This window comes from Squalius cephalus, assembly GCF_949319135.1.
Source record: "Squalius cephalus genome assembly, chromosome: 8".
Taxonomy (NCBI): domain Eukaryota; kingdom Metazoa; phylum Chordata; class Actinopteri; order Cypriniformes; family Leuciscidae; genus Squalius; species Squalius cephalus.
Window position 1 is genome coordinate 38,800,114 of NC_137129.1, and position 72,089 is coordinate 38,872,202.

At 38.5% G+C, this 72,089-nt stretch overlaps 1 protein-coding gene and 2 long non-coding RNA genes across 3 annotated transcripts; all 3 read left to right on the top strand.

The window, feature by feature from the left end:
• The first annotated feature begins 3,051 nt into the window (after positions 1 to 3,051).
• On the top strand, positions 3,052 to 5,553 carry LOC307163242. Its single transcript, XR_013822043.1, has 3 exons — positions 3,052 to 3,577; positions 3,738 to 4,284; positions 5,178 to 5,553. It is a non-coding gene; the product is annotated as an uncharacterized lncRNA (long non-coding RNA).
• A 5,658-nt stretch (positions 5,554 to 11,211) lies between these two features.
• Positions 11,212 to 13,024, top strand: LOC307163155 (C-type lectin domain family 6 member A-like; the record flags this gene model as incomplete). The annotated part of the gene is made up of 6 exons (XM_079879064.1): positions 11,212 to 11,257; positions 11,382 to 11,444; positions 11,599 to 11,670; positions 11,792 to 11,946; positions 12,166 to 12,278; positions 12,859 to 13,024. Exons 2-6 carry the CDS (start codon positions 11,384 to 11,386, stop codon positions 13,022 to 13,024), a joined length of 567 nt encoding a protein of 188 aa, XP_079735190.1. The 5' UTR covers positions 11,212 to 11,257; positions 11,382 to 11,383.
• Positions 13,025 to 20,066: 7,042 nt separating this feature from the next.
• Positions 20,067 to 28,752, top strand: LOC307163154. Its single transcript, XR_013822028.1, has 3 exons — positions 20,067 to 20,210; positions 27,599 to 27,667; positions 28,662 to 28,752. It is a non-coding gene; the product is annotated as an uncharacterized lncRNA (long non-coding RNA).
• Positions 28,753 to 72,089: the final 43,337 nt, after the last annotated feature.

The window sequence follows — 72,089 nt, forward strand, 5'->3', positions numbered from 1 at the left end:
AGGGGCGCAGCCGACCCCCCGGGGAGGTATGGACAGGACCATCCTAGTGGTGGTGGGGAGGATGGGGGTAATCGTCGCTTCAGTATCTGTGAACTCAAACATGTGTAAGTACCGAGTTTAATACAGTGAGCATAAGAATATGATTGGATAGAAGTGAAGGCAATAGGTGACGTAGTAACTGAGTCTTCCCGGCAGAACTTATGCTGAAGCTTTCATTTCTAAGAAGTGAAATATTGTTATGTTGCAGGGCTTGTAGTGGAGCATAATGTGTGAGACACACACTCACACTTCAGTCTGTGGATTCACAGGTTCAGATGTGTGGACAAAAAAAATGATTAGTTGAATTTAATAATTTTTTTATGGTAAGTGGTTGCACACAATTGATTTTAGCTACATTTAAACAAATGCATTAAGTTGAACTAAAATTGATTAAGTTCAACATACTGCATTTGTTTAAATGTAGCTGAAATCAATTGTGTGCGACCACTTACCATACATTTTTTTATTAAATTCAACGAATAATTTTTTTCAGTGTATTAAAGATCATAATTTTTGCTCACCCACTGGATTTCTTAAAGGACTTTCTGGACGATATTCAAAAGACAATTCGGACAAATAGTTCTAACGAGGGTATTGTTTATTGAATATTATTGAATGTGAGTCAGATGTAAAATTTGGATTTATTTTTTATCATTTCAGTGTGATATAAGTTTCAGTTGGGGTTGTGGTTATATGACACTGTACCTTGTTTAGGGGAATATTCGGTTTGTCTAAACGGTATAGGAAGTTCTAATACAATACACAAAAAAAAAACAAAAAAAAATAGAATAATAACCCTAAACTCTAAATTAAAAAGACAGTGAACCTTAAGAGCTGTCCAAATTACAGCAAAATCAAATAAAAGTCGTCTTTTAATCTATATGTAAACGGAGCTAAAGTAGATAATATAGATTAAATTGTTTCAAGGATAAAAGGGAAATAAAATCTTAAGAGAATAAGACAAGGAAACCAAAGACAACACAGAGTACTCGTGTTTTTTTGTATACATTTTATTGTTTTTTTATTATTTTATTTCCAAATCTGGTTCATTTTATTTATGTGACTGTTTAAGTACAATACATGTATTTTTTTTGAGTATTTTCCTTACCTGATTGTGTGATTTATTTACTGCCAGTATTAATTGTGTTCTCCACTAACCTAGAAACTGGTCCATTGCTCCAACCTACTTTGAGGGCACTTGTTACACAATCACAGTTCGTTTTGTTCCACGTCAGGGGTTTAGGGGTGTGAAAAATGTAAAGTCAATGTCCCTACGATAACAGACCAGTGTGCATCTAATAAATTATTCATTCAAAAACGTTGTGCAAGTTTACTGCAACAATGGAGCCAAGAACTTCACATACTTTTGAAAATCCAGCGTTTAGTTGATCCTGGTAAGCGCATATTGTCAAAATAGTAAACACGAAGTTTACACGATGGTTTGTTTCCTGGCAGAGAAGAACTCAACACACACCTCTCCCGGAAATCCTGTAGAATACAACCAATCAGAGGACGACTGATGTCTGAGGCTGAGACTATTTGAAAGGCTGTCATTGAAAAAACAGGCGTTTAATCCCTTTAATGGTGTAGTTATGACATCTACCTATAGGGATTGACAGCTAACCAGCCAAGCCACACACATTTTCTTCATTGAAAAGATCTAAAATATTTTTGCTTGTCTTTAAGCTCTTGAAACTCTCTGGTCTCCACCAGTGTCAGAACATGTTTTCAATTGGCAGACGCTTGGTAAAGCAACTTACAGAGATGATCTGCATAACGTAATAGATAATTATTACAGTTTATCTGAATTGCTAAAACACATTTCTTGAAACGATCACCCACTTTCTCAAAACCTTTAACAAAACAAATCTGAACATCTGAACATTCAGAACATCTGAATCTTCTGGCAAAATCAAACAATTGCCTTAAAACTACTTTATCTGTGCTGGAGAACACAGAATCCAAAGCACGCAGTTACAAAAAAAAAAGTATATTGTAACGAAGTAAACTGATTTTGCAATTACGTTAAAAAGTATAGTAATCACAACTTACAGTAGTAAGGTAAATAAATTGTATACTGTATGCACTGCAAGTATAGTGTTGTACTGAATATTGTATAGTAGGCCGGTGAATGTCTGTATATTCAGCACTTGCATACTGTGAAAATACAGTGACACTATTGCAAAAGCCAAAAAGGTTAAAAAAAACTCTAAATGAGAGCATGTTACAGTAAAGTACACAGTTGTGCAACTGCAAAATCAAGGTCAATGAGAGATTCATTCTGCTTCAGCATCATGTCTTCATGTTGGGTCCGGCCTGAGCACTTTATCACATCACAAGCAATGTCATCTCTGCAGGAAAAGGGAAAAATCCTAATGCAGATCCAGCCTTGACAACATTTTCCACACCTGCTCTTCCTCGTCCTCTTCCTCCTTGTTCACTCTTATACACATACTCTTCCTCCTCTCCTTCTTATATTGTTTCCATCCATTGTTGGTATCAACATTCAGTGCAACATTTTGAGTCAGTTTTGGCACTCTGAACTGACTTGTATGTCCAGTTGGTTTGGTCACATCATTAGAAATAAGTGTGAACAATTTTGAATTGTTGTGTGTAAACGATGACAAGAGTGTTGTAGTTGTGTTTAACTTTTGCCTGCCTGTGTTTAGAGTTTTGAAACACAAGTGCATCACAGTGTGAAATGTAGTGAGTGAGAATGTGTTTAGAGTTTTAGCAAAAGAGGTCATGAGATCTGCAAAAGGTGTCTTAACTACCTGAACTTGTTTAATGTTTTACTAAAAGAGTGATTTATTCGACAAATTGGTTCAGAGAATGGAGTTGTTTTAGCAATTCAGAAAACAATTAAAACTGCATGGCAAGAAGATTCCAGCATGCTGTAAAGAGGCCTCGAGTGCTGAGAAGAGCACCCTAGTGCAAGATACGAAAACACTAGAGCAATTGTGGATATTTATTGTCGTTTCGCATGTCAGAGGGTGTGAAAGAAACTTAACGCTGATATTATGTGTGATACCATGACTCTGTTTCTCAGAAAGTGTACGAGACTTGAGTTCACAGAATTAGATTAGTGCGTGTGTGTGTGTTTGTGTGTGTATCAGTGTTCAAGACCATTGTTTCTACTGCAGATCTGCATTTAGAGGGCCAAGCAGAGACACAGATTGTGTTGTGGGACCTTGAGAGCATAAAAGCAGTGAAGATTTGAAGTAAAGATGCGTCTGTTTATCGTAAGCGTCTCTGCGCTGCTGGTGCTGAATTTTTCATGTATCACGTCTGAACTTGTAGACAAATTCAGTAAATGCAGAGACTTTTTTTTTTTAAAGAAAAGCCTCCAGTTCTCCCTGGTATTCTAAAGGATTTGGCTGCACAGGATAACTGTTACAAAATAATCTGTCAAAAATATAAGGAAAGAATAAGATTTGCAACACTCTACGATACAACAAAGAGGATCCCTCTTTTCTCAGCTTACAAATTCACCGGAACACATGAGAAGATTAAGATTCCCTGGATGATCGTGTCAAAGGTGATGTTTTTAATAGTGTTTTTTTTTTTTTATGATTAAAACATTTTGCATGTCAGCGCTTTCTATATCTGCAGTCCAGAAGTTAATTAATCTAGTCTCTTATTTTGTAAAGTTCTTATTGTTCAATGGACTGTGTCTCTTTCCATTTTTTGTCCTATAGCTTGAACCTTCAAGTGCTGAGGCTCGTGTGCCATTCGTCAATCAGGCTATCAATGAAGATTACTACGATAACATACAAAATGTGAGGGCCGGTCAGCTATTTCCAGTCTGTCATGCAAATCTACATTCATACTCACCAACAGCGTTCCACAGAAGAACAAATTAAGGGATGGTAGATGGAACCACACTGAACAAGAGACTAGAACAAATATGAACAATTACTGTCATGACCCTAAAAACCACAATAAAGTCTTAGCCTATGTGTTGACAGGAGCTGTACCTGGCAATGATCAACTGAATAAGAGAGTGAACATTCCCTCCTACATGTGGACAGCATTTTGCTGCTAGTATTAATGAAAGCTCATGGGTCTCCAAAGCTTACTGGGCCCGTAACACAATACAAGATGAAGGGGGAAGCGGAACCCTGGAAAAAGTGCAAACATTCTTGAATGAAAGATGGGGGAAACAAGTAAAGCTGTTTTACAATGACTGTCTGTAATTTTACATTACACCCAGATAACAGCCTTCTTCAGTCGGAGCAGAATCTAGCACAGAGGTGTAAAATACTTGAGTAATTTTACTTGATTACTGTACTTAAGTATTATTTTGGGGGATTTTTTACTTTACTTGAGTACAATTAAAAATCAGTACTTTTACTTTTACTTAATTACATTTTGTAAGGGAAAAAAAAGTACTTTTTACTCCTTACAATTTCATTTATAGTCAAAAAGTACTTCTTTTTTGGAGATCACTTCATTCTATTTTCCCTTTCTATTACCAAACCAATTGAATTGCGCTGATGCCCGGTTTAATTTAAATGTTATTTATTCTGCCAATGAGACTCGTTTTCACATTCCACCAAATTGGTCAGACATGTTCATTGGTCCTTTGGAAGTGACGTCATGTCACATCTATTACCACAATGCACAGCACCTTGACCTGGAAATTAAAGAAATTATATCAGTCAATCAGTGGAAGAAAACGGAGGTAGAGCGTGATTCAACTGCGAACACAGTCCAAAATCAGCCACAGGATCAAGAGCACCCGTGTCCGTACCTTAGCGAATTCTTTTCTTTTAGTGGTAAAAGCATGTTTTGTTTAAAGAATGTTGCATACTGGCATTAGATAGTAGTCTTATAGTTTGATAATTAAATACAATTAAATACAAACAGTTCTAAAGCAGGATTAAACTTTGTATGTGGTTCATTCACTTCATGTTTTTAGGGATTAAAAGCTTATACAAGAATCTCTAGTTTTCATTCTTGCTGTTAATTTTATTTCTTTAAATACTCAAGTACAATTTTATTGTGGTACTTTTTTACTTTTACTCAAGTATGATTCTGGCCAGATACTTTTACTTTTAATTGAGTAAAATTTTCCCTCAGTACTTGTACTTTCACTTGAGTAACATTTTTGAGAACTCTTTACACCTCTGATCTAGCATCACATTATCATTTCATCTGTTTGTAAGATAATCTATTAATTTAAAACTAAACTTTTGCAATTATTAAGCTCTACCACTTTAGTGCTCCCATTAAGAAATGTGTCTGTAATCATGTTCTATTGGACTGTGTGTAAACTGTATTTTCTCTAATAAAGCTTATGCAAATGTTCACACATCAGAGTCATCACACTAACTGAAGGGAAAGAGGAGTTTTGGTGTGTAGTGTTGGAGGTACAGGTTGCCTAATCTCAAGAGTTCACATAAACTCACATTAGCTGTTGTCTTGACAGTTCAAAGCTTCTGGCATCAGTTAAAAGCTTGCCATTTGCTCAGTCACAATACACATGGGCTGTCACTGAAAAAGGTGTTTTATGTCCCCACAATGGTGTAGTTACAACATCCAATAGTGTGGGACGACTGGACCATGCTATCCAGCCAAATCCTGACCTTGTCTGTTAAGCCTGGAACACACGTCGGCCGACTAAGTTTCCTCAGTGTGTTCCGTACCATCGGCTGAAATTGGTCCTCGTAATTTTTTTCCGGCCGATTCAACATGTTGAATAGGCGTAGGGCCGTCGGTGAAAGAGGGAACTCTGATTGGCTGTTCAGCATAGTGAACGAGTCAGTGAACGAGAATAATAGCAAGACAGCGAGCAAAGTCAAAACGGTACAGGTTAGAAGGCTGTTCTAATGTTACGTCACCTTACCTGAGTGTTCCTTGGCGAATATTTCAATATAAACATGAGAGGAGTGGAATGAATAAAGAAAGTGTTTAGCAGGATTAATATTCAAAACGGTAAGCACGCACTGCTTTGTTTATGGTTTGTGTATCTGCAGCCGGCAGCGTCGGTTTCCCTTTTTGAATGACGAATATAGACGAATATATCTGCAGAAATAGACAATTGTCTCATTTACACGCAGGCGCAGAGCAATATTATCCGTCTGCAGTCCCGGAGGCTGCATTTTCAGGACTCCACTTCTAGGACTGCATTTCTAGGACCCTAGTTTTTTGTGACAGCGCACCTACCGACTCGGAGAACCGCAGTCTCAGGAATGCATTTCCAGGACCCTAGTTTTGGAGGACCGAAAAAAGTGCCACCAAGGCAGTATTTCCACCCAGTTTTAACTACATTAGAGTTTTACAGTTTTTTAAAAGTTTTATTACACACAAATACTACTTTCTTTATTGCAATTAAACCTGGTTCCTAGGAATGTTGAGAAATTATTTGGTCTAAGTAGCATAATATAATAACTCAAGTAAAATAAACAAGGAATCAAGTTATAGTCTTTTCAGTCAGATCGACCACATTTTCAATTAAAGAGGGAAGACAAGGATGACTCTGGGGGTAGATTTAAGATTGTGTATATTTTACAAAATAATATATAACAACTGAACTTCAACACACACAAAAACAAATTTGTTCATGACGTGAACCACATAGACATTACTTCATGGACACCATCATCACTGACTCCTAAGAGAGAGAAAGAGAAGTGAATTAAATAAGGAACATTTAGTTGAACATGTTCTACTCTCTAATTTTAAATTTCATATTTAAAAGATCTTAGTAGTTACCACAGAGTGCACACACATATACGATACAAAATCCTCTTTTAATTTTGCAGGCAGATGCTACTCGCGCAGAGCGCGCTTTCTAGCTAACAGTCGGCTGTAGTTCTCTCGGTGTGTTCAATTGCAGCTTTTAACCCTGACGCGAGGCGACAACACAGCCGGGTTGGTGTGTTCCAGGCTTTACATGCATCTCCTGTATTGAGAAGTTTTTAAAAAATAAAAATAAAGCATGGCTCACAGACAATTTTCATCCTGATTGTGTTTGTTTTTGGCCTTTTCATGCAGATTACAGAGAACAGTTTGAGGCGCTCCACAACCAGCATGAGGAGACACTTAGAAAGCTGAACAGATTAAATCGTATGTCTTCAGATTTGAGCCTTGTGCAAAGTTAAAAGACATTCATTACACACATACTGTACTATAAATAAACACAATTACTATAAATGAGTGATACTGAATAACTGAATTGTCTCTCTTTCTCAAAAGCCAGCACAGGTTGTGCACTTTGTGCCGTAAACTGGATTTATTCTGGGGGAAAGTGCTACTACTTTTCACTGCAACTGTACTTTTCACACTATTTTATTTTATTTTATTTTATTTTCATTGCTGGCTTATTTTAGGGAAAGTGTAGTGAATAAGAGACCTTCAAGAGACCAACATCCCTGGCTCACAGAAGGTTGCTGTTGTAATTAGGTTTAAAGAAGCCCTTAAAACCCTGTTTATCTATATTATCTATATTAGTATTATGGTTGTTATTAATCGTGAATAAATCTAAAGCTTTTTAGACTATTATTTTGTGTTATTCAATTTGTCATGAAGATGTGACCATTTCTTCCTTTTATGTAGGCTTACTAAATAATCTTGATATAAAAAAATGGGAGGGGCGTGCCCTTTTTCAGTTTCAGCACATGCCCCTCAAAAGGACTGTATTTAAACAACCATCAAACACACTTTATACAGTTTGATTAAGTGACAGGCTCATTTCTGTATTGTTTTCATCGATCACAGCGATACTTGTGCGTCTTTTCTGGCGTCTTCCTACTGAAATTAACATTTAGTGCAGCAGCGAGCACGAGGAGCGGGCACGTGCAGGCGTGGGGGGGCTTTGGGTGCCCCTTAAGTAGTGCTACTACTTCTCTACGGTCAAGATGAACTGGACACAGAATCGAGATCACTGTGTGAGTTGAGGAGGACATCTAGTGATCATAAACAGCCAAGCAGAGCAGGAGTGTTCTGCACTTCAACACTTCATTTACAGTATATTAATCCATTTTTCTTCTGTAACATGATGTATTTCTGACTTAAACAAAAAAGGCAGGCAATTTTTCCAGTTACTTGGAAATTAGAAACATCCCATAACAATTTGTCAGTGTGACTACATTTGCTGCACACAATGCCAAGTACAGTATAATATACAGGGTGGGCCATTTATATGGATACACCGTAATAACATGGGAATGGTTGGTGATATTAAAGTCCTGTTTGTGGCACATTAGTATATGTGAGGGGGCAAACTCCTCAAGATGTGTGGTGACCATCACATATATGTGCCACAAACAGGACTTTAATATCACCAACCATTCCCATGTTATTACGGTGTAACCATATAAATGGCCCACCCTGTAGATTCGGCTACTACAGAAAAGTAGAGAAAGAAATAACAATATTTTTTCCCTCAAGCTGATGATCATGGTTAAATTTAGTCTCTGATGGTCTAAGATTGGGTGAAAGTTAGCATCTTGTTCAAAAGACTTGTTCTTGGCTTGTTCACCGAGCAAACATTTCAAAAGCAGACATCCCAAGTCTCCCGGAAGTTCCGGGAGTCTCCCGCATGTCGATAGCGGCTCCCTGATGCCCGCAAATCAGTTAAAATCTCCCGGAACCTAGAGCGAGCGAGCAAGAGCGCGCGCGCACGGCAGAGAGAGGGAGCGAGAGACCTTGCGTGTGTGTGCGTGCTAGTGCGCCCCACGAAGCGCATGTAAGGACCCAACCAATCAATTGTCAGTGCGGGGGGGCTTTTATCTATACTATCGAACCGAATTAATCCAACACAAACCCCCCAGATTTCTGAACTCCCGAACACCCCCCCGTTGGAGATTTTTGAATTCCCGAACACCCCCCACAAATGCATGATATCTAAAAAAAGAAAGTAGTTTCAGTAGTGGAGCGTGTTATTCATTTAAAGATTACCAAAAAAACAACAACAACAACAACAACAACAACAAAAACACTACTGATTTACAATAACATGCCCTGATTAATCATTCTCAATAAATCCAATGAATATTCAATTTTGATTTTCCACTGTCATTAAATATTAGGCTACACATTTCTCTGCTCCAAACGTTATGTGCATTATAATATATCACAAGACAAAAACATGTTTTTCTCCATCAAGATTGTCTGACCTCTGAAGTTAAAGTGACGCACTGGATTGGTCTTAATTGGTCTGGATTTGGACACTGAGGGACAAAACCTGGGTGGGTTTGAGTTTCAATGACCTTGAACAAGGCACCTAACACCCAATCGCTCCTTGAGTGCCACTGCAATGTGTGTGTGTGTGTGTGTGTGCGTGCTACTCACTTCTCCTAATTGGTGTGTGCACTACTCACTTCTAATGTGCGTGCACTTTCTTAGATGATGTTAAATGCGGAGGACAAATTCTGAGTATGGGTTGTCATGCTTGACCTTTAGGTGTTTTTTTTTTTTTTTTTGTTATTCGAAAATACATTCATTATTTCCTGCCTGTATGTCTGTATAAGACTGACATTTTATGTGACTTCCTTATTCTCAACAAACTCAAGCAGCACAAAAGACACAGTGGACAGGTCTTCTGTCAGGCTCATGAAATGGATTCAATCTATGAAAATTCTAGTTTCATACTTTCACCAGTTGCTTCAGGCGAAACCTGCTCTCAAAACAAAGGTAAGGCAGAGGATGTGTTATCAGTATTTATTAAAATTTATATTTCTGCTGCAGTACCTTATGTTTTCTTATGTTTTCTTACTTTCTTGTGTGTTCTTTCAACATTTACACAGCCATTTGACAGCCGCTTTTGTCCAGTGTGACATAGGCTACATTGCATTCAGATGCATCATGCTTATTCAACCCAAGGGGGCATGCGCGCCCTCAGATTTTTGAGCCAAATGCAGCTTCCAAAAGACAAAAGATTATATATTTTGCATTTGATAATTAACAATACAATCACACAGGTGTGATCAGAACTCTCAGTGCGTCATGTTATCAACTACTACAATAGTCTACATATCGTGTAACTATAAAGTTTACTCTAATCTTAGAATATTAGGTAGCCTACAAAATGAATAGTGCACTAATAGTGAGTCTTTTGGTGAATTTATTAGTTTTTATGCTAAAATGTCACACATCTGTCTAGGCGGCTCGAGCAGAGCCATAGATTTTTCGTGTGTGGACTGCGGGTGGTTGGGGAATCCAGTCACATTTAGTTATGAATTACATGAATCAAACGTATGATAACATATTTTAAATTCAAAACGGTGACATATCATACGTTTTTTTGTAGTCAGATTTAGATTTAGCATAAGCGGAAACTAAAGCTGAAAAGAGAAGAGAGTCCACTCACGTACACAGGTTACTTGATTCGAGAGTCTTCTGACGAGATTATTTTTAAAATAATTTAGCCTTAACTTTCTCATTCTACCCACTAAAAAAATAGTATAAGACAAATAAAATGAGAAAATATGAATTATATTTTTGGTTTAGCAATAATTTCCTTCAACTCATCAAATTTCCAATCACAGATAACTCCACTGAAGAGCAAGACAGTGAGAGGGAAGTTTGTCCTCCTAAATGGACTAAAATTCTTCTGATTGTTTTTGCTGTTTCTCTGGTTTTTGCCCTTGGAGGTCTCTGTATTCTGGGTATACTGTGTGAGTATAACTATAACTATAATATAATAATATGCATTGATTTAAATGTGAAATTTTGAAGTAAAGACTGAAATAATATATATTTTTAAAATGTACTCCAATACTATTTGCTTTATATACAACTCTGAATGATATTTTTTCACAGTGTTGATACACAGACACAAATATATTATTGTTCAGTGAACTCAAAAGTAACAAGTTGATTAAAAAAAAAAATGTTTTGATGAACAAACTTATTAACTTAACTGAATAAATTTAAAGTGTTACAAATTGTGACAAAATGTCTTTTTCCCCTTTTCTTTTTCTTTTTTTTATACAAATTATATCACTGCTACTGCTTATGTTTTGTCTTTCAGATTCCAGTCTGTCAGTGAAACTTTCTGCCCAGGAGACCAAGAGCACACGTGAGTAAAATGTATTTGATTCTTTAATGACTAGGTGATTTGTCAGGTTTTTTTAGTGTTTTTATTTATTTATTTTTTTATTTTTTTATTTACTTAATTTATTTACTGTTTCTATACCAGTCATGGCAAGAAAATTTCAGGAACTTACAGTTAACTACAACAGAGTTAGTGAACGTCTCAGCGCTAAAGACAGTAAGTTGTGTTAGTTTCAGCACGAACCAGTTTAGATTAAATCCCTCAACTCATTTCAACACACTTTGAACTCATTTCTCCAACCACTTGTTTTCTCCTTTCTTCATAACCATCTTTGTACCAGACATGGTGAGAGAGCTTACAGACAACTACAACAGAGTTACAGAATGTCTCAGCGCTAAAGACAGTAAGTTGTGTTAGTTTCAGTTTTATACCGTACATAGACCAAGAGGTGCTATTTCTAATTCTGAACCCGTTTAATTTAACTTGTTTAATTACAGTTTTGTTTGTTGAGGAAATACAAGTTATAGTCTCAACCAATTGTTCTGTTTCTGTACCAGCCATGGAAAGAGAGCTTGAGGGACGTATGGCTGACTACACCAGAGTTAGAGAACAACTGTCCTTTTACAAAGGTGAACGGATTCTCTTTTAGAAGGCTGAGATGTTTTATCAATTTCTGCACATGAACCAATAATTATCTTCAAAGAGTGTTAAGATCTGATATGGATCATTTCTACATGCTTTTTATTTCAGCATTTGCAGCTCAGTCCTTGAACAATATGAGCTTGACAGCTTGGGGTGGAAAGTTTTACTTCTTCAGCTCTGATAAACTGAACTGGACAAACAGTCGAGATGTCTGTGTTTCAAAAGGAGCCGATCTGGTGACCATAACCAGCGAATCAGAACAGGTAAGACTGAGAAATCTTGAAGTAATTGATGTTGGATGTGAGTCAAAGAACTTTATGATGTTAAATAATCTTGTTACAATTTTTAAAGAAGATTTGATTTTGAGATGTGATTTTGCCCTCAATAAAAATGTGTAATATACAATGCTTTAATACAAAAGCATTTCTCTCTTTAAGCAATATATTATACCTTATGTGTTTGCATAATGTTTTCTCCATTAGGATTTTCTGGTCTCTAACGTTAATGAGACGCACTGGATTGGTCTCAGTGATCTGGACACTGAAGGACACTGGGTTTGGGTGAATAACCAAACTCTCAATGAAACTGGAGTACAGTAAGAACACTGATATTCTCTCTCTCTCTCTCTCTCTCTCTCTCTCTCTCTCTCTCTCTCTCTCTCTCTCTATATATATATATATATATATATATATATATATATATATGAAGAGTTCAGATGCAAAAGCCTCTAAGTGTCATCTGAAATTTTCTTCTAGAATGATCATTTTTATCAAGCTTGTATATTTAAGTTCAATAATTTCATTTAAATGACTATGCAAATTACCTATTAATTGTCATTTAAGTGAAATTACTTAACTTAAATATACAAGCTTTATAAAAATGATCATTCTAGAAGAAAATTTCAGATGGCACTTAGAGGCTTTTGCATCTGAACTCTTCATATATATATATATATATATATATATATATATATATATATATATATATATATATATATGAAATCTGGGCTTTACCTTTCTGTAAATCTACTGTGTATTGCAGTATGGTCCATTACAGATACATTGCATTTGTATTTTCTTGCCTGTTTATCTGTGAAATATATTCAGTCTAGATCCATGAAATATGTTGAATATACTTCTGTTTTAATTAGACTGTCTAATTTTCTGCTTCCAAAGGTTCTGGCACAAGAGAGAATATGAGCCGAGAGAACCTGATAACTGGAAACAAGAAGATCATTCTGGAGAGAACTGCGCTAGTCTGGGAAATTGGGATGGTTACTTGAACAAATGGTTTGATCAATCTTGCAAAGAGCAGAAAAAATTTATCTGTGAAAAGAATTAACCATTTTCCCTCACTGATGAAAACTGAAAGAGGAAATGCTGTAAATAGGCAGAGATTGAATATTAATGCTATTTCAATAATTATCTTTCATGGCGTATCTTTAACTCTATAGATAAGTGCTTAAAAATGTATTTGCATGTATCAAATTTAAAAACATGTTTGTTTGTTTTTTGTTTTTCTAAAATTTTGCTCACTTCTCAGCTTTTTAAGTGTTTTAATATTTTGCCATTGATCTGCACTGTGCACTGATAACTATTTAGCATGTTTATTCTCAATTTTAAAGTTCCCCTATTATGCTTTTTTGAATATTACAAAAAATATATCAATTAAAACTTTCCAGCATACAGTTTTTTTTTTTTCACCAAATAAGAATGACAATTTTTTTATGTACTTCTCAAAATAATAAAAACAGTCAACTGTCAAAAGAAGTATTCAAAAGAAGATTCCACTGACACTGGCCGCTGCATGCACATGTCCGTTAAGTCCACAAGACCATACACTGTAAAAACTAAAGGAGCCTCAAATATCCTGTCGGATACTCAAGGAACTTCAAAATGTAATTTAAGTGCCTCAAAGCTCTTTCTCCTATAGTAGGGTTACTGGAGGAGCAATGACAGTCTTTGAGGTTCTTGCTGGAACTTATGGGATCCTTTAAGCACTTTGTATTTACTTCAGAGGTTCTGGAGTCACCTTTTCATTACCATGAGACCTTGAAGTGCTTTGGGGGAAAATAGAGGAACCTGAATGTGATAAAAGGGTTATTGGAAGATCTTTTAACATTTAAGTGGTTCCTGGAAGATATCTTATGTTAAAGCCAGCATCTGGAGGAACCCAATGGTTCAGCGAGGCCAGAATAAGATTATTATTATCCTATTATTATTATTATAGGCTACTTAAGTTTGATTCAGTATACATGTGAAAAAGATGTATTAAATGTTTTAAAAATGTACTTGAGTGTGTTTTTATTAGGCCTACAATACAAATATACTTTAATGCATTTTTAATAGCCTACATTTAACAGTAGCCTACGTCTTTTTCACCTGGGTAGCTTACATTTATTTAGTATAGGCCTATTTTATTGATTAAACCTTAAACAACAACACTAAATAATAATAATATTAATAATATGAAGAAGAAGAACCAGGAGGAGAGAAGTTTTATTCTGTCACGAAACTGCTGCTATTCCTCAGCTGTCGTCGCTTCAGTGATGCTCGCGCTGCTCGCACGCAACAAAGCTCAGCTGATCGACGTCATCGGGTTTGAAAGTAACGGCTCCTCTCATCAAAGCTTCCGCCGTTTGTTCGGCTCTCCGTTACAAGGTTTGTAAACTCGCCAAATAAATATAAATACAGAGTCTACTCACTATATATTCAAACACACATATACAGTATATAAACTAAATGTATTATACATTACTACGTTTTTACAGTGTTAACCACTCGCCATTACTACGTTTTTACAGTGTTAACCACTCGTTCATTGCACAGTATTGGTATGAGTATTAAGGTTAGCCGCGATGCTAACTAATCTAATGAACATAATGGAAATCATTGACTTATTTTCTTAAATTGTTTTAGCCATTCAATTCAACGTATTGTGTACAACTGTGTCTTCAAATGGTTGATATAACTAATTTAGCTGATTCCTGCTGTCGTCATTGGCGTTTGTTATGAATAACACAAGATAGGCTTTTGGTCTGTTTTTGTTTACTTATTACAGGTGCCCTCATTCTCTCAAATAACGTTACCATTTTAAATCCATTTACTGGCCAATAAATATTATGTTGTGAATAATCAGCTTTGTTCTTTTGTTTCCCCAGAAGAACCAGTACATTTCTAAAATAATCTGAACATTTCAGTGGCAACATTATATTACAGTAAGTTACCTGCACCACATGCAAGTACTTTATTACTATGAACTTTCTCTGTGTGAAATTGTATTGTTTGACTGTGTACTTGTGTTTTTTAATCAGTTATTCTCTGAAAATCTTCCCTCATGCTCTCAAATCTCATTCATGTTACTCAGAAAAATAATATCACAAGTTTGGAGCCAATAATGCTATGCATTTTTTATAGGCTATACCTTAATCATTTGCATTTGAATATAAGACATTTGAACTCTGAATTATAACTTCAAGTTTAGTCTTTTTAGACAAAAAAGCTAGCCTATTATATGGCTTCAGAAGACTTACAACACAAACCATAACACATGAGTTGTGGACTCATGTTGTGGAACATTTTTGGAGCTTAACAGAATATTTATCATTTTTTACATAAATTGTTGCATTGAATTGAACTAGACAAGTGTACATAAGAATGGTTTAATGAATGATTTGCACATTTTTTTTTATGCTTGTGTCTCATGCAGTGTAAGCGAACGGTGTCTGGGGTTGCATTATGCCTGAGATCTGCTTTTGGGTTCCACAGACAGAAAGTCAAACAGGTTTGGAACGTCACAAGGCTGAGGAAATTATTTTAAGTTCACAACTATAACTTTAATAACATTACTAACAGTACATTTTGGTCTTTGCAGGGATCTCGGTAAGCTGAAATACAAGTTTGAACAACAATAAAAATCCTCCTGTAGACCTGAAAATCACTGAAGTGCCTGGACCATCCACCAGAAAAGGGGAAAAACAAACGGAAACTGAATCTGCTGTACCTTTTCACTTTTCTAACTCTTTAAGTACATCGCATGTCCCTTGTGAAGATTTTATTATTGATTGCATTTTATGTTGCAGCGAGTAAAGGTACATTTGTGAATTTCGTGAAATTACACAGGCAAAAAGGTCTATTGACCATTGTCAGCACAGCAGTGTAGCGACGTAATGTATGAAGCGCAGCTCACACAGGAGTCACTTCCACACAGCTTTCTGTTGGTCAAATCAAAACCTTGGTCCCATAGTGAAATTGGTGATCATGTGGATTCTTATTGAAATGACTGGAATTCACCAGTGAACATTCACAGAACAACAGATAATTTTACTGCACCTTAACTCTGTTAAAATGGAAAATGTTTTCTGCTTGTTGTGACATAAGGAATACTGTTTCCGGGTCGAAGCCTCTACTTCTACTTCCTCTATCTTGTTTCTAGTGAGAATACTCAACAACCATTTAAAGGAGACATATCATGCTTTTAAATTGTTCCTTTTTACATATAAATCATACATTTGTGGTCTATATAAAGCGGAACTGCAATGCTTGGGTCTGAATTCCTCATTATTATAGCTCCACGGGCCCCTTTTTTACCCCTTTTCTGAGGTGCTTCTGACAGCAACTCGTTTTGGTGCGGTCTCTTTAAATACAATTGAGACACTTCATACCCCGCCCCCTCTCCAGGTTGCAGAGGTTCAACTCCACCCCGTTCGGCCATTTTTGTAGTCTGATAGCAGAGATAGGATTATCTAGCGGCAAAGAAACTTTTTATTCACACGTTATTAACAAAATGTCAACAACGGAAGACTTGTCCAGCCAGCCTTACATGTTCGAGCCAGAGTTGGAGCCGGAGCGAAATGAAAATGAAGACGACGAACCTGCAGAACAACGTCTTCATATGGATGTATCGCAATGGTGTGTTACTGTATTTACACATGAAACTTTGGTCTTCCGACCTTTTACCACCGTGTCGATTTATTTTGATTAATATGTGCGAGGGAGAGAGAGCAAGACAGCGTCTAGTTTGGAGACGGTGTCTTGTTTACACAATTTCGCCGGGCTCCGAGAGAGAGTGCGAGCGCGCGCGAGACCGGGTCTCTCTCTCTCTCTGCTCGTTCTTTCAGTTAAACATGCGCCATAAGCGCGGCAGTTCATCTACATTAGACGGTGTAATGAAGCGTGTGGGTTACCACATCCAACAACCGATCATTTTAACTTACCCTCTCGTAACTTCTGCATCCTTTAGCTTGGACTACAAAATTGCAGCGAGAAATAATAATGGCGGATTGCTCGAAGTGTTGGGCCGGAAGTCAATGTCCTTATTTGGCAGTTCCGCTGCAAATACTGTGACGTGATAGTTCACAAAACGTCATAGATAACAGAAAAATCGGAACAGGTTGAAAAATATGACCAAAACAGAATATAAAGATATCAACGAAGCACCTGAAGAGAATAATTTCATCTTTTCTGTACTTCTAAACACTCCAAATATACAACAAAATGCATTTAAGGGCTAAAAAAGTGCATTTAGCATGATATGTCCCCTTTAAGTCACACATTTAAGCTTTTCAAAAGCCATATAGATTTCGGTATAGAGATAAAGGTTAGGATCATAATTTTCAGGAATATTACAGCACAATGAGTGCATATTAGCACTATTTGTTGTTTGTTTTTGGCATCTGATAGTGATAGAGCTTTTGGACTTGGAAACAGTGATGTCAGACTTACCATCAGACTGAAACACAAATGTTTTAAAGTTAAGTGAAGATGGACATTTTTTATTTAAAAATTTACATTGATTTATTACATGGAACATGTGTTTTCATGCATTTTGTTGAAATGTCTTTTCTTGTGTAGCCTATTGTATATACATGGTTGATTATTCATGTTGCTTATGTATTATACTATTTTCTTTGTGTATTCATTGATATTAATCTATAGTTAGCTTTTTTTCTCATGTGCATGGAAGTGTATGTATTAAAATGGATCTAAAATATGTAATAAACAATTCTTATTTTGTATTTGGTTCAGTTTGTTTATTATAATAGAAGTCAATGGTAACCATAGTAACAACATAAAATTAAATAAATAAAAAAAAATGAAATTTGGTTCCTGGAGGCACCCAAAGTGGTTCCACACAGTGCTAATATAAGAGTTACTCAGGAAACCTGTGTGGTTCCTCAGAGAACCGCCCCTTTTTAAAGGGTGCCTAGAGGATCTACAGACGGTTCCGCCGGTGTGGCACAGTGAAGAACCCCAAAAGGTTCCTCCAGGCACCTTTTATTTTTACAGTGTAGGGTGTCCCATTTGTCATTTTAGGATTCAGAAGGGTGCCTGTGAGCGGACCAATCAAAAAAAAAAAAAAAAAAAAAAAAGGAAATTATTATATACAGTGGCTTCTCTTACTTTTCTTAGTGATATTTAAAGGTCCCATTGCATGGATTATTTTATTATTTTAGAATGTTTCCTGGGGTGTCCTTATAATGTTAGTATGTTTTTTAGATCAAAAGTTGTTATAATTTAGAAATAAAAGGCATATTTCCTAGCCTGATTTCATCTCCTGATTTGAACGTTCTGTTTGAAGGGGCGTGTCTGCTGTGAGACTTCAATGTAAACGCCCACTGCTGTGATTGGCTGACATGCTTGCATATGAAATATCTGGCATTACATGTGGAACTATCTGGAAAACTTTTACTATTACAGCTATTATACGTTTTTACTATTACAGCTATCGGGATTAACGAATCGTGAGAAGTTTTTTAAGTATTAGATATATTCCCATCACATAAAAGTTTGCAGTGATGAGCATTGAGCAGATGACAGTCTGTTGATCGCGTGAAAGATCTTATCATTGCAACACAGTTTCTGCACTCTCACTAATGATTTCACCAATGCAAACATGAGGTATATAAATACAGTAAGAGATTCGTTGTGCAGTGTAACAGCGTCATTGATTTCATAACGAGTTTTGGCAAGTGTCCAGATAAACTCGCGCTGTGTGATTGACAGCTTGGGCGATTGGAAAGGGATTGTTCTTTGATCGCTTTCTGTATATTAATCACAGTTTAAGTAAGATTATTTTCATCAAGAGAAACGATGTGAAGTTGATCGCTACTTCCATAGTAAATCACTACTTACCGCTTGCTGGAATATAGTTGAAATTGCCCCCTTCGTCAGTATGAAACGCTGAGAGAAGCCTGCTTGATATTGTCCCAGGTTAGAAAAACAGTCCGTGGTGAAATGGACAGAGCAAACTAACAACTTCGAATTAAACTTTTGCGGTATCCGATTATAGATAAACATCAACCACGCCTGTTGACATTTCGCCATCAAAACGCCTGTATTCCTGTGGGCGGAGGTTAGTCAAAAAACGGTTCTAGTGACGTCATTAAAGAAGGAAGCAGAGGGATAGTCCAAACTGGGCGTTCGATGTAGTCGACTTCTGTTAAATACAATATCTCGCTTGGCATTGAACTTTGAGCTTTATAATTTTACAGATATTATTTATACTGTAACAACAACATTAAGCCTGGTTCACACGGGACGATTTTAAAATTGTCGGCCGATTTCCCAAACCTGTGAGACCCCACACACGGCGATAAAAAATCACGGGTCTAACAGTTTTGGTCGTACAATGTGTGGTGCGCAGCCACACGGCAAAATCAACACATCACACACGAACCGATTTGACTGCCGAGCATTCCCAGGTGAGACGGGAAATCTTGCAAAATCCCTCGAGATCAAACGTAATTTAATACTGTGCTTACGAGGATACTCGACAAAGTGAACATTTTGGCATACTTTTGTGTTTTTGTCCGTTCAAGCGTGAAAGAAAACTCAATGCGGCACCACGCTGTCTGAAGCGGCAGTGCGCATGAGTTCTGTGTGTGTTCAAAACATAGATATCATATAAAGGCTAGATGGCTCGTCCGCGCTGCTGGCCAATGGAGCTCGACATCCGCACACGGCGGCCATCTTACGACAGGGTGCTCGCTCACTCATAGCATGGTGCATGTACTTTTAAATAACCATAACTTGCTCAATTTTCTACCGATTTTCAAACGGTTTGGTTTGTTATAAACGTCAGAGATGTAGCTATTATACTGCATACATATGAATAATTATGTTCAAAATGTTTAAGCATTCAGAATTATAGCCACGTTAATAACGTTTGTAAGAAACCAAACCGTTTGTAAATCCGTCCAGATTTCAGCGAGATAAGAGGATTTGTGTGCGTGCTGCTCACTCACCTTAATTCACAGAGCCCTGTCCTAAGATGGCCGCCGGTGATGCCGGAAGTGACTCCGCCTTGAGCCATCTAGCCTTTATGATATCTATGGTTCAAAAGGCTTCTCTGTTATTTGACCAATTGCACCCTTCAACGTCATCACCGATCACGTGCCAAGGAGGAAAAGCAGGTGCACCGAGCGGATGCAATGAACGCATGCTGTTCCAAGATGACTCCACTTTATCGCACGTTTGTTGGCAGCATCTGAATATTACTGATGTAATATAGTGTGCGTGAATAGAAAGTAAGTGTATTTTGTCAGTTTTTCCTCAGAATACGCCGATCGTTCATGCCGCCATTCAGATGTATCTAGCGCCATTGCGCAATGGGAATCTGTTATCTAAGTAATACTGCCGTTCTGTTATCCCTTTCTCAGTATCCATAATAGCTACTGCAAGTAATACACGCAATTTACAGTAAGACATGACAATGTGTTGGATTATTTTGATATTATCAGTACATGTTAACATTGATCTAAATGTGTTCAGTCACCATAAATGCGCTAAGGGCGCCATCTAGCGGACTTATACAGAATGGCTGTTCTATTTGTTTTTCCTATTACATTATTAAGGGCTCAATGTTATTGTTATTCATACCTGTAATGATCATTGCCTCATAATCATATTACTTACAAATGTTAAAGTAAATTTATGTAAGTCACTCATTTAAGTTTATTTCTGTATTTCTGTTCCAGAACCACACCTGTTAAATTGAAATTATCATCAGTAAACACTATCAAAGAGATTTGGAGTCTGCAGAGTGAATTCACTACATTTGATGTCATTACACAGTTCTGACCGACAAATGGTCCTTCGAGCCGGATTCGAATTACTGCAGAAGAATGACATTCCGTCCAGAGCCTCCTGTTGTCCGTCCTAGACGACACCTAAAGCCACCTGCATACTTGGCAGACTTTCAAGTACAAAGACCTGGACCTGAGAGAAGATCTCTGCAACTTGCATATTCCAATGAAGATGATGATGATGCTGAACTTGCGTCACTGTCTGCAGATCGTGAGTCTCGTGTCTTCACCCCAATAAGTCAACATTCACACTTCAGTGACCTGGTGATACAAGATGAATGGCAAGATACACTGGGAGACTCATACAGAGAGAATGAAGAGCTGCAGAACAGACAGCCTACATGGAAGGAGATGCAAAGAGAGAATGATGAGCTTCGTAGCTGTGTTCAACACCTGCCAGAGATTTTATCTGCATTACAGGGACTGAAAGCGGAGAATGCCATCATGAAACGTGAGATCCAGCAGCTAGCCACAAACATGACCACCTCATGCAAAACTGCCCCCATCGCCAGCTCCCCGTTTCCATGTGCCAGAAACAAGCCGCAGCCAGCCAGTACTCACCACGCACGTCAGCGATTCCCATGAATATCCTTCTGCACAGATCAGACAGATAACTGAGCAGATGATAGACTGCACTCTTTCACCTGTACAAGTTAACCAGCCTCAAGCAACGTCAATCTACCGTACGCCTACTCATAGTCTCGGTAAGCATTTGTATGCTCATCCATATCAGTATGCTGAACCCATCCACTATGATGAAAAGACTTCTAGAGACTACTACCATCCTCACATGGGTGTCAGGGAGTCATATCCTACACAGCGATCTGAACATATACAACCAACTGCAGCGCCATGTTTCCAAGAGAAGACCTACAGGGGACCCAAGCCTTCGATACCCACTTTGACAACATCAGATCCCAGAGAATTTTCAAGGTTGCGCATGGCATTAGAAAACCCCCTCCCTGTTGACGCCACCGAACGGTTCAAATATCAGATCCTTACAGATCATTTGCAGTTAGAGGAAGCGCTGCTAGTGGCGGATTCTTATGGCAACTCAGCACACCCGTATACAGATACTTTGCAAGCCCTTATCAAGATGTATGGGCAGCCGCACAAACTGGTTCTGCAGAACATCGCTCAAGTCATGGACGGCCCAAACATCAGAACTGGAGACGTAAAGGCTTTTAAGCTGTTTGCACTCCGTGTGCGTTCACTGGTGAGCATGTTAGAACAACTGGGGCCTGAGGGGACTGTTGAATTAGACTGTGGGTCGCATGTGTCAAGACTTCAATGCAAACTCCCTCATGAGCTGAGGACAAGCTTCAAGAGATACATACACCCATTACGAGTAACCATACCTACTCTCATTGATTTCTCTAACTGGTTAGAGTATGAGCTCCAAGTACAAGATGAGGGCTCCAGGTTGACTAGTCTCCCACCAGAATTCAGCAGTAAGAAAAGGGAGATTAAAAAACATCTAAATTTTCCAGATTTAGAGGAAGATTACAAGCATATTGCCCCTACTGTGACAGTGTCAATCACTTTCTGAATGGATGTGCCAATTTCAAAGGGCTATCCAAGGAACAAAAGGAAAGCTGGATTCGTAAGTACAATCGATGCTGGTGCTGCGGACATAGTCATCATGCCTCCAAATGCAACCTGAAAACCCCCTGTAAGACATGCAACAGGAAGCATCTGTTCATACTGCATGATGTAAATGAATGGTCTGTGGAGGATACAACGGAGAAAGACACAAAAGAAAGCTCCTGCTTGGTTAACACCACCAAGGACATCTTGTATGTAGATCAGCCCATCTACAGCCGCAAGGTTCTCCTCAAGGTGAGCAAAGTTGTTATCACCAATGGTGACAAATCAATTGAGGCGTATGCTGTGTTAGACGATGGGTCTGAGATGACCATACTGCTCCACACAGCAGCACAGCAGTTAGATCTTAAGGGACAGCCTGAGGACCTTATACTACGAACAGTGAGGCAAGACCAACAGGTTCTTCATGGGGCGGCAGTCTCATTTACTGTGTCTCCATTCACTAATCGACACAAAAAATTCCCTATTCAAGGTGCCTTCACAGCCGAAAGGCTTGGTCTTGCTGAGCAAACTTACCCTGTTGCATCTCTTCAGAAGAGGTACCGACATTTAGAGGGATTGCCGCTGCAGCAAATAGACAGAGTACAGCCTGTACTGTTAATTGGCTCAGACTGCCCACATCTAGTCACCCCCATTGAGCCTGTCCTACTAGGCCTGCCAGGTGGACCTGCTGCCGTTAGAACTCAGTTAGGCTGGACACTTCAAGGCCCTACACACGAAGTCAAACGCGAACTCAACTCTCATCAGTGCCTCTTTACTGCTATCTCACCCAATTCTGAGTTGTTTGCTCAAGTAGAAAAGCTATGGCAGATGGATGTAATCCCTTATCAGAGTGAGAAATTAGTGATGCGATCAAAGCTTGATCAGGAGGCCATCAAACTCCTTCAAGAGAGAACAGTGAGAGTTAATGTGGATGGGGTCATGCGGTATGCTACGCCGCTCCTTCGAGTCCAAAACATGCCAACTTTGAACATGCCTAAAGAAGCTGTACTGCCGCAGCTAAGAAACATTGAGCGAAAGCTAATAAAGTACCCTGAACAAGCCCAGGCTTACAAAACCGAGGTTGAAAGGCTTAAGAATGCTGGCTATGTAGAGAAACTGCGACCATTTGAAGTAGATGGCACAAAAGAATCATGGTACATTCCCCACCACATGATCCAACATAATGGTAAAAACTGTGTTGTTTACAACTGCTCATTTCAGTACAAGGGCCAGAATTTGAACGAGCTGCTGCTTCCAGGTCCCACTTTAAGCCCTACCCTGTTAGCGGTGTTACTTCGCTTCCGGGAACGCTCCACAGCCATAAGCAGCGACATCCGAGGGATGTTTCATCAGGTGAGGCTGCTCCCTGAAGACAAATCATTACTTCGGTTTCTGTGGAGAGACATGGCATTAGAGCAAGCACCAGATGTTTACCAATGGCAGGTGCTTCCTTTCGGCACTACATGTAGCCCCTGTTGTGCCACGTTTGCCCTGCAGAAACATGTGCTAGACCACAGTCAACCAGGTGACCAGGTGAGGGAAGTTATCGAGAAGTCATTTTATGTTGACAATTGCCTGTACAGTCTCACCGACAAAGATGCTGCCAAAGAACTTGTCGATCAGCTCTGTTCCCTACTAGCTGAGGGAGGCTTTGAATTGCGGCAGTGGGCCAGCAATTGTCCATCTGTGATCGCTCACCTGCCACCCGAATCAAGATCTAACAGCTGTGAGCTCTGGCTTAGTCAGGGACAGCAAGTTACCCCTGAATCCACACTTGGCCTTCACTGGCAGTTCCAGTCTGACACCTTGCACTACAAACATCGGATTGTGAACTGCTCTAAAGTAACTATGCGCAGCATCTATCGTGTTCTAGCTAGCCAATATGATCCTCTTGGATATATTATCCCATACACCACTAGAGCGAAAATACTGGTGCAACGCTTATGGGATAAAAAGCGTGACTGGGACGACCCGCAGCTGCCAGAGGATCTCCTTAGGTTATGGAGATTGTGGGAGGAAGAGTTGAGTGATCTGGAGAAGATTTTGCTGCCGAGGTGCTATTCCAGCCCAAAAATTGACCTCTCTTCTAGCAGGCGTGACATACACGTGTTCTGTGATGCATCGGAGAAGGCTTATGGGGCTGTAGCCTATTTGCGTACTGAGAACCAAGAAGGCCAAGTTGAAATTGTATTCCTAGCAGCTAGGTCACGTGTTGCACCCCGAAAGCAGCAATCCATCCCACGGCTAGAGTTATGTGCAGCTCTCAGTGGTGCTCAGCTCTCCAAGGTCCTTGTCACCGAACTCTCTATCCCCATCTGTTCCTTAACACTCTGGTCAGATTCCATTACTGTGCTTACCTGGCTGTTGTCGAGCTCTTGCCATTACAAAGTGTTTGTGGGGACACGGGTGGCGGAGATACAAGAACTCACAGCAGCTGCAACATGGCAGCACATACGATCAGAAGACAATCCTGCGGACAACATAACACGAGGCAAACACCTCTGGGATCTTGTGGAAGGAAGCCAGTGGAATCAAGGGCCTTCCTTTCTTAAAGTGCCACAAGCAAATTGGCCCAAGCAACCCTCCTTGTCAACTGATGAGCAAAGTAACGAGCTAAGGCAGTCTGCTTTCTGTGGATCAACTACAGTGATACCCATGCCAAATCCACAGCAATATGACACGCTAACTGAGTTCATTGAAGCATGCAGTCAGCAGCTTTACGGGGCGGCAAAATTATCATGCGCTGATACACGGAGAGAGGTAGAGCTATTAGTGCTGCGTCAAACTCAGACAGACTCTTTCACTGCTGAGATGGCCCAATTGAAGTCAGGGAAACCGGTATCAGGTACGAGTAGGCTTGCTTCTCTTTCTCCTGAGTTTGACCATACCACTGGACTCATTCGTGTGGGTGGGCGCCTGAGACGTCGCAGTGAGACAGATCTAGATTTAATTCATCCTATCCTCCTTGCCCCTCAACATCCTGTGACCAGACTCATTATCAAAGATTATGATGAAAGACTGCACCATCCTGGGCCAGAACGAGTGTTCGCAGAGATAAGGAGGACCTACTGGGTATTGCGAGGACGTGAAGCGGTTCAGCGCCACCAACGACACTGTGTAGAGTGTCGAAGATGGAAGGGACAACCAGAAGTCCCCCGTATGGCTGACTTGCCACTTGCAAGACAACAGCTCTTTAAACCTGCCTTCTTCTCAACTGGCATGGACTGCTTTGGACCCTACACAATCAAGATTGGACGTCGAAATGAGAAGAGATGGGGCATATTATTCAAGTGCCTGACAACCAGGGCAGTGTACATAGATCACTTAGCCAGTATAGATTCAGACTCATTCCTGATGGCCCTGAGAAGATTCATCTCTCGACGGGGAAAACCATATGAATTGTTAAGTGACCAAGGCACTAACTTCAAGGGCGGAGAACGAGAGCTGAAAGAATCCTTTGCTGCCTTGCACAGTGAGCTTCAACGTCACCTTGCTGCCCAACAAATCAAGTTTGTGTTCAATCCACCAGGAGCACCTCACTTTGGTGGATGCTGGGAGAGGGAGATCCGTTCAGCGCGCCGCCAGTACAGATTTAAGTTATTTTTTGCGTTTTATCGCGCTTGAATTGTTTCTTAGCACTTGAATGAATGATAGCGTGATAAAATACTATAGTATAGAGCAGCCAATGGATGAAAGAAAAAATCTACACGCCACAGTCCACAGGCTGCGTGCTCGTTTGTCCCCGGGGGACACCACACACGAGGAGAAATCGGGCCAAAACAATCCAACATGTTGGATATCCCCGATTTGAGATCGGAGCGGTCCCAAAGTCCTTCCGAGCAGACGAGAGCCGTCTTAACACACCACACACGGCAGGAATATCTGATCAGATTATTTTACGATAATCGGAGCATCCTTAAGATTGTCGGAAGGGGTGAATCGGAGCTAAAATCGGCCTAATTATCCTGCAGTGAGAACCAGGCTTTACACACTAACTAAAGACTCAGTTTGTCAGGTTTGTCAGACTCAGGCACAGAGAGGCTTAGACAGTGTGTTTGAATGTTCATACACATCAAAACAACTGTTAATTAACCTTGGAAAGGAATTTTCGATCGATTCAAATCGATTAATCGCTATTATTTGCATGTAAGATAAATGTTTTTGTTTATATAATATATGTGTAAGGGAGGCAGGGATGGGAAACTGGATAAATATTCACTTTGTGAGCTAACTTTGAACACTAAAATTGAGTATAAAAGGCATCAATTATTGAAGGCAGCAACCCTGAATGTCAAGCACAAAAACAATGCAAATTCCAATCAATATTGAATATTACTTTCTTATAAAGTACAAAGAAAGCAACAAAAAAAAAAAAAAAAAAAAAACTGAAGTAATCTACTAAAAGTCTGTGCATTGAGCACTTCAGACTGAATAAATTGCAGACGTTTAAAAACAATCCCTAACCATATTGTATGAGGAAAATATCATTACATTCCTGCTTTAAAAACAGCATAATGAATAAATCACTATCAACAGATGGCAGCTATACTGAGTAGCTATTTGAATATGCAAGCATTAGCTTGAAGTGATACAAAAGGACGATGACAAGATCTGTTGTGTGACACGTAAACTGCATTAATTGAACTTGTCATGCTATGATGATGATAACATTTAGACTGCAGTGCATGAACTCATTTTTGCTTTTGTTTTTTCCTCTATTCTCCACTAGCCTAAATGTCACTGTTGCAACAATCTTTACCTTTAACAGCATTTACCATCCACTGACATCCAGCGGTGGTTTAGAGTCAGTGAACGTATACTGACATACTGATACCATGTCCCAAACACAGCGTGTGAGTGGAGTGACTGCATTTTCTCTAAGCAGTCTGCATGTGCAAAAATCCTTGTTAATGTTGGAGCCTATAAAACACTTGTTTTTGTCATACTTATTTTTTCCCACAGGATACAACTGAATTTCTGAAGATATTTTAATGAACAAACTATTTTCAACTATTATTAAAATTTGTATGCTTTTATATAGTTTGTTGCATTACATGCTTCACCCAATACTGGTAACTTTCCAGTATTAATATCACCAAATATGGTGAAAAAGCGAAGACATTTCATGGGTTGTACAGACTTTTTCCACATTGAAGTCTGTGAGACAACAGATAGATTGACCTGTAACTCACTCTCTTAGATGTGAGTTTGAGGTTTTGCTACTTCCTGTCTCTGTTTTTAAGAGCACAGAAGCACACAAACACATTAGAACAGTAAAGATTGAAAGTAGCATCACTGCATCCTCAACACCGGTATGTACGGCATATTATTTTGTGTGCAATTAATGAAATGACAGTTATGCTGTTTTTAAGCCTTTGTTAAATATGTGTTTAAATGTAAAAGGACAGGTGAACATTTTCAAATTTTAATGTCCTGCCAATTAAAAATTTCATACAAAACTGAAAGAGGAAATGCTGTAAATACGCAGAGATTAAATATTAATGCTATTTCACTAATTATCTTTAATAGCAGATCTTTAACTCTAGATCAGTGCTTAAATATTAATTTGCATGTGTTTTTTTTCTAAACGTTTTGCTCGCTTCTCAGTTTTTTAACAGTTTTATCGATCTGCACTGTACTGATATTTAGATAAAGGACTGATTTTGCATGTTTTTTCTCAATTTTAAACTGCCCCTATAATGCTTTTTTATTACCCTTTATGTAGTGTGTAATTTAGATTTGTGCATGTAAAACATCTGCAATGTGTCAAAGATCAAAGTGTATGACAAATTAAGTTATTGTCTCCCAAACGAGAGAGATCCGATTGCCACCTAAACGAGTCGTCAGTAATTCCATTCTTTCTTCCTGGTCCTTTCCCGGAAAGACCAAGTTAAAAAATAATAATAATAAAAAAAATAAAAAATCAATTAAAACTTGCCAGCAAACAGTTGTTTTTTTTTCACCAAATAAGAATGAAGATTTTTCAAATGTTATATTAGCTTTAATGTACTTCTCAAAATAATAAAAGCAGTCACCTGTCAGAAGAAGTATTCAAAATAATTTTACAATCGTACAAGTTAAATTCGCAACTTTGGATGGACAGACTCATGAACAGATGCAATCGAATTGGTCCAAAAGATCTAGGTTATTCTTTTAAATCTTGCTGGAAGTCAGTCATCACATTTGATCTCTAAACACTGCTAATCAAGTTTAATTTGTTCTTTTTCCTCTATTTTCTTATACTTCTGTCTGTACAAATGACATTAAATGACCATTGTAATATTTCTGTGGCTTCCTTGTTTCCAGCAAACACTCAACATACACACATTTTATCAGGTTAAAGAAATGGATTCAGTTTATGAAAATTTTGAGTACATACCTTCAGCAACAGCTTCAGATGGCAACTGCTCTCTGTACAGAGGTAAGATATTATAAAATATATAATATAACATTGCATTACAATGGAAATGGTAAATGGCAAATTTTTGTGTGAAATCAACTTCAAATTTGGAACACAACTTTGTTATACAAAAAGCTGATTTTCTATAGCAATTTTAGAGTCCAGATTATTTTGTAAAATATATATTTAGTATAAAATAAAATTACAAATGTTTAGTTCAGTACATTTGCTTTACAATAAACTTAAACTTCTATAACTTTTGGACACTTTCTTTCGATAATCTTCGATTTTGTTTACATTAGTTTACATTACCCACAAATGCTGTGAGCTCATCTAAGAAATTTAGTTTCACAAGCCCACAGGCCCACAAGGATAATTCTGGGATTCAGAATTTATTTGTTTGGAATATTTGGAATATTAATCAGAGTTTTATATTATATATTTTATCACTTAAATTACTATTATCACTTTAACAATATTTATCACCCCAGGTATCTCTTTTCAAGACCGAGAGAGGGAGAGAGAGGTCACTTCTCCTAAGTGGACTAAAGTTCTTCTGATTGTTCTGGGTTTCTCTCTTGTCTTTGCTCTCGGAGGTCTCTGCACTCTCTGGATGCTTTGTGAGTAACTGATACTAATCTTTGCTCTGTTCAGGGTGCATTCAGGTTGCACTCTGTTCAGGGTGCATTTACTTTATCTATATTGTGGAGCAGAAACATCTGCAATAGAATTCTTTTATTTTTCAAAATCATACTTTTCTCTGACAAAGCTATTTTATGCTGTAGATTAAGCAAGCATTCTTGAACACTGCATTTATTTTCTTTTGTCATCACACTGTGCGCCATGTATTGTGAGATATTTAAGTCCCATGAGAATGTTAGCCCTTTTGTTGTGTCTTGTTGTGTCTCGTTATACTTTGTGTCTATGTATCTTTACAACCATTTCTAAAGTTTGTCTGGATATTACATTGGAAATTTAATTTATGTTCTGATGCCTAAAATAATTATTTAAGTTAATAATTAATTTATAAATTAGCTCATTTAATAAACACCTAAACCTTCACATTAAATATATAAAATGGTAGTTAATTCAGCCTGAAGCATTAATGTACAAACTCCATTCAAACTCCATTCAAAAATTATTTCAGTTTTAGGTGTGCAATCTTTTAGTTTAGTAAACTTCATACTTTAAATATCTCTCCTTTGACTTATATGGACAGATTGTTCAAAATGTAATGGACAGCAAAATAGTTTTGTTATAATTGCTGCTGCTATTTTTTTCTCTTTAATTCAGATGTCAATACGCTTGCCGATTTAAAATCAGCTCAAGAGATGAACAGCACACGTGAGAGAGTGTTAATATTTCATAAACATTACAGCACAAACATGTTGTTCACTGAACTGTCCATGTGAGTAACTTTATTAATCCCATTTTCTTCAAGTTACGAGAGAACTAGAGGAACTTAAAACCAATTACACCAGAGTTAAAGAACCGCTCCCTCTTTGTGTTGGTGAGTGGGCTTGTGCTTGACATTTTTTTTAACATTGTTTTGTTGATTCAGCATTACATTTTGTCTAAACTGGTGTATGCAAACTGACATAAGTTACAATAACAGACTTCATCAAACTCTTTCTCCATTGCTGCTGCAGAGAACATTCATCTCTCTCCTTTACTTTTTAAAGTGCAAGGAAAGCACAATGAACTAAAGTTTGATTAGCTTCAACACCCTTATAATCTAAATAATGAAATTTTAATTGTCTTTTTTAATTCATTCCTCATAGCTCAGTCTTGTAATATCTCTGTGGATGGCTGGATAGCTTGTTGTGGAAAGCTGTATTTATTCAGCTCTAATAAACTGAACTGGTCGAGCAGTCGAGATGTCTGTGTTTCAAAAGGAGCCGATCTGGTCACTATAACCAGCCAATCAGAACAGGCAAGTCAGATCAATTATTATATAATTGATATTAGATGCAAGCAAAATTAACACAAAGATTACACAGCATTGAACCCTGCAAAATGTGTAGAGGGATAGTTCACCCAAAAATGAAAATTAGCCCATCATTTACTCACCCTGAAGATATCCTAGGTGTATATGATGAATACAATCAGAGTTATATTAAAAAATGTCCTGGCTCTTACAAGCTTCACAATGGCAGTGAATGGCTGTTTGACTTTGAAAGTCCATAAAAGCACATCTATTCATTATTAAAGTGCTCCATGTCTACATGGGTTATTAAAGGCCTTCTGAGGTGAAGTGATGCATTCGTGTAAGAAAAATATCCATATTTAAAACTTTATTAACTAAAATAACTAGCTTCCGACAGACGGCCGTTTGCATCAATTTATGCCAAAAGAGTAATACTTGAACTTGACGCACAACGTTATGACAGCAATTGACGCCTCTCGCGGTTCAAACAAACAGGGGTGCATTTCCCGAACAACGACGTAACTCGCAGCTTAACTACCGTAGTGCGATGCATCGTTGAAGAAATCAACTAGCTAGTCACGACTGTTTCCCAAAACCATACTGTCGCAAATTGGTCGTTCAACCACGTTGGTTAATGATGTCACGCACGTGGTGGAGTTATACCTTCTTTTAATGAAACTGTTTGAGTTTGAATTAATGCTGGATGTTTTGATATAAATTACAGACATGACATTTGAGGACTATTTCAAATTTTTCTCAGTTATTTTGCTTTATTTCCAGATTTGATTGTAACGAATGGCCTTAATCAAAATGACATAGACATCAGAAAACCTTCCCCCTCTCCCCTGTTGTCATCGGCCCTAAAACCAGTTCCCTTTCGAGGGAACTTGCGATGCGTCAATGGCGTTTTGGGAACGCTCCTGTGTGATTGCATCTGAAGCACTTGTGTCAACTAGTCCAATGGCGAGAGTTGGCGTCAAGGGCGGGTGACGTCACAACCAGGAAAGGATAAAGCACATCCGGAATAGAACCGCGCTAGCTTCTGTGCCTCAGCAAGCGCTCTGTGTTACATACTGTCTTTCTTATTTATTGTTGTCTGTCACTATATCAGTCACAAGCATAGATATCATGGCAAACAAAACAACCTTAGATCGTGTGTTCCTCCCTGCCCTCTTTCCTTACAGGTGTATATACACGATGTATGTGTTGTTTGTTTGGAAAGGAGCATAATCTGTCAGCGCTTGAGGGTGCTGACTATGAGCAATGCGAGTTACAATCGCTTTACTCACTCCGTCCCCGCTTGTCACTCTTTGAGGAGGGTGTTCAGGCTTGCGTTCCTCGCAGTACCGACCCCGTTGTTGCCGAGGCAGCACGGAAGTTGGTATTGTGGGGTTCGCAAATGGCTCTCGTGGAGGGGTTAGAGACGGGCTTCGTCTTTTCTCTACCTATACCCAGGGGGTTCCAGCGCTCTCTCTCTGGGATCGGAAGCCCGCGCCGCAGCTTCTTCAGCCCTGGTTATGAGCTCTGTGTTTCAGCAGTTTATCTCTGAGGAGGTAGAGGTGCTGAGCATCGATGCAGGGGAATAAAAACTCACCACCCTCATCAATTAAGAGCATGTTCTAAGAATCATGTAGCTCTATAGCCTGGCTAACGTCAGACCACTTTCTCTTTGAGACGTGGTCTGGAAACCACATGTACATTTTCTCGTATTTGAGGCGTGGTTTACGAATGCCCAGAGCCGTTTATTGGGCGCTACGAATGTCTATCAAATGCGCCTGTACGTAGCTCATAGCCAATCATTTCAAATTATACCAGATGACGTATGTAGAGCGACAGATATTCAACGAAGAAGACGACGATGGGTCAGATTTATGTGTACACCAGAGAGTCCTGCACGGGTCCGATTTTGTAAATCCGCACCCGACCCGTTTTCCAACAGCAGCACTAATAAAAATCTGCACCGACCCGCTTAAAATAGAACCGACACCCGACCCCCAGCCGAAATAAAATCAGTTTAGACTATCACATTATAGACACACTTACAAACATTTTTATTGCCAGGTCATACAGAAGTTATTACACGACCATTAAGGACAACTTCAGCCGAAGCTGTCAAAAGGCCGATACATGAAGAACATGGCTAACGTTACCACACAAATCGAACAGACGCGGCTACACCACTATATGCCACACAATTTCGTCTAGCCTACATCTGACAATTTTGGGTTCAAACACACCCTACACACCACACATACTAACAGTGTTAAATATGAAAAATACCGTTCGATAGAACGGCTTTGTTACCAGTTATCTGCGTGCTTCCTCAGGGATGAAGTTCCACATTTGCGGCTATCCAACACGAAAATGTTTGCAGCAAAGCCTTTCACAATATTCTCTTCAGATAACTCCAAATTTCTCCCACACACTAGACTTGATTTTTGATGACGTATTGTCGACAACTTTACAATCTCCACTAGCTATTCTTTTCTTCAACTCCTCAGCATCTATCTCGACGACTGCAAGCAGAACGCGCGCGCGCGGTTGTGATGCATTTTTAAAAGTGAAAGTAGCCTTGGTAACGTTATAGATCCTGGGAGGGCGTGGCGCGTCGGCACAAATAAACTGATGTGGATTTTAAATTATTTTATCAACTTGAAATACAGGCATATTTTTGTAGATGTGTTCCTAAAAATATGCATATATTTTTACGTCTGTCATGTTGGATCCATAGATAAACAAACTGCTTCGGTGTGTCGCATATACTTCGTCATCGTCTTCCTGCTCCCTCCCCGTTCTGTGATTGGTTCCCTATTTCAGGGGAAAAATTAGTCCATGGTGTCCAGACTACCTTGCAGCGTGAATAAAATCGCGCTGCTCAAGGCAGTATGGGGAAACCCAGGCTAGTAGCTCTATATAAAAATGAAAATAGTGGACGGGCTATGTTCATTCATAAATATTACCAACGTGTGTGCACTATATCGGGAGTTTCCCCATGCTACTGTTTATTTAAAGAAGACTGCAATAAGAATCAAGTGGTTATGCAAATACAAAGTATAGATTAAAAAGATACATAGTGTATTGTAAGCTATGAATTTATGATTCTTTTATTGTATGTTGAAACTACTTTTTTATATATAAGCCTATATATAAATATATACTCATATATACTAGCCTTTCATTCAGACTATGTTGACTTGTCTGGTTGATTTTTTGCTGTTTGATTCTGAGGAATTAAATAAGTGAGCTGCATTTAAATTTGCTTTTCTGACTTTCATTTGTTAGATTCATGTATAAGTTCAGCATTTCATCCAGACCGTGTTAACTTGTCTGGTTGATCTTTTACTACATTTAATTTTAAGGAATTAAATGGTATAATTCGGTGCTGCAGCTGTCCACCTCCGAGGAGATGGATGTGCTGAGCATCGAGTTAAGGGAATTGAAGATTCTCCATCTCAATCCCCTGTGTACAATGAGTTTTGGAGTTTATAACTTCCATGTTAGGGGCCTTCCAGTTTTTCCCGATCTCCACTAATAAAAAATGAGATCCCGGATCAAACCTTTCAGCCTGTATTTTCAATTCTAAAAATGTATTTTTAATAAATTGGGTTGAAAGAGCTTGGGCATGGCCGATGCCAAAGGCAGAACAGACGCTTGCGAGCTATTAGTCCTGTCACGGCTTAGGCTCCCCTTAAGGCTCGGCATTACTCTCCAGGCCAGTTAGAAACTCTTGGCGCTGGTGTGTAAGGCGTAAATGAGGCTGCTGGGCGGAGCAGCCCTAACCATTCATAAACTCCTTGTACAGGATAGAGTGTCATTTCCTGTGCTCGCCCTCAAAAAGATTGGGGACCAGAATGCCATTCTCAACAGAAGCCTTTGAAGCAGAAGATGGATCTGAGGACCGTTTTTTCTGCGAAAAAGGCTTCGGCCAAGGTCCTGACGCCACTGGTGTCAGACTTCTGAGGGCAACCCCGACCGGGGTGGAGCAGTGTACACCTCAGTATACGGTGCCTGCACCACCTCGGTGCCCTCAGGAAGCCGTTGGTGCACGCCACCTCAGGCACGCCACCCTTGGTGCCTTGGGGCGCAGCGGTCTCCAGCGAGCACATGGCTCAGTGCCACCACGACTCTGTGTCAGACTCGCACCCTCTGAGGGGGGTTCAAAAACAGTCAGTTCGGTTGTTTCCTGCCAGTGTGCTTAAGGTCACCGAAGTGGCTGTTACAATAACACCAGAGGCCAGTCTTGAGAGACTGGTACCCTAGTAGATTTCTGACAGAGTGAAGAATCTGCCAAATATATCTCCATGGGTCCTGCAGATAATAGAGAGAGGTTACAGAATCCAGTTTCATTCTGTTGAGGCAGGGGCTGAGGCCCGTGGAATGGAGGCTCCACACTGAGGTGGTGGAGCACATTTGGGGGGGTTATGGCCAGGCACAAGTGGATCTCTTCGCGTCTCAGGATACGACGCATGGTCCACTGTGGTTCTCCCTCACACACCCAGCTCCCTTGGGGCTAGACGTTGTGGTATTGACATGGCCGAGGCAACGTCTGTACGTCTTTCCCCGATTACTCTGCTCCCAGGAGTTCTGGAGAAGGTCCGCCGGGACAGAATAATTCTACTACTAGTAGAACCGTTCTGGCCGAGCTGACTGGTTCTAGGACCTGGTGTCTCTCCTCGACGGCTCTCCCTTGGAGATTCCAGTCAGGAGGGACCTTCGGTCTCAAGTGGAAGGGGTGACCCTTCACCCCAGCCCAGAAATTTGGAACCTGTGGGTTTGGCCTCTGAGGGGGCCCAACTCATTGACTTTGGTCTCTTAACTGAGGTTGTGGAGACCATACTTCACTCCAGAGCTCCCTCCACGAGGAAACTGTATGTATTAAGTGATGGGTTTTTACTTCATATTGCGGATTTCGGACAGTGGGGCCCAGTTTTCAGTTTTCTCAGGTTCTCTCGTCTTAGTTGTGCAGTATTCACACAGACAGGCTCTGGTTCGTATGGCGTTTTTGGTATTCTCGTTCCAAACTCATCATTGACGCATCATGAGTTCCCTCGAAAGGGAACGTCTCAGGTTACGACTGTAACCCTATTTCCCTGAGGAGGGAACGAGATGATGCGTCACTTTGCCATACTTCCTACATCCCTGTGATCGACTTGCTTCGGCCCTTTTCGAAGTTAGCGCGGTTCTATTCCGGACGTGCTTTATCCTTTCCTGGTCGTGACGTCACCCGCCCATGACGCCCACTCTCGCCATTGGACTAGTTGACACAAGTGCTTCAGACACAATCACGCAGGAGTGTTCCCAAAGCGTCATTGACGCATTGTGAGTTCCCTCGAAAGGGAACTAGGGTTACAGGCGTAAAGACTATAGAGACAAACTCCAATACACAAAGGACATTTACTCCATTCATATCCACAAACATTCCCAATAATATTTCTCCTGTGTTTTATGCATGTCCCTATGTTTTATTAGCCTAGTTATGATTCTTAAGTTATGTTAGAGTAACTTCCAATGTTGATATCCAAAGATGATGTATCACTGCTTTAATGTCTTCAAATCCCCTCTTTCTTAGTATCAAAATAATCCCCATTTGATTTTACAATCAATGGTGTACAAAATGTTTTGATAAATTGCATCATAAATATTTGTACCATACTTTTGTGTAAAGACTGCACAAATTCTCCATGCCAGCATGACCATGCAAATGGAGATAAGATGGAACATAGACTTGGTCACCTCAACAAATGGGTGTGAACGGATAGGACCTTTAAGAGTATCTGATTAGGTCAGATCTTTGCTCAATCTCTTTGAGACAACATTCTCCTGTCTTCTTCCGGCAACTTCATCGTTAAGTTAACTTCTTTGGATTCAACATGGACCACCCCAAGAACCCAAACGAACGCTTCAGCGCACTCCTGGTAAAATCATCAAGAATCTCAAGAATCTCCTGCATCTGGACTTGTTCAGTAAAACGAAGTCAATGCAAGTACCCGTTCGCAGCCTTTAGATGCGTTCCTAAGTTATTGTGCCCCTTCAAGGTGACCCTGATTCTCTGATGTTTCTCGTAGGTTGTGGTTAACTGATTGCAATCTTGCCATTATCTTCTCTTCTCTCTCTCTTTCTTCATTTTTCTTTACTTTCTTGATTTTGTATACAATCTTTGCTTAGTTTAGTTGTGTGTGTAGCCTACCCTAGTTTCATTTATTAAACCATTATATCGACGCTTTATTGTCTGTGTTTGCCACATATCGAAGTCACTTAAACATATTGATCTAGCGATACCTATGCTATTACCCTGCTAGTAATTTATTTACTTTAGTTGGAAATGGTTATTCTTTCTTGGGCAGGAATATAATATATTTCCTAGAATTAATAATTGATTATGCTTTCTGTTCATTGGATGAACTGATTAAATAATTGTACTATTGATTCTGCTACAGTCAATTCTAAAATTATTTATAAATATAAATATATATTTTAAACTGTAACTCGTTACACAATCATAGGCTCGTTCTTACATAGTAGAGCACATTCACACATGCGCAGTCTTCAAAAACGGTGCTTTAAAGGGGACCTATTATGCAAAATTCACTTTTGCATGCTGTTTGGACATAAATGTGTGTTGGCAGTGTGTGTACACAACCACCCAATAGTGATAAAAATCCACTCACTCCTTTTTTATTAATCCCTAATCATCAGCAGTGTCTCCCAACGACCTGTTTTCAGAATGCTGTTTTAGTGACGTCACTAAGCACAGGCCCCGCCCACGAGTGTTGACAGGCACTGCCGTTTCAACATAGACCCGTCCTGATCGAGTTCACAGCTGCTGCACTGACGAGAATGTCTCCAAAGCGTTGTAGGTGTTGTGTGGCTGGATGTATTAATCCACATAGCTCTTTCTCTATTTACTCCCAAAATCTGAGGCAGCCGCTAAAGACGAGGTGGAATTATTTTGTTTTCAAAGAAAATGCTCCCTCAACTCTACCGAAATTCGTTTATGTACTTACGCACTTCTTATACTGTGTTTAGGGCCTGTTCACATATCGCGTCTTTTGCGCGCTCAAGTTTGTTATTTCAAACGTAGGCGCACGGTATGCGCGTTCATAATGGAAGCGACGTGGTCACGGTGCGACGCGCTCGTTTTTTCCAAGCGCGTCCGTGCTGCATCGAGATAAAAACATCTCAACTTTTCAGAATGCCGCAAGCGCACCATAGGTCACGTGACAAGAACCAACCAATCAGCTTCCTCACCTTTTCTTTTACTTTGAAACCTCAGCAGAAAAATGGAGGAGCAGCTCATCATTGCGTTTTTTACTTTTCTTAGTAAATAAATCTTGTAACAGAGTTACAGCAAGGGTTTTTCGGTGGTGGAAATCCATTGCTGAAATTTCCTTGCTGTAACGGAGAGCGCAGCTGATGGTTGCTTAGCAACGACAGACGCCTCCGGAGCGCAACCGCCCTAGCGCTTTGGAAAAAGGAGAAGGTGGCGCGCCTAGCGTTTTCTACGCGTTTTTAGGTGCGATATGTGAACGGCGCCTTACTCATCTCTTACAGTGATTTTCTGGAGTAAAACTGACGCTTCATCTTTTGTGTGATGTACAATAAACTTTATTAAACTCATCAGTATATTTTTGATCATCATTCGGACCTGGTCTGAAACAGTAGACTTGTTGGCTATTGTAGGCTACATACAAGCCGATGACAAATACGGTATAACACCGGGTAATTAAACTAAACTATACCTGTTCCATCTCCATACAGCACTCTGATTCTGTAAGCAATATTTTCCAACTCCGGGTCGAAATGAACACCATTACTGAGAGTTTCTGATATTATCATCATTCCGTGAGATGAGATTGTCCTGGCTTTGAGCGCAAGCTCATGAAGCTCCGCCCCCTGTGCCGTGCAGCAGCTGCTTATTTGCATTTAAAGGGCACACACTAAAACAGCACGTTTTTCTGAGCCTCAAAAAGTGACATTTTAAACATGCTGTAAAAAATTATCTGTTGGGTATTTTGAGCTAAAACTTCACATACACACTCTGGGGACATCAGAGACTTATTTTACATCTTGTGAAAAGGGGCATAATAGGTCCCCTTTAAATCTCTTGACAAACTAAAAGACGTAAATGACATTTGTATGTATTATAAATAAAAGACACAGGTTGTACTGAATGTCAGCTTGCTTATTTTACTCAAGATTAGTATTTAAGTCCACATGTCATGCAAACTAGAAACTATGCTTTTAACCACAGGTCGAGCTAGAGCTGTCGTTCCAACTACACAACTTTGCGAAGCTGTTTGCGAATGATCATTAGAACGATGGTTTCGGGAATCACTGACTCGTTGAACTATACTGATAACGACGGAACTTGCGAACATAGTTGGCCAACGATGCTTTTGGGAAATGCACCCCAGGGCTGGGCAACCACGTTCGTCATTACGTTGTCCGTTAAGTTCAGTTGTGCATCAATTCAGAAGGCCTTTATTAACCCCCGGAGATGCGTGGAACACTTTAATAACGAATAGATGCACTTTAATGGACTTCCAAAGACAGAAAGCCATTCACTGCCATTACAAAGCATGGAAGAGCCAGGACAGTTTTTTAAAGGTCCCGTTCTGCGTGATCCCATGTTTCAAACTTTAGTTAGTGTGTAATGTTGCTGTTAGAGCATAAATAATATCTGTAAAATTATAAAGCTCAAAGTTCAATGCCAAGCGAGATATTTTATTTAACAGAAGTTGACTACAAAAAACGGCTCGATTGGACTACATCCCTCTACTTCCTTCTTTAATGATGTCACTAGAACCGTTTCTTGACTAACCTCCGCCCACAGAAATGCTCCCTCAACTCTACTGGCTACTTGTGCACTTCTTATAACTTAGCCTACTGTGTTTACTCAGCTCTTACGGTGATTTTCTGAAGTAAAACTGACGCTTCATCTTTTGTGTGATGTACAATAAACTTTAAAACTTTAAACTTTATTAAACTCATCAGTATATGTTTGATCATCATTCAGACAGCAGACTTGTAGGCTATTAATAAATAATGGATACATAGCCTACAAGCAGATGACAAATACGTTATAATAACCGTAATTAAACTACTAAACCATACCTGTTTCATCTCTATACAGCACTCTGACTCTGTAGGCATTATTGTCCGACTCGAAATGAACGCCGTTACTGAGAGTTTCTGATATTATCATCATTCCGTGAGATGAATTTTTCCTGACAGACTGAGCGCGAGCTCATGAAGCTCCGCCCCCTGTGTCGTCCAGCAGCACCTCATTTGCATTTAAAGGGCACACACTGAAACAGCTCGTTTTTCTGAGCCCCAAAAAATGTCAATTTAAACATGCTGTAAAAAATGATCTGTTGGGTATTTTGAGCTCAAACTTCACATACACACTCTGGGGACATCAGAGACTTATTTTACATCTTGTGAAAAGGGGCATATAACGGGACCTTTAATATAACTCTGATTGTATTCGTCTGAAAGAAGAATGCCATATACACCTAGAATGGCTTCAGGGTGAGTAAATCATGGGCTAATTTTCATTTTTGGGTGAACTATATCTTTAACATTGCCTAATTTGAAAACATTTCCATCATGTACAGTTACAAAAAAAAAAAAGAAAAAAAAAAAGAATAAGTAGCCTAAAATGTATCATTTAATTAAAATCTGCATAGAAGATAAAACGCTCAAATACTCAATTTAATGTCAATGTCAAAGAACTTTACATTAACATAAGATGTTCTTTGTCACTGTTTGGATATTGTAAAACACCCAGTGTATCAGAAATCATCTGTGTATTGTTTGCATTTTTTTTTTCTGTCACTGGCCATAATTCTAACCTTGAAATCAGGATTAGGCATAATGTTATATATGTGGAAATCGGCTGAGAACTGAACAAATAATTGTAACCTTGCTCAGAGGAAGATTAATCATGTCTGTGTGGCAGTTTTTCTGGTGATAAAATGTAATAAAATGTGGTGTGCTAAAGCAAAACCACAAGTGACTGAACCTCAAGAGGAAGAAGCTGAACACATTATGGCCAAAACCACACACTGTTTCCTGCACTGTATTCATCTGAGGTGTTACACGAGATTGTAACCCAAGTTGTGTGAAGTGTTTTCGGCTTGAGTTGGGCATCTGAGTTGTATGTAATGAGATAAAACATGACCAACAAATGTTCTCTTTTAGGATTTTCTGGTCTCTAAAATTAAAGTGACGCACTGGATTGGTCTCAATGATCTGGAGACTGAAGGACACTGGGTTTGGGTGAACAACCAAACTCTCACTGAAACTGGACTACAGTAAGAATACTGCATGTGTAATATCATCAAATGATAACTACATCAGTGTAGTTTGAATTGACAAGTTGAGAACCAACAACAACAAAAATGCATAAAAACAATCATCCAAGAACTGAGACGATGACCTTATAACTACAGGTGTTTTATAAAATTATTGCAGAAAAGAAATATGTGTCTATACCCAGAATGTTTGTGTCTTATAGGTTCTGGTACACTGAGGGGCCGACAGAACCTGATAACTGGAGAGTACAGGATCCGTCTGGAGAGAACTGTGCTAGTCTGGGAGATGTGAATGGGAATTTTAAATCTTGGTTTGATGCTTCTTGTAAAAAAAAGAAAAAGTTTATTTGTGACAAGAAATATTAATTTACCTCCATCAGTGGAACTAATTAATGAGGTCTATTTAAATGTTGCATAATGCACATTAAACTAGAGATAGCTATGTTTAGCTGCAAAGATCTGTGTTTTGTGTCTAAAATAACAGCAACAATTGAATAACTATAAGACTTGTGTGCTATTGCTGAATGAATGCTGTAAATTTAATGTACGCTACTCTTTTGAGGACACATTATAGGTTTGTGTGAGAAACAGAATGGAATTTAATCAATGATAATCTTCTAATTTTGCATTTTTACAGCATTCAACTTTTGTCTGTTCTGTCACTTTGTATTTCTGTTCTTTTCTCCACAAGAGGTCAGTAATGCAGCATCTCTACTGCTTTATTGAAGGCTCTATTATAAATTGCTTGTGAAGTTCATCATTTGTAAGTTGCTTACAATAAAAGTGTAATAAATGAATAAATGTTATGCTATTTTATTACTGCATCTAGACTGATATTGGTTTGATTGGATGAGACATCTGAAGGGATGAAAACAGAGAAAAGGAAAAACCAGAAGGGACCAGAAAAAAAAAAAAAAAACCTTGTAGAAGCAAACAAGCAAAGAGCAATGCTGCAGGAAAACATCTGTCCGTTAATATACCGGTCCGTTATGTTATGTTTCCCCTGAAACCTTAAAGGGTTCGTTCACTCTAAAATGAAAATGAAGTCATCATTTAAATCACCCTGGTGTTGTTCTTTCTTTATCGGACGGTCGGACCACAAAATAAGAAAATAAAATAAATAAATTTACCACCTCACACTCGTCTATGTGATAAGGAAGAGGATTAGGGCCAAGCAATAATAAAAAAAAATAAAAACATCTCGAGATTAAAGTCATTATAATGCGAGATTAAACTCGTTAAATTTCGAGAAGAAAAAGTCGAAATACAATCTTGAGAATAAACTCATTAAATATCGAGAATAAAGTCATTGTGTTTCGAGAAAAAACTCTTTAAATTTCGAGAAAAAAGTCTAAATACAATCTTGAGAATAAACTCATTTCATTTCGAGAATAAAGTCGTGTTTCGAGAAAAAACTCGTTCAATTTCGAGAAAAAAAAATCAGAATACAATCTTGAGAATGAACTCATTAAATTTCAAGAATAAAGTAGTTGTGTTTCGAGAAAAAACTCGTTAAATTTCGAGAAAAAAAGTTGAAGTAATCGTGAGAATAAACTCATTAAATTTCGAGAATAAAGTCTTGTTTCGAGAAAAAAAGTCGAAATGAAATGTAGAGAATAACGCATTGAGTTCTCAGTATTCATTGTATAGCCTACTGATATCAACCTCATCGAGGTTTCGTGGTTTCCCAGGATACCATAAGACGCATTATTAATCGTTGTTGGTTGTGTACGCCTCCATTCACAGAATGTAACGACTGTAACCATCTATACAGCCATTAATGGCAATGCCGTACGGTTTTAATTTATCAAAGCTGTCCATATGCCAGAGTGCAGTCTATGGCGTCTTCTCAAGCGTCTCCTTCGTCGAAATACCACACCTTGAGGATCAACAAGTTTAATAATGCGTCTTATGGTATCCTGGGAAACCATGAAACCTCGATGAATTTCATGTTGGACAAAAGCGAGTATCGCGCAAATTTGACAGATTTTTTCTTCTAAAAAGACCTAGCCGATCTAGACCTAAGAATGTTATATTCTTTGTTACTGAAAGAAAGTCTAAAATATAGCTTGACTAAGTGATCCAACTCTGCCATCCTCTATCAGTAGGCTATACAATGAACACTGATCGAATGTGTTGTTCTCTACATTTCATTTCGACTTTTTTTTCTCGAAACACAACGACTTTATTCTCTAAACTGAATGAGTTTATTCTCATGATTACTTCGACTTTTTTTCTCTCGAAATTTAACGAGTTTTTTCTCGAAACACAACAACTTTATTCTCGAAATTTAATGAGTTTATTCTCAAGATTGTATTTCAAGTTTTTTTTTTCTCGAAATTGAATGAGTTATTTTCTCGAAAGCAACGACTTTATTCTCTAAATGTAATGAGTTTATTCTCAAGATTGTATTTCGACTTTTTTTCTCGAAATTTAACGAGTTTTTTCTCGAAACACAACGACTTTATTCTCGATATTTAATGAGCTTATTCTCAAGATTGTATTTCGACTTTTTTTCTCGAAATATAACGAGTTTAATCTCGCATTATAATGACTTTAATCTCGAGATGGTTTTATTTTTTATTATTGCTTGGCCCTAATCGTCTTCCGTAATATGATGGCAGTGAATAGCGACTATTTTGAATTTTTTTTAAAGCAAAAGTATTAGAGAATGATCCCATGCGACATGTGTTGCATATCCCACATGTTCTGGGGATATACATTATATATACATTATTATATATATATTATTTTTTTTAATAACTAACCAAAACTTTCTGTACCTATGATTAAACGAAAATCCTGCCATTGGCCGGTGATCTTCTGTGCACATTCGTGAAACTTTATTAGTGCGGCAGTTCACTCCGTCTCGTCCAGACAAAACACAAGTTGTGAGAATGCATTAATAAAACGCAACACATAGAAATCCCCAGAAAAAGTACAACTCACTGAGTTGAATATCTCCAGACCAGAATTTAATGTTTGGGGTTGTACTGTACAGACTCATTCTTCTCTCTTAGTGAACACAAACATAATTATAGGCTATGTTATTTTTTAGAGGCTATCACATGTAGTCAAACATAGTTGCTAGATCTGTTATTCAGGCTCATAACTTCATACTTCCAGTCTGTATTAATATGAATAATATTTCATGTGGCTTCCTTATTCTGAACAAACTCGAGCAGCACTGAAGTCTCAGTGGACACGTCTTCTGTCAGGCTCATGAAATGGATTCAGTCTATGAAAATTCTGGTTTCATACTTTCAACAGTTGCTTCAGGTGAAACCTGCTCTCAAAACAAATGTAAGGCTGGGATGTTATCAGTATGCATTCATTTCTATTTTAATGATTTAGCTCTAGTAATGATGGTGTAAATGGTTTTCTTATGTGTTTATTCAACAATTACACATTTGGCGAGTGCTTTTGTCCAAAGCAACATTTAGCTATACATTTATCTGTTCATGTGTTCTCTGGGCATCAAACGCTGTCAACACTGTCATTTAAATAAAAAACTCTGTCTTCCTGTAGCTCAGATATAGATCATGATGATCATGAAGTTCACATGCAATGTTGAATGCAATACAGGTTACTTGGGATACAAGCATCTGCCAAAAGTATAAATAAATGATATTGCTCAAAGCAAGGGTGCAAAACTCAGTTCCTGAAGGGCCACGGCCCACAGCTTCAACCTTAATGCTGATCAGCTAATCAAGTCTTTTGGGCTTATTTGAAAAATGTATATGCTTTTTCAGATCTTTTGATCTATTGAAATAAGCTCATGAATTTTACATACGAACATGAAAGGACGATGGAAAAACCCTCATAGCTTTCGTGTCTAGTGTGAGTGTGTGTTAGAAATCAGGATATGAGAGAACATTGTGCTTCTTTTTTTCGTTTTTCGTCTTCAAATCAAACTTGGGTCTCCAGCCGACAAAGTTTAAATCCGGTCTGGCTTGAGCTCTTCCCATAGCCTGGCAAGCCAGACCTACATCAAGATGTTAGGTCTGGCAACTCAGACTGGCAACTCAGAACTGAGACACGGCTCAGTCCGAGGGGCGGGATAAATGGCTGTCTTTCAAATTCCCTCTGCACGCAATAGGACAGCGCTTCAACCAACCAGAGCGTTTTCCCAACAGCGGAGCTAGTTGATAGATTCAACTTTTGCCATATCTGGCCGGCAAAACTACGAACACATCTTCCTTTTTTTAAGAATGACTTAAGTGCCGTTCTTTGCTCTTTTCTCCAAGAAAAACTTAACTCCAAGTCCTCCAGAGTCGCGGCCAAAGCTGATTCGAAAGACTGTTCTCCAGCAGCAGCTCTTCTTTGTTTTCAAGTAGCAGGGAACCGTCGCAACTCTGTCGTCATTATGTTAAGCCCGCCCCGCCTACTCTATACACAACGTGATTGGCCTGACCCAATTTACACTGTAAAAAATAATCCTGTAAAAAAACAGTAAACTACTGGCAGCTGTGGTTGCCATTATCATACTGTTAAAATACGGTGTGTTACTGTTTTTGAAATTAACAGCTAAATACCGTTTTGACAACTACAGTATAAAACTGTAATTTTACAGCCCGGTATTTAACAGCTATATGCTGTAGTTGTCAAAACGGTATTTAGCTGTTAATTTCAAAAACAGTAACACACCGTATTTTAACAGTATGATAATGGCAACCACAGCTGCCAGTAGTTTACTGTTTTTTTACAGTGCATATACAATTACGAAAAAGTGATTTTTTTCTCTTTTTTTGCCAAAGATACCACAGACGTTTTGTACATTTTTCAGACGTTTTGTTTACCATTTTTTTACAGTATCATTTTTTACAATGACACCCCAATAATTAGCCCAAAAACAGTTGCACTAAAACAAAGTAATTATTTAAAATAATTAAATCATTAAAAAATAACCTCTTAAATCAGGCTTTAAAAAACACCAGCCCTTTTTAATATCTAAACAACTCTGTATAAACAAAATATAACACCAGGCCACCATGTTTCTGAAAACAAACTGCATGTGTGGGGAGTGTCAGCTACATTTTAAATGAAGTGCCACTCAAAGTCCATAAGTCTTTTTAAAAGATTTGATACTTTGGTACTGACGGTTATGGTCTTCTTCTGCACGGTTTTCCCAGAAGTTTTTGGACATCACTTTTCCCCTTGCAGCCTTGGTCCCCTTTTATGGATTAATTCCAACAAAACGTCTGAAAAATAAGAGGAGAATATCTTCAGTGAACAATGATTTAAAAGGAATAGTTCACCCAAAACAAGAATTTATCCCACAATTTACTCAACCTCAAAGTGTATATGGCTTTCTTCTTCCAGCCAAACACAATTAGAGTTATATTACATAACATCCTTCCCAGCTTTGTAATGGCACTGAACAATGCCAAGTTTTTGAAGCTCCAATAAATGCATCAATCAATCATAAAAGTAATCAATATGAATCCAGTGGGGTTAATAAATGTCTTCTGAAGAAAAGCCATGCATTTTTGTAAGAAAGATATCTGTATTTTATAACTTTATAAAATATAATCACTGGCTTCTGGCATGGCCGTATGTGTGTTCATGATTGAGTTGAGTTCTGGTGGAAGGGTGACCTCTGACCTGAAGTATGGCGAAGATGTAGCGAAAGATTAGGTTAGAATTGACGAATGCGGAAGTGCAGAGGATAGAGTAAAACAAAATGCCGATCATGAATTAGAAGTCTAAAAAGAGACGTTTTGAAAGAAAAGGACTTTGATATAAGATTTCATATGTCGGGTCAGAGGTCATTCTTCTGCCGCAACTCGACTCTATCATGAACTCGTGTACGGCTGTTTCCGGAAGCCAGTGATTATAGTTTATAAAAGTTATAAACATGGATATTTTTGAGCTTCAAAAACTCGGGATCTATTTAATGCCATTGCAAAGCTGGGAAGCCAGTATATTATTTTATATAACTCTGACTGTGTTCGGCTCAAAGAAGAAAGTAATATATACCTAGGATGGCTTGAGGATTCCATTGTCACCATACTAATACTAACATATTATTTAGAAATAAATAAAATAAGTCCAAATTTGTTACCTTTGAAGGAATTCTAGTGTGGATGCTGCTTCCTCTTGGTACTGCAAATTAAAGATGTAATACAAAGAGAACAATGCAGCAAGTCCAGAGAGAAAAGTTGGCTGCACACCCTCGCAGATTATTCGGCCTTCCAGGCTGATACTCCATCGTTTCATCCATTGCCCCGGATTATCACCTGGACCATAAAGGAATGGATAAATTAATGTTTATTCATGATCTCTGGAGAGTTTGGTGTAGAAAAGGTAGTGAGAAATTAGTAGCCTACATTATTTTATAACCTGAAAAAAGGCACACAATGTCATGTCTTACAAGATAACAAAACCTATAATATCTCCATAAAAAAAAAAAGGGAAAGGTTGTTTTAGTCTGTTTTTAACTTAATGCTAAGCCAGCCTCCGAGAGGGAAAAAGAGTTTACAATACAATAAAGTGTAGTGATTGTGTTGTAAAGACTCAAACTTGGGTTTGATGAATAAAAATGTCCTCAAATTCAAACCAGCACAGTGCAATAAAACATGATTCAAAAACAGTAAACTCTAGAATGAAGTACATAAATGTGAGGCCTCTCATAATAGTAAAACTTGTGTGAGCCTTGTTTTAAATTGCAGACATGTCTAATATGATATACTTACCAAGCAGGATCAAACGAGGACTCACAGGCAGGTTACCCGTCTTTTCGAGGTCAGCAGGAGTGGCAGACATCTATTGTCAAAGATAACAATTTAAGACAACTGACTAATCTTAATGTGATACTTGCTGATAACGTCCATAATATTCTACAGAGGTAAAAGGCTTTTTGTACTTATTTTATAAGTAAGTTACTTAATAGGGCGATTAAAATAAGCGCGGAGCACCGGCAGATAATTTGTCTGTCTCTGGATAATGTCTCTCATGGACTGAATGCGCACGTTAACATTAGCCTACCACACAAGAAAAATATATATTGAATTCTCTCTTTAATAACTACCGAAGCCATCGATTTTCGTTAAAATACGTTATAAAATGGCTGAAACAGGTGCAGTGCAAGACGCTGTTATGCTGCTATTAGTTCTGCGATCAAGCCAGCAGCGGTTGTTGAATAGACACATTTAAAGTAATAAGACAAGAATTTAAAATGTTGTTCATACCTCACTACCATTTACTGACAAAAAAGATTTGAACATGTTTCATAAACACTTATAATTCAAAACTCAAACTTTATAATTCCCTTGCATGCTTGACAGTACAAACACGCGGGATAAATGGCTGTCTTTCAAATTCCCTCTGCACGCATTAGGACAGCGCTTCAACCAACCAGAGCGTTTTCCCAACAGCGGAGCTAGTTGATAGATTAAACTTTTGCCATATCTGGCCGGCAAAACTACGAACACATCTTCCTTTTTTTAAGAATGACTTAAGTGCCGTTCTTTGCTCTTTTCTCCAAGAAAAACTTAACTCCAAGTCCTCCAGAGTCGCGGCCAAAGCTGATTCGAAAGACTGTTCTCCAGCAGCAGCTCTTCTTTGTTTTCAAGTAGCAGGGAACCGTCGCAACTCTGTCGTCATTATGTTAAGCCCGCCCCGCCTACTCTATACACAACGTGATTGGCCTGACCCAATTAGGTTTTTGCAGCTCGAAAGTCAACGGAGAGTTGCTAGACTACCCTGGCTGCAAAATACATTTTGCTGCCGCTAGGGTGCATCTATAGCCTGACTTCGTCATACTCATATTCTAGGCAGAATGTGAGTCTGATACTGCTCTATAGGGCTTTGATTATGAGGCGTGTCTTAACCGAACCAGGGAAAAAAAAAAAATCAAAATTACTCAATTGGATAGACCTACAACCAATCAGAGCAACGCAGTGAGCGAGCATAGTTGTCAACAGAGCTCAACTGCACACACACAGGAAGAAGTAGTAAAGTAATTCAGCCCTTTTTACATTACATACTAACGACTGCTCTAGACTCCATACTGATAATTATATTATTAAATTCTCCGATGATACAGCAATCCTTGGCCTTATGCATAAAGAAAAAAGTCCAGCCGCGTATCATACAGAAATAGAGGAATTTGTTCAGTGGTGTGATGATAATTATCGTGTGCTAAACGTAACTAAGACTAAGGAGATGGTGTTTGACCCAAAAGCCATAGGTGATACCAGGCCTGTAGTAATTAACAATGTACCCATTACTCAGGTTAGCTCTTACAAGTACCTGGGTGTACATATTGATAATGCACTGACCTGGAAGGACCATGTAAATAAACAATGTCTGTTCCAGACTCCAGCAGAGAATGCATTTTTTACGGAGACTTAGATTGTATGGAGTAGAACAAAAATGTATGTTGTTGTTCTTTCATGCAATATTAGAGAGTATTTTAAAGTACGGTATTACAAGCTGGTACGGTAACCTGACAGTACAATCAAAATCACAGATCGCTCGTCAAGTTAAGACAGCTATGAAGATTATGGGGGTCAAAAACTATCTGCCCCCCCAGAAAATCTATGAGCAGTCGGTTATCAGACAGGCACAAAAAATAGTTTCTGACCCGACCCACATCCTTCATCCAGAATTTCAGCTTTTACAATCTGGTAGAAGATTTAGAGTTCCTAAATGTAGGCTAAACCGTTATAAAAATAATTTTTTACCTATGTCTATTAAGCTCATTAACTCTAATATGTAGGTGTGTGTAATATGTTCTTTTGCAATCTGTAGGCTTTTGGGGTGTGCAATATGTTGGTTGTTGAGGTGCGTGATATGTCATTTGTGCGATTTGTAGGCCATAGAGAATGTGCAATATATAAGTTGTGTATCTTAGCGGTACTATGAGCATGCAGTATGCCAATTGTGTATTATATAGGCCTTGTGGAATATATCAGTTGTGTATTTTATGGGTACTATGGAGTATGCAGTATGCCAACTGTGTATTCTATGGGCCTTAGGGAGAGTGCAATATGTCAGTTGTGTATTTTAATAGGTGCTATGGAGTATGCAATATGTCAGTTGTGTATTGTTGTAGGCCATATGGAGAGTGTGCAATCAGTTGTGTGTTTTTGTGTGCAATATGCCAGTTTTAATTAAGTAACAGTTTTTAAGTTTTACAAGTGCCAATGGAAGGCGTTAATGTGTCTTCTACTATACATATGTATCTATTTAAATGTATATGAGAGAATGTTTGGGAGAGGATGTGCTAAGGAAATGTTAATTCATTTTGAATAATTCATAAAATTGTCTTCTGTGTTGTCTCTGTTAAGCTGCGGAATGGACAGAGTCCAAAACAAATTTCCCTTCGGGGACAATAAAGTATATCTTAATCTTAATCTTAATGAGTAAAGTAATAATAAAGCACTCCATGAGTGCTACCAAAGGAGATACCACAATGACCACAGGGTTTGCATTGCGTCCCATCTTCTTAGCGACCAATCGGAGCCAACTGATAAATTAAACTTTTGCCGAATCCCGTAGGAAGGACGGCAAACACATCTTTCCGATCGACAAATGCCTTGATTGCGGTTCTCTGTTCGTCTTTTAAAATTAATGCGCTGTCAATTTCTTTTATAACAGACGCGTTAATCTCCAGCTGCAGTCATCTTTGTTGAAAACCAATTCCACCCAAGCACTCTTTGGTGACGTGAGTGATTACGTAACCGCAGATCATCTGTCCATCATCGATTAAAGCCCGCCCTGGCAATTTGATTGGCTCGGCCTTCTGGGAGCCGAGCATAATTACTCCTCAATGGATCGAGTCCAGACCGAACTTCCCGATCAAAAAATGTTGTGGGCGGGGTTCAGGCTGGCACCCAGGCTGGCACCCAGGCTAGCGAGTCTAGATTTCTAGGCTACTCTTCCCATAATGTTCACGCATTAGTTCAGTAGGCGGAGAGTAGACATCTTTTGTGGCTGTTTGAACACATTCGACCACATGATCGTTTACACTACGAAAGCAATTCGGTCGAATGTGTTTTCAACTACCTCTGTGTAGCCAATAATGATAATCTCTCTCTGGGGCGTGCCTTAGTTTACGTGGCCTATAAAGATAGCTTGAGGTGTGGTAGGAAGGTGCGTCTCATAGTCACGGGTGACGTCATCCATTTCCGGTGTGTCGTGGGAGTGTTTGTCTGGTAAGGAGCTGCAGTCGCGGCTGTATTCCTGAACGTTTGTTTTGAACTGGGTTTTATGTACTTTGGCTCGCGTATCTTTCTAGTGTGGACTGAGGAAGCCTGTACAACGCATGTGGTACCCGATTGCTTCTACGCCCTGGAGTTTAAATGCCCTGTGCATCGCAAGCAGTGTAAACCGGTAGGTTGTGTTAAATTATTGTTTGTTGCACTAAGGGTCTGGATTGACCACTTTAAATTTGTATTTATCTTTTTTAGTTTACAGACTGAGGGAGAAACATTGCAGTGGGTTTCTCGTCGGGGCTTTTGTGGCTGTCTTTGTATATGCTGACTGTTATACCACTGATTGTTGTTCAGTATTGTGCTGCATATGGTCACGTTACAGACTCTCGTCTCGTGGTGCTGTGCTGGCTCGACTGCAGGAATGGATGCGTAATCTACCGCGAACTGCATTCACGTGCTGCTGTGGTATTGTTTATTTCTGTTTAAAGTTGGACACTCGCAACATCAGCTGTCTGGTAGCCTGGCGTGCCGCAGGTTCGATACGATGGCCTAACGTTACTCTCGCTTTGAGGCATTAAATGGTTTAACCATCCAGCAGTCATCATCTTGATTTGGTTCCTTTTTTTGAAGTGGTGTAAACGCTATATAATTTGAATTATTTTTTGCTTATTCTGTTTTGCTTTGTTTTGTTTATGTGAACCCATTGCTTTAAACATTTAGTATTCTTTTGTTGTAGATTTGTTTTTGTTTTTTTTATTATTTTGTTGTCAACCAAGTTTCTGTGAACTGGTTGTTAACCGGACGTTTTCTTTTGTTTGACTAGAGTTGTGAATTTGTTTTTTTTCTTGCATCCACCATTTCAGTTTACTGGTTTATTAGTGGATGGCAACCATACGTGTGTGTAATTGCTCTAAGTCATTGAGTACTCAGTTTTATAAGAATGTAAGTGTGTATATTTGATTTGAATGTTTAATGTGTAATTCTGCTTCCTCTCCAGTGGTTGGGGTGATCAGGATTCGTGTCTGTGTGGACGAGTCTCTCTCTCTGCTTGGTGGTGGTCTCTTCCGATTGCAGTGTTCCACATTTGTGGTCTGAAGTGTGAGTGCACGAGTGTTTGCTGTGTCATTTTCAGAGAATGAGCGACTAGTCCCCAGCCCTGGAGTGGAGGCCGAATTGTGTGTTTGTGTGCATTTTGATTCGTATATTTAAATACATTTATTAATGGTGCCCAAATAAAAACTGTCATTTTGTATTTCATCTGTCTCTGGTCTTATCTCAGCCGCAACCGAATCTGTGTGCTTTAAGTAAATCTTATCAGGCGATTCCCCGGTAAATTTGCCTCCGGGGTGGCGTAGTCGGGTATCTTAGAGGGGTAGAGTTTAAGTCTGCCTTCTGGGGGTGAGGCAACTCTCTCTCTCCCTGGTGTAAACTTTCAAATTTATGCCCATTGCAAATGAACACGCGGCTACATCTGGAAGCGATCAAAAAGGGACAAGCTCCAAACGTTTTAGACCCCGTTTACACCTGTATTTAGCAATCGTCCACTTGTGATCCGATCGACCAAAACACATTTTAATACCAGGTGTGCAGGGTCAAAGAGTCTGAAAACAGTTTGTTTGAAGATTCGGTCTTAAATAAAATCACACTTTCATCATACTTCAATCTTGTCTAAATGTTTGCAAGTAGGTTTTAACTGAAACTTTAAACGAGTCATGAGTGATCAGAAATAAATATAAAATATTTTCTCATATTTTAATTATCTCACTAAATTTCTAACCCCAGGCAACTCGGAGAGAGAGGTCACTTCTCCTAAGTGGACTAAAGTTCCTCTGATTGTTCTGGGTTTCTCTCTTGCTTTTGCTCTCTGAGGTCTCTGCGCTCTCTGGATGAATTGTAAGTATAACTGATACTAGATCTTTGCTCTGTTCAGAGTTGTATTGACTGAGTTACTGTAATTATTACTTCTTGACCTCAATTTTGGACAGTAGCATTATTGCAACTCGCTACAGTAGCTTTTAGTAGCTTTTAGTTTTTAAATCATACTTTAGGAGGAAATCATTGCCAAACAAACCTCCATATTGAACATAGGAAACTGCAAATAATTTAGCCGAAGGCACTTAATTTACAAACTCCATTTAAACTTGGTTCCGTACATAATTTCAGTCCATTATAAGGACTTTCCTCAATTTCTAGTTCCCAGCATGCTTTGCTTCTGACTGTTAAAGGAGAGCAAATGTTAAAATGTTGTGTTATTTCATGTGTTTTGCTCAATAATATAGGGAAGATCTTTTAGTGTTTTATGTTCTATTATTTTGGAATTTAAAAGGTTTTCTGGTATGTCTGAGTTTTGGGGTTACCACTGTGCTGAAGAGTATAGTCTGTTGTTAGGTTGACAAATCGCCTTATTCCATTGTGATTGTGTTACCTAATTTAAAAAGTAATGGCTGAGCATTCCTCAGTACAGTGATAGTCTCTTTACTAAGCACTTTATAGTCAGAAGTTACTAATGTTATAGGAAACTTAAAAATATTAAACATTTATAATTTAAATGATTATAATATATATATATTACATTGTATATTTCTCTATATATGTGTTTATACTGCATAAGCAAATATATCTGTAATGTATACACATGCAATACCATATCTTATAACATGCTTATCTATAGTATGACGTGTATTACTGAAATAAAATGACATACATTATGATATATTAGTAAATTTATAGTCACATATTTTTCAATATATAAAAGCAGCAAAAAATTAAAACACACAGACACACATATATTTCGTTTCTGCTCTTATAGCTGCAAGACCATGAGCATGAGGGAATAACAAACTACATTTTTAAAAATATAAAATTCAGTTTTAGAATAGCCTATAGTCAACGTTTCAGTACACGATACTTAATGTTATAAGAGTTATATAAAAAACGATATGACTTACCTTTCATAATCAGGCTGCAGCAGCCTTTCAGGCTGTTCAGCCTTTCCAACTGTCACAGACTTAAAATTCAAACTTAACATTCTTACTTAACTTAAAATTTCACTTAACAGCAGGGTTATTAATAAGAATGATGTTAACAATGTTAAAATTGACCCAACATTTTAGAAAAATAACCCAACATAGTGACTCATACATTTGTAACCCAGCGGTTGGGTTAAAAAACAACCCAACGTTTTTTACTGAAACTCAAACACATTTCCTTATAGGACTACCTCATTTTAGTTCCTAGAATTGTTATTTGGATAACTTAACTTCCTGTCTTTTATTATATAAAAAGAGTGGCGTTCTTCGTGCGTCTTCCTTATTCTGAACAAACTCAAGCAGCACTCAAGTCTCAGCGGACACGTCTTCTGTCAGGCTCATGAAATGGATTCAATCTATGAAAATCCAGGTGAGTAACGCTCTCAATATAAAGGTAAGGCTGGGGATGTTATCACTTTGCATTATAATTTCTATTTTTTTTTTTTTTTTTAGATTTAGCACTGCAGTAAACAGGGATGTAAATATTGAGATCATATCACAATATAAAAATGTGACGATGTAAGTATCATTGATGTAAACAATATGATTCGATATAGAGTTACTCCAAGACTCAGCTTACTGTATTTATAAGTTAGGCTAATTCACCCAAAAATTTAAATTGTCATCATATAGGCTACTCACCCGTTTCAAACTTACGCATAGGCCTATAAGATATTCAACTTCCAAACACAAATGATATTGTTATGATTTCTCTCCCTTCAAATTTAGTCAATTTCTCTAAAACTTAAAAGATTTTTATTTTTATTTTATTTTTTGTCATAAGGCATCGTAAAAAAATATCAATCGAGTTGTCTAATCCAAATCCAAGTCTTCAGAAGAGAGACAATTGTTTTAGCCCATGAACAGATTTACAACGACGCACATATTGTAAACATGCTCAAATGCTTGCGTGCCCTAACCCTAACCCTAACCCTAACATCATGAGAGTTAGAAAATGCAGAATTTACATTTTTGAATAAACTAACCATTTACAGTTTGGGAATTATTTTGACATGTTTTCTTGCGAGTAGAACTGTGATTGATTGCATTGATCAACTGAAGCGCACGCGCTAGAACAGTAGATCATTAAATCATCATTTAGTTTTAGTAGTATGATTATTCAAAGCGTTTCATATGGTTTATTTTTATACAGTATGTATAGTGCATTGATATAGGAGAGGCGGGAGGCTTGAGATTCAACGAATGCCTGCATTGAAAGCACAAGTTAATCTGGAGTTTCAGTAACATTAATACTACATTAAACTAAATCTAATGTTGAAAATCATGTATAATCATGCAATGGGGGAATAGCCTATTTGTGAGTCCTGATAATAATACAATATTATTGTAGTAGTAATAATAAATAAATAAATAAATAAATAAATAACAACTCTTCTTTATTTTATTTGCATTTATCAAAGGGACACAGGTAGGACCTACTACAAAAATCATGTTTCTCTTAAATATAGAGATAATAAATAATTCACCAAACTCTGTGTCAGCAAACTGCATTGCTTGCGATCTCTCAAGTATCATACATTGGAGGTGAAGCTTTGCAGAAGCACTAATTATGTATCCAGTGACATATTTCTGCTTCAAATGTTAGTGAGTGGTGTCAAGGAGATAAATGGAGTTAACTAGTTAGCTGAGGTTCGGGAGCGGGGCCACGCCTCAACCAATTACTTGACTTCTTAAAACCTTCTTATATCGGGCCGCCCCTTACAGTAATGTTTGTCTCGTTCTCTCGAAGTTCACTTACTACGGATTCAGACATACAGATTAATTTACCTAATTCAGAATGACGATCTGTTCAATTTCAATTCCAACCTATTTAGGATCATCTCTCATCATTCCGATCACAGTCATACTTCCCAATGCTTGCGTTCTGGTGTGCATGTGTTCCTCAGCCCTGTTCGCATTCTCGTGAAAAACCATCTCAAGAAAACTCTCCAACTCCAATTCGTTCCCAGGCTCCCTCTTCTCCACCTTCAAGACCTACGAACCACAATTGCCATACGCATAGGCCTACGTTCAGACTGTCAGTCCAAATCCGATTTTTGTGCATATCTGATTGAAATTGCAATCGAAATCATATTCAAATCGCATTTCTGGAAATCCATTTCAGTATTGCCCTGATCGGATTTTGCATGGTTTATGTGACTTTCTCACACCACGTCAAATATAAACATCAAACGTTGGGAAAAATAGGAAAAGTCCCGAAAGTCACTGCCGAAACAATGCTGTGTTATTGTAAAGCGCTAGCCTAGAAATCTAGACGCACCCTAGCAGCAGCAAAATGTATTTTGCAGCCAGGGCAGTCTAGCAACTCTCCATTGACTTTCGAGCTGCAAAAACCTAAATTGGGTCAGGCCAATCATGTCGTGTATAGAGTAGGCGGGGCGGGCTTAACATAATGACGACAGAGTTGCGACGGTTCCCTGCCGGCTGCCACTTGAAAACAAAGAATGACGGAGCTGCTGCTGCTGGCGAACATCTTTCGAATCGGCTTTGTCCGCGACTCTGGAGGACTTGTAGTTAGGTTTTTCTTTGAGAAAAGAGCATAGAACAGCACTTAAGTCATTCTTAAAAAAAGGAAGATGTGTTCGTAGTTTTGCCGGCCAGATATGGCAAAAGTTGTATCTATCAACTAGCTCCGCTGTTGGGAAAACGCTCTGGTTGGGTGAAGCGCTGTCCTATTGCGTGCAGAGGGAATTTGAAAGACAGCCGTTTATCCCACCCCTCGGATTGAGCCGTGTCTATGGTGAGTTGCCAGACCCAACATCTTGATGTAGGTCTGGCTTGCCAGGCTAGTAAAGCGCCAGATGAGCAGAAAATGACAATATAACGGAGACATATTTTGAAACTGGCGGAGACAACAGCACAGAAAAAAAACTGTGCATACCAGCCTCTGGTTCTGCCGCTGCCTCAGAAGACGCATAGTCCAGCGCGGCAGCTACACATTTTCAGGTTGTAAAATTTAAATAAGACATCATCGCTATTGCAAACCCATCCATGTTGCAGTATTGTTAACCCGTTCATGTTGCGGTTGCTGTTGTTTGTGGCGTATGCCTACCAAAAGCAACGTCATTGCCATAGAAACCAATGCGGATATTCAGAAAAACGAAAGAGCAGCATGGAAACTCAAAACGGATCAGTTGTGATACATAGTGTGAACAATCAATAATTAATCAGATTCCAATTGGATAAACAAATAATCGGATTTGTACTGACAGTGTGAACGTGCAGCTATAGTAGACGCGGAAACCGGCTTCCTCGTTCTCCTTGCCAGCCACCTCCCCAGCACTCAATTCCTGATAACCCACGTCTTTCAAATCTAAGAACAACATCAGGAACAGGACCATGGCTCGCCTTCAATGCACTCTTAATGCAAAGTTATCCAATTCAATCGTTCACATAACAAAGCAAGATTGTTTTAATTGTCACACTTCCATTTGCACCACCACGGTCAAGGCTTTCCGCTTTCACCGAACTCTGCATTCCGCTATCAGAGGAGAAAACCTCTGGGCCCTGTACCTCCGTTGAGTTTTAGGCTCAATTTTTTGACTCAATTTCCTTCCAAGAATCTCTGCCCCCCACAAAAATCCACTCTGCTTCTCTCCAAATTTCTAATAGCAGATAAATTCAAAGCGACAGTTACTAGCACTTCTAGGCCACCTCAATTACAGGATTCAGATAATCCCTCAGGGGAAACCCTTCTTGTCTAACATTCTGCCTAAAGAGTTACTCCACGACAACAGTTTATCCCATCCTGGAATGGCATTTCTTTTTCTACAACAACTACATTACTCCGACATTAAATTATACACTGACGCAGCACTCTCCAGAGGATTCATAGGTTATTATGATAGGTGCTGGTTTGCCTCTGAATGGCCCCAGAGTTCAGTTTGCTCAACTCACATTCAGGCACGTTCTCCTCAGTACTTACAAATACACTCCATAATCATAGCCACCATTCTTTGGGGGCATGAATGCACTAGGAAATCAATACTCATCCACATATCATAAACAAGGCAGATCACATTCTGCTGTCATTATGCAATTCTTGCACAGGCTCAATCTAATTTCCACTCAACACCAGTTTCCAGGCCGAAACGCTTGCATACCTGGTCACCTCAATCTCATAGCCGACTGACTTTTCAGAAGTTCAAACTCTCGGCTAAAGAATCTGACATTTTCAACAACCAACTTCAACTAACCCAGCAGATCAGAAATCTCACTAATGCTTCCCCAAGCACACTGTCAGCTTAACTGGCTGGAACTGTTTCCCTCTACCAACCACCAACCTACTTAGCCTCTCTATCCCCTCAACACTCAAGCTGTTTAGAGTCCATGGTCCTGCATGTCTTTCAGTTTCCCACAATGTTCAGAATTTGCCCATACTTCCTCCGCCTTCAATCCATGTATCCATTTCTGCATCTTTAACATTTCTTTCCACTCTCTAGACACTCTCATATTCACTCTTCAGAGAAGCAATTAGGAGTATCACACCCTATTTACATCAGCTCTTTCTTACTCAAAGTGGAATACCGGCTCAGCCGGTTCCTGGTTAAGCAAGCACTTCTATTAAATCCCCTGTATCACCAGCATATCTCCAGAGCACCCCTCAATACATTCCTTCCGCAATGGAGCAGCGACCTTAGCGGCCAGACAAGGTATCTTAGATGCGACGATCTTAATCTTTACAAGCATATTGCTCTTACATCTGTAACAACCTCAACAACCTCTGTCAGGCCAAGCCTACCTCAGCTCTTCCCAATCTTTGGGGGGTCCTAATCACTCTGCCTACATTTAACTGAGATGATGCCACCACTCTGAGTCTCCCGGCCACCAACACCAGAGTCCAGATCAACCTGACAACCATCAACTTCATCCTCTCCCTATTCATCCCTAAATTTCTTCAATAAAAAATTCTCCAACATTGATGGTTGTGGCATGGTCCCTGCTCGTGAAAAGCTTATTAAAGTGGGATTTGTCAGTGTGCCGTACCGACTCTTATTCTACCTGACAGATTGGAGTGGTGCAGATATGTCACTTTAGTAGGTCAAAACATGGAAACGAGTTAGCAGTTTAGCACTTCAGCTTCTATCAACCCAAATTTAATGTTTTTTTTGTTGTTTGTTTGTTTGTTTTTTTGTTTTTAATGAAATTTTGGTTAAATGGCTGAAAAAAGTCTTTGGAGAACACTTTTAAATTTTATTGTACAACATAAAAATACATCAGCTGAACCAATGCAAGGATACAGAAAATATTTCCTTTATCTTTTCAAATTTCTATCCACATAAAACAGACAAGGAAGTTTGTTCCTCAAAGTGGACTAAAGTTCTTCTGATCGTCCTCGGTGTCTCTCTTGTTTTGGCTCTTGGAGGTCTCTGTGTTGTGGGGATCATGTGTGAGTATATCTCTCTCTCTCATATATATATATATATATATATATATATATATATATATATATATATATATATATATATATATATATATATATATATATATATATATATATATATATATATATATATATATATATATAACTTTTTCCTTTTAACACAGTAAAGAGCTCATACTGTCCATTTTTGCCTTTATGAACATGATTGTTTTTACATAATCAAATGGAAGAAACACAATGTACTGAAAGCTACTAGGTCAGAGGTGCCCAATCCTGCTCCTGCTGATCGACTGTCCTGCACAGTTCATCTCCAACCCTAATCAAACACACCTGCTTTTAATTTTCAAGTGATCCTGAAGACCTTAATTGGTTGCTTCAGGTGTGTTTGATTAGGGTTGTAGATGAACTGTGCAGGACAGTCGATCGGCAGGAGCAGGATTGGGCACCCCTGTACTAGTTGTTGCACCCAGCAGCTGGGCACTCCTCCTTAGTCCTTTGCCATTCCATCATGAACTACATTTCCCATAAACCTTTGCCCTGACACATTATGTTCTGATTAGTAGTGTTTGATTAGGGTTGGAGATGAACTGTGCTGGACAGTCGATCAGCAGGAGCAGGATTGGTCACCGGTGTACTAGTAGCTTTCAGTACATTGTGTTTCTTCCAGTTGATTATGTAAAAACAGTCATGTTCATAAAGGCAAAAATGGACAGTATGAGCTCTTTACTGTGTTAAAAGGAAAAAGTTAAATAAAGTCTTGGGATAGCTATAATGTTTATTTTTATGACTGGGTATGTTTAGCCATAAAGTAATAATAAATTTTAAAAAATCAAACAATATGGACCATAAATTCCATATCTCTGTTACTTTGTGGAGAAGAGAAGATGAGTATCATTAACTGAACAGAGCTGCTCACACTTACATTTTCACTTCAACTAAAAAGAGAAAAAGACATGATTGTTAGGAAACCAGTTACAATTTTTAAAGTTATAATTTAGAGACATTTTAAGAAATAATCATTTGCCTGTTGAGAGTATGTTGACAGTCTGTGTAGTTGTATAGCTGAGCTCCAGAAAATCAGTAATGAGGTGACAGTTACAGATTTGAAAAAAAACAAATGTGGGAATAAAGAACCCTAAACTCTAACACAAACAATTTTAGCATATAAAGGGTTTTTCAGGACGACACCGTTTTAAATAGAACTGTTACTACGTGTAAAGAACTATCTTTCGAGTGTATTTATACTGCAATTGTTTTTTCTTTAATCAGATGGCATGCAAGAGACCAAAAGCATGCAAGAGACCAAAAGCACAAGTGAGTAAAATATATTTAATGCACCCAGTACAACGTTTCATTAACAGTTTGTAAAGAGAAATTACTACTTAATGATTTTGTCTGTTTTTTATTTTTATTTTGTTATTCATAACTTTCTGTACCAGAGCAACTGTTATTTTACAAAGGTGAGCTATTTCTTTTCTAGTCACATAACACAGGCTTAGACAAAATGTTTGTTCATTTCTGCACATTAAGCCAAACTTTGATTAACTTCAAGATTGTTATGATCTGAAGAATGTATCTTTTCATATGTTTTTTTTTTTTTTTTAAGCATTCACAGCTCAGACTTTGAACAGTGACATGAAGTTGAGAGATTGGGGTGGAAAGTTGTATTTCTTCAGCTCTGAAAAACTCAACTGGTCAAGCAGTCGTGCTTTCTGTGTTTCAAAAGGAGCCGATCTGGTGACCATAACCAGCCTACCAGAACAGGTAAGACTGAGAAATCTAACTGTTACTGAGAAAGTAACTGATGTATTCATTAATTAATTCAGTCATTCATTCATGTGCCTTTTCTCTATTAGATATTTCTGTACTCTGAAATAAAAGACCATTACTGGATTGGTCTCAATGATCTGCAAACTGAAGGACGCTGGGTTTGGGTGAATAACCAAACTCTCACTGAAACTGGAGTACAGTAAGAACTCTGTCTGCAATTGTTTGTTAATCAATGTAACACACTGTTCGACTACAGGAAAGAACATTAAAATATTTGCAATAATGGTATATTTTACAACAGCGGTTCTCAAAGTGAGGTCCGTGAACAATAGCCTGAGGGTCTGCAAAATAATTTGCTATACCGTAGTTTCCATAGTATTATTATTATTTTATTTTATTATTTATTTTTTGATCAGCTGCTAATCCAATCCACTATTTATTTTATAGGCTATATATATTTTTCATTCTTGTTTTGTTCTGAATAACGTTAAATTAAAAAGGATTTGTTTTTGGGGAAATAAAATGCATGATTATAATGTTTGTAAACATTTTGTTTTATTTCACAGTATTTTACATTATATGTAATGTAATAATAAAATGCAAAGTGCATGTTATTGTTACTGTTACTGAAAAGTGCATATTTACAGATGGGGACCATTTTCACCTATTAAACAAGCATATTATGTTAATTAATCCCACCCACATTAACTGAGAGGGTCCCTGGCCCCAAAAAGTTAGAGAACTGTTATAAAAAGGAGAAAAAAAAAATTCCTGTAAAAAAAACGGTTAAAAGTCAGCAAATAACTATTTCACTAAATTACATGCAAAAACTCTAAAAATTTACTTTACAGTCAAAATGTATTAAATTACATTATATTACTCTTGATAATTGCTTATTAAACCATGGGAAAATGGAAGAATTATGTCAAACTACTAACTGTAACTTTACTAAATGTAAAATTAGGCGTTTATAAAGTTATTTTATAATAATGCTGTCTATCTACAGTAATTTTCTTTTAATATAGTTTTTCTGTGTCAAATAACTAAAAATGTAATATATAAATAAATTGAAAACAAATGTTTGTATATTTAGTTTTAATTTTAATTTTTACAGATCCAATTTCACAACTTCTTTGACCAATTTCTAATTAAGTACTTAATAATAGCAAATGTACAGTCAATTTCTGTTAAATTAACTAAATGTACAGTATAAGTACAGAATACCTGCATATTTACAGTATTAGTCATTGAACAAACACGTGAATGATAGGAAATACACATTAAAAATCCACATTAAAAGGCAATTGCTGTATACCTTTATACTCTAATATAACTGTTATTTTATACATTTACAATTATATTTTATCCAAAGTGACTTACCAATTAAGTGAACAATAAAAGCAACAAGTGCAGTGACAAGTCTCAGTTAGTCTAGCACAGTACAAATAGCATTTTTTTATTTAAAAAAAAAACAAAAAACAAATTATAACAAAGTGTTTCTTGAAAATGAGTAGGGCAGGTCATTCCACCAGCAGGGAACAGTCCAGGTGAAGGTCAGTGAAAGTGATTTTGCATCTCTTTGGGATGATGGCACCACAAGGTGCCGTTCACTTGCAGAACACAAGCTTCTGGAGGACGCAGAGATCTGAAGCAGTGAGTTAAGGTATAGGGCTACCTTTAAATATCACTCTTGCTACAGCATCTGGATCAGTTGCAGAGGTTTGACTGATGCTGGAAGGCCTGCCAAGAGAGTGTTACAATAGTCCAGTCTGGATAGAACAAGAGCTTGGACAAGGAGTTGTGTAGCTCTGTGTTACACAGTTCAGATGTTATGGGAAGAAGGAGGCGGGAACCGGCGAACATTCAACAATCTTTAATATCAAAAATAAAACAAATATTTAATAATAAAATAAACAAATACAAAACGAAAGTAAAAGACACCAGCCCCTCACGGACGACTGCTGTCACATATAATAAAACATAAAACACAAGTCCAGGCCTGTTCCTCACTCGATCTCCACTGTCGTTGCTCCTCCTTTTATGCTTCCGCTCCTCCGTGAGAGATACGAGACCGGTGCGTCTCACAGGTGTCGCTCATCAGTAATCACGCCACCGGCCTCGTGCCGTTCTCTCACAGCCCTCTGCCTCGTCCTGCTCGCCACACTCTGATAGGAAGGTCCTGATATTTCTTATGTTGTCCAAGGCACATCAGCAGGATCACACAGCAAGTATGGTTTGGCAGAAACCATAAGCAGTTCTGTCTCTGCAAGGTTGAGTTGAAGGTAAAGGTCATTCATACAGCAAGACATTTTCATCAGGTAGGCTGAGATGCGAGCAGCAACCTTCAGAAATGTAGAGATGTGTCATTAGGATAGTGATAGAAAAAGACATGTTTTAAATGACAGAGCCTAGTAAAAAAAAAAAAAAAATATATATATATATATATATATGGGTGGCATCTAACACAATCGCGGTCTTACTGTAGCAAACCTTGCGCAGCCACAAGTCACAAGGATCAAATGAATATTCACATGGGTAAATATACAGTATAAAACTAAATACAACAGTGCAATCATATGGAATCAGAAGACTCAGGCATTCAGATTTTTTTAAGTTACTTCTTCCACCTTGTTTGCCATGATCATCTGCCGTCTTTCCACATGACCTGAAATCACAAAAAAAAAAAAAAAAAAATGTAATACCCAGTATTACATTCACATATGTCAGAATATGTTCCACTGGGACAATGCAAAACCTCAACCGAAAAAGAACTATGTTTTCTTCAAAATATTCTCGAAAGGAAGAATATGGTTTTAACACTGACCACCTGTTTCTGCTCTTGAAGGTTTTGGATCCAGAGGGTCCCTCAGAAAAGTGAACCTGATAACTGGAGAGGAGCCGATCCCAATGGAGAGAACTGTGCTGTTGCAAGAAATTTTTCCGACTATTTAAACAGTTGGTCTGATATTTCTTGCAATAATCAGAATAAGTTTATCTGTGAAAATATTTTTTAATTTACCTCCTTCATTGATATGTAATGAAAGAGGTCTATTTTCATGCACATGTTTAGAAAAGAAAAACGTCTTACTTAGGATTTTGTTGCTTATTCAGTTAATGCTGTAATTTTCCTCCAGTGAAATGTATAGACTACGTTTGTTTTGTTGTTTTTTAGGCTTTTTTTAAAATCTAGAATCTCTAAACTGTCAAGAAAATTGCATTTCTGTAGCTCAAACAGTAAAGCATGGCGCTAGCAACACAAAGTTTATGGGTTTGACTCCCAGCAATTGCATGAACTGATCAAATGTATTATGTTGAATGCAATGTATGTTGCTTTGGGTAAAAGCATTTGCCAAATGCATAAATGTAAATGCACAAGCAGCTTTTTATATTGAGTGCACTTATATCCCATTTTGTAGTCATTATTATGCTTGTAAGAGCAGGAGTGAAGCATATGATTTCTGTCACATTTTAGACAAACAACTTTTTTTACCTAAAACAACTTTTCAAGAAATTTTCAAAGCTAGACATAGCTCTCCTCAGAAAGTCCTCTTTTCAAAAAATTTGTTAAAATGGGGATGATGCTTCTGCATAACAGTTTTTTAAGGATGAGATGTTCTTATAAAGTTCTTTAATATTCTGTGTGAAACTATGCTGTGGTCAGCAGATGGCATTGTACTTCTGAGACATTCCTACTGTATGTGCTATAAGTAGCCTATAAATAATATATATATATTGGCAAGATCTGTTTTGAGTATGCATCTAAAATAACTGTAAGAAATAAACCTTTAGGGCCTATCATACACCCGGTGCAATCCAGTGCCAAGCGCGACGCAAGTGTTTGCTAATTTCAGCCCAACGCAGTTATCATTTTCACGTCCTGCGCCATGTTGTGTAAAGGAGTAGTTCACTTTCAAATAAAATTTTCCTGATAATTATCCAAGATGTCCATGTCTTTCTGTCTTCTGTCGAAAAGAAATAAAGGTTTTTGAGGAATACATTCCAGGATTTTTACTCCATATAATGTACTTCAATGGCAACCAACGGTTCGAAAGTTCAAATGTCAGTCTCAGTGCAGCTTCAAAGGCTCGACACGATCCCAGCTGAGAAATAAGGGTCTTATTTAGCGAAAGTCATTTTCTAAAAAAATAAAAAAGAATTATATGCTTTTTAACCACAAATGCCCGTCTTGTACTATCTCATTACGTCAACACGTTGGAAAGGTCACTTGACGTAGTCAGAAATACCGACCCAGTGTTTACAAGTTTGGAGTAAGAGGACCAATCAAAGTTATTGTATGTTGAATGACACATATTTATATGCATTTTTGTCAGTTTATTGTTTAAAATGATCCTTACGTGTGCATATCCTGGATGTTTAACGATGTCACACATGACCTTTCCAACGTGATGATGTAATGCGTGACGCATTTCAGAGATTGTACAAGACGGGCATTTGTGGTTAAAAATAATTTTTTTTTGTTTTTAAATGACCGATCGTTTCACTAGATAAGACCCTTATTTATCAACTGGGATCGTGTGCATGGACTTCTAAGTGTACTTGCGCCCTGCACTTTAGACCTTGCGCTTAGATCATTAAAATGGGGCCTTTAATGTTAGAACAAAAAACATTTTATGATGTTTAAAACTACAGCACTTAAATGTGTAGCATTCCCAAAACTCCAGACCCAATTACTTGTCGTATCTAGTAAATTATAAAAGAAATTCAGCGACAAGTGGGACGAACATTTAAATGTCTCATTAGTTATAAATAAATAGGTTACACAGGTATTTTAACTCAACAGCACTTAAACAGTTCAATTAATCACTGATAACCCCTTCATTTGCTCATGTCTGAATTTAAACAGTGCCGTTTTACTGTTGCCTTTTTAAAGCCACAATGCTACAGGTGAAGTTAAAGTGGCAAAACTACAAAATATTTTCACTTCTGATTTGTACAGTGACAGAAATGAGAACAGAACTCACCAGCTTTTGAACATGGCTTCTCTGGAGATTTAAATGTGTCACTTCTTTTTCATTATATAATTTACATTTTGGGGTAAACAAGTGGTGTGACAGTGTCATTATCATGTTTTAATTCATAATCAGTCTCTAAATTATAATGCATCTCATTTTTATCATGAGGGCATGAAACATTTCACCTCTGCTTATTAAGCTTCAGGGCAGCTGTCAGAACTTTTGCACAGGCAAGGCTCTGATCCAAAACCTACTGAGCTGTCTCACTGTCTACATGGGCAGCTCCCTTATAAGGCAGCATCCTTATTGTCATGGAAGCTCCTAAGTAACTCATTTGGAACACTATAGGCAGCATGTGCAACACATTGCAACAATTAATGCTCATGGGAGACTTGTAAGGGCACATTCTGAACTGTGTTTTGCAACCCTTGCAGGGCACTTAAGGAAGGGGATGTCATTTGTTGAATAATTTCAAACAAAAGTGAACACCAGAATCCCTTCACAAAGCACTCTTATATAGGGCTGTGAATGTTTTACTGTGAATGTAATGAGGCAGTTCAAATTCTGATGAGCTGTTAACCAGAATCATTGCGATCGAAAGAGACGTTTCTTGGTTCAGTGAGGTTTTGACTGAAAGAGCCTTTAAAAACCCAAATCGTTCAGATCTGATTTTGAAGCTGTTCAATAGAACTTTAAAGAGGTACAAAACAACTTTACAAAATCTATATTTTATTAGGCCACATAACCATATGTCTGCAAAGACTAATATGTCTGCGTGATCTCAGAAGTAAACTGACGCGCCAAAAGACAAAAGGGTCTCTTTTATTGTTTCACAGGTACACAGTGCTTCACTGCCTGTGTGTCCTTTGCTGCGAGCCCAGATATCCCCTATAGTCTGAGGTCAGTAACAATGGCGTAGCATGTTTGGACAGAAGACAAGACAGAGTTATTTATTAAACTCATAAAAAACAAAAGAATTACAGGTAAGGAATAGTAAGGAATAATTGAAGAATTCCATTAAATTACAGTTTTTCTCGATTGTTTACACACATTTTCTGAAAGCATGCCTCATATTCTCAGAACTCTACACACAAATCCAAAAACACACACACAATGGGCAAAACCCCTCAATTCTCCTGCAAAATGAAACTTTACATTCAAAACAATGTTATTTCTTCTCAAAAAGGTATTTTGTTTTCAAATGACACACACAAACCATCATATTACAGTTTTTCTCGATTGCTTAAACACATTTCTTGAAACTATGCCTCGTATTCTCAAAACTGTAAACACAAATCCATAACGTCTCACCCAGTTCCCCAAACATCCTATTTTCAGGTCAAAATGAAACTCTACACTCAAAACCATTCACTCTTGCTGAAAAACCAAACTTTGCCCTCAGACAGGACACACAAGCCCTCAAAATCACACACACTGCAACATAGTCTAAGACACTGGTGCAATAAATTCAAGACAACATTTCCAAAACTGGTAAGTTATGTTGCTTGTGGTTCCCCCCCTCACAAACCTTTTCACATGATGAACACAAAAGACACAACCAGTGGATACATTGGCACATTTTTATTCATTCATGTACACAGTACAACACACACACAACAAAACAAACATTTTTTCCCTGTTTTACTTTTTTTTTTATATATATTCTCTCCTCTAAAAAATGTTTTATATTTACTTACAGTAAGATGTGTGTGACCATCATATGACAGTAAAAGAGCACACACAAACCTTATTCTAATATGGAATTGTATTGGAATGGTAAAGAGTGTTGGTCGTGACAGGAGGGCCTCCACTCAAGGATACAATATGATGGACACGTCTAAGAATGTTCCACATATGGTTGAAATACCATCATAAAGAAAGATAACATTCTGGGAGTCGAGACTATAAAGGAGAAAGGAAGCCCTCCCTTCACTGTCACACTCTGTGTCACTCTGTGTGACTGTACGACTGCTGGCCTTTTCTTGCAAGAGAATACACCTCATCAAAGACAATTGGAAATGTTTGTCTCTTATTCAGTGATAGAATTTTGTTTGCCACCACACCTCCCTGAAGGTTCTCGAGGCGACGGTAAAGCGACTCAAATTTGGCCTTACTCGTAGCCCAGCCTCCCTCATAGTCATACCATTGATAAAGACATGGCCAACTAGAGTGGCTTGAATTTCATCTGAGACTGCTTGTCTTCTTGTCCTTGCCCTTCCTCCTCCTCATTCTTATCCCTCTTCCTTCATGTCTTTCTGGATCCATTGCTCCAAAACTCAATAAACTGATTTGGGCCCTTTTATATATCTATTGAAGGTTCTGATTGATGTGTGATAAATTTTGACTCTTAGTGTTTCCACTTGGGTAATTGTGTGCTAACTGAGCTGAAGCTGTGCTGATTGAGTGAACAATTTTGAATGCTAGTGCTTTCTATATGACAACATGGTCTAAGCAATGAGAAATGAAGGGATTTGTGTGTAGAGTTTTGCAGTGACAGTTCAACAAATCTGACTCATGTGTCAAAACAGGGAATAGTGTTTATAGTTTAGTGAAATGGGTGTGCTTCTTGATAAATGGCATTATGGTTTTGACATTTTAGTTCAAAAGCCTGGTTATAGTGTTTAAGCAATCGAGAAAAACTGTAATAGACATTTATAAGAACCAGTTGAACACTGATGTGCTCAATGTAAAACACTATGATGAATGGAAAACACTTCTTCTCCATTCATCATAATGATTTAGGCCTTTTTTTGTTCAGTGTTACACTTTCTACAGACAGTACATACATAAGTGTGTTGTAAAATATCTGAGAATATTGTTTTTATACTCAGAACACACAAATACACGGTAACGAATATATTTTATTTTTCCCACAAAAACAATGTACACAGTGTACATCCCAACCAACACAAAGTTGGACATACAGTGGTCTACATACAAAACAACAGAAGAATTTACTATATACAGTTACAGTAATAAAAAAAAAAATCTAATGTTGGCATCCATTGCTCCATTGAAGAGCTCACCTGTTGCCCTTTTATGCTAAAGCTCTGATTGCTAATTGTAAAACTGTGTGATGGGTGTTTGCCCATGTGAAGAGTCAGTGTGCATATTTGAATGGCAGTGTGTTCCTTGTGAAAACAGGTTTTCTGCATGAAAATTGTACCAAATGCAGAGAATTGTGTGTAGTGTTTTGAAAAAAGTGTGTTTTAGAACTGCAATTTGAGTGTAAAGCAGGAATTGTGCTTGTAGTTTAGCAGAATTGGCTCAGGGGGTTGGTGAATGAGTTACATGTTGTGGTCATTGTGTCTCAAGTACCAGAAAATGTGTGTAAACAATCGAGAAAAAACTGTAATAGGGACAAAAGTCCCTAATTATTTTTACATTATTTTTCAATAATTATTTGTACATTACTTTTCAATATTTCAAAGAAAATCTCTTGTTTTCACAAGGAACACACTGCCATTCAAATATGCACACTGACTCTTCACATGGGCAAACACCTGTCACACAGTTTTACAATTAGCAATCAGAGCTTTAGCATAAAAGGGCAACAGGTGAGCTCTTCAATGGTGCAATGGATGCCAACATTGGATTTTTTTTTTTTTTTACTGTAACTGTATACAGTCAATTCTTCTGTTGTTTTGTATGTAGACCACTGTATGTCCAACTTTGTGTTGGTTGGGATGTACACTGTGTACATTGTTTTTGTGGGAAAAATAAAATATATTTGTTACCATGTTTTTGTGTGTTCTGAGTATAAAAACAATATTCTCAAATATTTTACAACAGACTTATGTATGTACTGTCTGTAGTAAGTGTAACACTGAACAAAAAAAGTCATTATGTCATTATGAAGTCATTATGATGAATGGAGAATAAGTGTTTTCCATTCATCATAGTGTTTTACATTGAGCACATCAGTGTTCAACTGGTTCTTATAAATGTCTATTCATGTGACGGTTTGTGTGTGTCATTTGAAAACAAAATACCATTTTGAGAAGAAATAACATCGTTTTGAATATAAAGTTTCATTTTGCAGGAGAATTGAGGGGTTTTGCCCATTGTGTGTGTTTTTTTGGATTTGTGTGTAGAGTTCTGAGAATATGAGGCATGCTTTCAGAAAATGTGTGTAAACAATCGAGAAAAACTGTAAAAAGCTCTGTTGCTAATTCCAAAACCTAATTTTAGAGCTTGTAACGGAGGCTTGAGCCACTGATAGCAGACTAATGCTATTACAGTTTTTCTCAATTGTTTTGAGAAAACAAATTTTTTCTCAAGGCTATGCCTTGTCACCCTCAGGCCCCTCTTTTATGGCCAGCGAGCAGCAGTAACGGTGTTCTGGAGGCGCTGATGAGTCCCGAGATGTCTGCCGAGATGGCAGAGCGGCACGTGCCGGGTCCAAGTGACCCCGCACTGTCGCCAAACTCTCAGACTGTGGTCGAACCCTTTGTTCCTGCGGGCAGGTGTTCCCCTAGAACAAGTATCTAGGCATTCTGTGGTCACCACGAATGCCTTGGCCACCGGCTGGGGGGCCACATACAACAGGAATGCAGCTTAAGGTCTGTGGATGGGGCCTCAACTGCATTGGCACATCCCCTCCTTGAGTTGTTAGCAGTACATCTTGTGCCGGGCCGCTTTAAAATGGCGCTACTAGGACAGCATTGCGACCGTTGCTTAGGAGACTAAATCTGCCTAGCCCACTCTCCATACCCTCTTGGGACTTGTCTCTGGTCCTTTCGGCACTTCAGAGACCACCCTTTGAGCCCTTGCAATCAGCTGAGTTAAAAGTTCTGTAGAGCTGCGGGCTGGGCGACACCTAACACGTTCGCTAGGCTTTATAGCCTACATGTTGAGCCGGTTTCTTCCTGTGTGCTCGCTTCAACCAGCCGGTAACACTGAAGTTCCTGCTTTAGTGTCAATTTGCTGTGCCCCTTCCCTCCACATGGATCGGATATGTGCTCTTTTTTGCTCCAGTTGAGTTCCCCACTTAGGTGAACCCTGTGAGTTCCTCCACACCCCTTCGGCAGTCGGACGTTGCGGAGTGTCCAACGCCAGGCCTAGTGCTCATATGCTTGTGTAACTTGTGCTAGGCTGGGTTCTATATGTGGTGATCCCTGTGGCGATCCCATATGCGTATTCTTCCACGACCAGCTCTCTGTGGTGAGCCCATGTCTTTCCCTTGGCAGAGTCCGCTCTGCCTTCATTTTCTGGTGTTGCCTCACCCTTCTTAGGCTGTAGGCACCCCAGTGACAGTCCATATGTTTCTCTGCCCCTAACCGGCCAGTCCATATGTGTATCCTCCACATGGTACCTCCCTTCGGGCAGGATGTGGCTTCCGCAGCGTCCCTCTCCTCTGGAAAGGTACGTTTTCCCAGTGTTATCCAAGAGTTAGAGAACGGAACAGCAGTCTGAACTCCTCTACACAGGTCTTGTGAGTCTTCCATAGCTGGATGTGGCAGCAACCGTGGCGTTTTCAATGGGATCCCAATTACATTGTCACTTCAATGTTACGTTGAACATGAGCGACTGAAAGGGAACATCTCGGTTACTAATGTAACCCTCGTTCCCTGAAGGAGGGAATGGGAGATGTAATGTCCCGTCGGCACCGTTGTTGACTATCGCTGCTGACCATCGCTCCTCAGCCGTCATGGTCTCGGTTCCTCAGCAAATAACAATGTGTGCGTGCCCCCGCTTCCTGTTTATACCCGCGTTGTGGAGCGGGGCGTGTGACACGATTCACGCACGCCAACGG